Below are 72,089 nucleotides of genomic sequence, written 5' to 3' on the forward strand. Positions count from 1 at the left end.
GTGTTTGGGGCTACGACGTAGTCCAGGCGATCCGTAAAGATTCCCAAGTTAGTGGTCGAGGTCGTTCCGTCACATCAGATGTGTTCGAAGAATCCGAGTCATACACAGATTTACCGACAGTGGTTAGGCCACACGGAGTGCTTACGCACTCTATGTCGACCAAGTCAACATACGCTCGTACTAACCGAGCTTGTCAAGTAACCTGATTGACCCATTATATGTTCACCATGTATGGACGTTACTGTTTGAATCTAAGGTACCAACTTACCAGTGAAGATCCTGTGTAACCTTGGTACCTCGATCCGATAAGACTCATGAGCCAGACATGGTGGTGTATAGGACACCGTGATCGAGCTGTCGGCCTACGCTGGGGTGACGAACCTTCCCATAGTGACCAGTGAGCAACCCAAACTCATGAGCCGACTATAGTGGTGTATGGGATACTGTATTTGAGTTGTCGGCGTATGATCAGGTGACGAGCCCGTAGTGACCACGAGTATACACTAGGACTACGTTAAGGTGACGAGCCTTTCCATAGTGACCTCGACTATAAACCAGGCCTGCGCTGAGGTGACGAGCCACTCCGTAGTGACCTGAAAACTGCTTATCGTATGTGACTACTAGGATTGACGACCCTATATAGATCAATGTTTGGGTATATGATATAAAGGGAGGTGTCTTAGCTTCTCAATCCTGCTATATAAATATGTCTAATTAAGAACTTAGTTAGTCATGCACGCGCACCGCATTGCATGTGCCTTTGGCGTTGGAGTTGAGTGCAGCGGGAGTGTTGCATGACGCGATCGTGAGATGATGTCGCAAAGAGAGTGCAGGCGAGGGCATACATCATTATCGCATATCATCTTTGCATTAACAAGAGCATTAGGATATGAGTGTTGTACTGCTTTATCATTATTGCTTGACTGAATTGATAACATGTTAACCTTTGCTTTATGGCTTCACTTAGTTGATCACTCACTCCCACGTTCTGGGATGATGTTTTAAACACCAACCAGACCATGTTGTAGATGCAGATGATGGCGATGCTTTCAAGGTAGAGCTAGACTTTTACGATGATGAGGAGGAGTTCTCCTATACGCAGCTATCAGGCGAGTCTATGTAGACCGTGTTCTGATCGACGGGGTTGCAGGGATGCTGTCTAGATGTCATTACACTTGTCATTTTATATTTTGGAACACCCATGTATATTTATTTTATCCATTTTGGGAGTATACATGTATATATTTAACCTGGTAACATATTTACACTTTGAACACCTATAACAGTTTATACATTTTATATAATTATACAGTCTTCCGCTTACATAATTTAATTGTCTCTGAAGTATGATATGTTGTTCGGTATAATCTCACTCATGTTTAAGGTACTAATACAGACGACATTTAATCATCATTTTCTATGTTGCATAAGTGATGTGTTGGAACTCAGGAGTTGGGCTCCTGCTCGACCCCCGATTTTCAGGGTGTTACAGTATGGGTCGTCGCCCAAGCACCGAGTATGATCACTCAATTTCGAGGTGCGGGCTTGTTATATAGCCAAATTACCACAAGGAATGGTTCGTCGCCCAATTCCATTTATACCCGGGTCATTCGAACGGTAATCCGGCATGGAACTATCGGCCGGGTTATTTGATAGGGGTCATTCGAACAAGGACTTATCACCTCCTATGCTCACTGGTCCCTACAGGGAGGCTCGTCACTCCAGCGTACGCCGACAGCATGGACACAATGTCCCATAACACCATGCCCGGCTCCCGAGTCTTAGTTGTTCACCAGTCACTATAGGGAGGCTTGTTACCCCAGCATAAGCCGAGAACTCAGACATGGTATCCCATTCCACTATGTCCGGCTCATGAGTCTTAGCAGGATCGTATCACTAACGGTTATCAGTAGGCCTTTCCAGAGTATGGGAGTGTTCCAGATTCAGGCAGGCATGACCATACGTGGTGAACATACATGGTTGGTTAACTGGTGGACTAATTCGGCTGACTCAGGTGAAGTACGACGCAATCGACATTGGGTGCAAGCTCACAATAGGTACATGGATCTAAACAGTTTGTCTAAAACTTAGGTGGACCATCCCACACGAAGCAACAGGGTTTGAACAGCCACCGTTGAAATTTTGTGAGACCATTGAAAACTTTGTAGGCACGAAAGAAGATTTGGATTAGGATTGTATTTTTGCCTTCATATTACCCCGGTGGTAACAACCTCATGAACGGTTTAGATGAAAAATCCACTTCGTTCATCTGTTATACAAGACCAAAATGGGACAAGAGTCTAAAAATCAAGCAGGTCCCGAACTCATGTGTGTCATACCATGTGAAACGGTGAGGATTTAACAACAAGGGTGACAGGATGATATTTGTACCTGCAGTTCATCTGAATGGTAATAACCCTATTAATGGTTTGGATGGCATATAAACATCATGGTCAGCTGTAGGAAGGTTTAAACGGTGGATATTGTGGACGTTTGGTTCCCACTATTTTGTTTAGTGGGGCCCACCTGATTTTTTTATCCGCCTGATTTTAATATTCCTGTCCAATTACGAAAATTCAAAAATAAAAATAAAAATGAATGCAGTACATTTTTCACAGATATATCTGTGGACCCCACACATCCCCAGGGATAAGTATCTAAACAGGGGTCCGGCATGGCAGGGGCTCCGAGTCGCCACTCTGTTGCTTTGGTTTTATCCAAATCGTCCATTCATTTTTTCACATCGTCTGACTGCATAAGTTAAAAGGGAGATAGATCTGTTGCTGAAGTAGACCACACTTTAGGAAACAAAGGTGATAATGACATCCATTCGCCTCTTTAATGTGTATTTGCCATGCATACATCCTATTCATAAGGCGCATGGACAGGGATGAAGGGAAAACACAAATATCGGTTGTTTGCCATACATCCTATTCATAAGGCGCATGGACAGGGATGAAGGGAAAACACAAATATCGGCTTGATTCAGAACTTTTGTGGCCCTAAAAAGGTTTTTAATAGTAAGTGTTTAATCCCTACTCTGTGGTCCACTTGAGCCTTGGATCTACCTCATTTTTTGACTTTATAACATGAAATGATATAGCAAAATGGATGGATGGTATGGATAAAACTCACACATCATGGTGGCCACTAAGTAGAGCTGTACACGAGCAGGGTAAGCTCGGTTACTTGCTCGACTCGACTCGTCATGAGTTTGAGCTGAGCACGAGCGGATTTTTTATACTCGTTTTGATTTCGAGTTTAGTACGAGCTAGGCAGTACTCGACTCGCGTGCTCGACTCATACTCGACTCGGTACTTGACTCATACTCGACCAGGGCCATATACTCAAAATGAAAGCCCTAACTCCAGTCGCTTTCACACTTTTAGCCCGCCCACCCAAAACGAAAATACCCTTCCCCTTCCTTCCCTCCCAGCGCCCATTCAAAATTACCCATTCTCTCTCTCTCTCTCTCTCTCTCTCTCTCTCTCTCTCCCCTGTCCGGTGTTGTCCGGCCCGTCCCTCTTCTTCTTCTTCTTCTTCTTCTTCTTCTTCTTCTCTCTCTCTCTCTCTCTCTCTCTCTCTCTCTCTCTCTCTCTCATTCCCCTATCCGGCGCTAGTATCTGCAACTCGTCCCTACGGCCTGCCCGATGCCCCTGTCCGGTGCCACAGCTCGTCCCTGCCCCTGTCCGGTGCTAGTCTCTCTCTCGTTCAGTCGTTCTGACGTTCCCCTTAAAAAAAACCCTCTCTCTTTAAAACACCCTAACCCGCACGGCCACAGCGACCGTCCGGCGGTCCCTGCCCTGCCCGGTCGCCATTTCCCTTACCCTTCTTCTTCCCTCTTTCTCTCAGGTGCTCACATTGCCCTGTCCGGTGGCCACAACGACTATTCGGCGCCCCTGTCCGTAGCTTGTCACTACCCTACCCTGTCTGCAGCTCGTCCCTTCCCTGCCCAGTGCCCCTATCCCTGCTGCAACTAGTCCCGAGCCTGCCCGACGCCCCTATCCGCAGCTCGTCCCTGCACTGCCCTTTCTACAGCTCGTCCCTACCCTGCCCGGTGCCCTTGTCCGTCCATCAGGTAAGAATTATTGTTTTAATTATTATTTTCATCATATATAAAAAAATTATCAGCTAATTTTCATCCTAGTGATTTTCATTTGATTAATAGGTATGATGAAATATGATTACGATAGACGATAGTGGCTACACACACAAATCTATGGTTGACATCCCATCTCCCTAGTTCCAAATGGTGTGGCCCACTTGAGTTGTACATATGGGTGATTTTTTTGTCCAGGTCCTATAATCGATGATGAAACCTTATGGACAGATTGTTTAACCAATATGATTTTAGGATTGTTCAACCAATCTGATTTTAGGATTGTGGCTAAATGATAACAGGCTGCACGGTTTATATGGTTTAATTTGAATTAATGTATGCCACTCATTCAATTTTCACGTGTAACCAATCGTAGCCATTCAAAACCGTGGGCCCCATTGTGGTGGGACAAACTAGCAAAGTACAAAAGATGGATCCTAACCATCTGATTAGAGACTACAAAAGATCTGGTTTTGGGTCCTTTTTCTTTTCTGATTTTATTTGTGATTTGGATTTAAATTGTTATTTGTCTTTGAACTTAATATAGTGATTCTTTTATCTCTGTTGGATGCTTAGTAGCTAGAGTTGGATTTCAATAGCTTAATTGGATTTGGCATTTGAGTTAAGGAATGCTTAGTGCACTCAAGTTAATACACTTAGCATTCATCTTTCATATTGCACTTTTAATTCATTTATTGTTTGATTATTAGGTTTGATTATTATTTTTATTGTTCTAGTTGTAGTATAAGATAATCAGTTACCCATTTGAGGATTTCTATGTTGCCAGACATAAATTCAGTGTGTTCTTAGATGCATAAAAATTCTCAAATTATCCCTTTTTGGACAGTTTAGGGTTAGATAGATTGTAATGTCTTCATTTATTCCAATTAAAATGCATATACCTGTTCTGGTTTTGTCTCTCCTTTTTTTCTCTAGATATATTTCATGTATTTATTTCCGTCTTCAAATGTCCACAATTTGTGTTAATGATTGACATGGGAATCAAATACAAGATTAATATATTCTGGAGAGATAAGGAGAGATGCTATCGGAATTTTGGCGTAGCATTTAAATTGAAAAATGAAGGCATTATAATCTATCCAACCTTGAATGGGTGACTGATTTAGACAGTTAAGTAAGTATGTTTGTCTAGCGATCTAGCCGTCTAGGAATAGCCGTATAACATATCGAGAACTTTATTTTATAGATGACTAGTCAAGACAAAATCACAAATACCTCTGGAATGGGTGCATCAGCCACATCTCCTCTAATTGTAGAGGGAGATACAGACATGTCAACTGCATGCAAAGGGAAGAAGAATAGATCAGCAGTGTGAGATGATTTCGAAGATGTGACAGTTAACGGTGTACAAAAGATAAAGTTAATCACTGGAATGGGTTATACAGCAAAATTCCAGGAGGATCTACGACACATCTAAATAGACATTTAAAGACATGTCCTAAGAGACCGAGACTCCCTCATCACAGCCAATAGTTACTGTCATTTACGAAGTCAAAAGGGGACGACTCACAAGGCGTAGTGTCCACTCATAAGTTTGATAAAGAGAAGCTGAATGAGTGGTATGCTAGATTAGTGATTCTGAAAGAAAAACCCTTCAAAATGATAAAAAGTAAAGGGTTTAGGGCTTTCTGTCAATTTCTTAAACCTCGGGCCTATAATGTCTCCCGCGTCATAGTGCAAATAAAGTGTATGAAAATATATGCAAAGGAAAAGATGAAACTGAAAGAAGTTTTGGCTTTAGTGTCCAGAATAACTTTGACGTCTGATTTATAGACGCCGTCCAATCAAAGAAAATAATACATTTCATTAACCGCTCACTATGTCGATAAGGATTGGAAACTATGCAAGAGAATTTTGAACTTCCACAACCTTCCTCCTCCACGTACTAGTTTACTTATTTCAGATTGCATCTACATTTGTCTAGAAGGCTGGGGCATTGAGAAGAAAATTTCAGCAATAACGTTAGACAATGCTTCAGTAAATGACAGTGTTATTTCATGCTTACGTAACCAGTTCAGGGCTACAGGAAATTTATTTTTTGAAGGAAAAATATTTCAGGTCAGATGTTGTGCCCATATTATAAATTTGATTATACAAGAAGGGTTAAAAGAAATTAACAACACTATAGAGAACATAGAAGAAAGTATAAAATATATAACGGGGTCGCCATCGAGACTGAGTGTATAGAATGACATCATCCAACGTTTAAATGTGTCATCTAAAAAAACATTAAAGTTAGATGTGTGTACACATTGGAACTCGACCTATGAAATGTTAGATACAGCAATGGAATTACAACTTACATTTCCTGAATACGAGGCGCATGACAGAACGTATTCTTCGTTGCCGAGCATAGATGATTGGGCCAAAGTAAAACAAGTTCACACATTTCTCAAAGTTTTCTACGATTGCACGAAGATTTTTTCTGAGAATCAATATCCAACCGCGAATCTATTTCTTTCGTCTCTTTGGAAGATTAAGGATGCTCTACAGAAAAATGTCAGTACGGGTCCAGATTTCATATGCCAGATGACAGTTGGTATAAAGATGAAGTTTAATAAATACTGGAACGAATGTCATCTATTGATGTCCTTGGCAGTTGTTCTTGATCTTCGTTGTAATATGGGGTTGGTTAGCTTTATTTTCATGAAGCTTTATCCCACTAAAAGAGCGGCAACAGAGACGTCCAAGGTTCGTCAAGCTCTTGAAGATTTGTACAAATCGTATGTTAGTACTTTACTTGCAACGGGTGTTAAAAAAAGTAGAGATGTGGATATTTCGGTACCTGGTATTCCGGATGTACTAAATGAATACATATCATACTTGACACAAGCACGAATGAGAGTTGATACTAAGGAATCAGAGCTAGAAATATACCTCAATAAGTCAATTGTAGTGCGATCCAAATTTGATGTGTTAGAATAGTGGAAGATAAGGGTTAGTGAATCCAAATACCCTACATTATCTGTGATGGAACGGAACATATTATCAATACCAATTTCAACAGTGGCATCAGAATCCACATTCAGCACAGGGCTCAGGGTTGTGAGTAAGTATCGAAGCTCACTTTCGCTAAATACAATTGAAGCGTTGATTTGTACGAAAGATTGGTTGCGCCCGATATAGGGAGGAGATATGAATGATGATGATGATGAAGAGGAGATTGAGATTCGTGATGAGTCTCTACCTGCAGAGCAGTAATTATTTTCAGTTTTTCAATTCTTTTTGGTTAAAAGTTGAATGATCTGTAATATTATTTCACTGCAACTGCAAACATGAAAGTGTTGGAATGTGGTTTGAAAAACTTTGAATCTTTGATATTTATTTACATATGCCTGTTCGTTTACTTTTATTTTTGATACATTTATATTGCTTTATTTTGTTCCTATATCAAGTTCAAATTATTTATCAATATTTTAATTTTTTTATATTAAAATTTGAGTGTAGATATGTCGTCATCTGACCCACCGATAAATATTTGGGACTACGCTTCCCTAGTTGCATCACCACCAAAGTTTGAAAAAATAAAGATTAAGTGTGGTTTATGTGGCGCAAAGTTTGTAAACAAGACTAATCGCTTTGGGTTACACTTGTCATGTCGAGGTGGTGATGCAAAACCATGACCTAATGCCCCTAAGGAAGTCCAAATTCCTTTTCAAGCCCTATTAGATTCGAATAGAAAACCTTTCACTCCATCCAAACCTTCTACTTCTGGATCTAATACAAGAATGACCTCCACAAAAGATGCAGAGGAGGAAGCCAGATTAAAAGCTTTGGAGGAAGAATAATTTCAACTCACCTTAAAACGCAGTATGGAAGAAGTTTCTAGACTTCAGCGATATTGAAGTCAAAGATAACACGATATTAAAGCACGGTCAAATACGACAAACAAGAAGAAGAAAAAGAGTAACAAATTCAAATTTCTGACCCGTCTCAGTGAATTTTATAAGGCGCTGGGTACTACATACAATTCTTCACATAAAGAAAGTTTGAAAAATCTAGTTCAAAGTGTAAAAGAGCACGAAAGAAATATCTTTTTGTCTTTTGACTCAGAGGACGTGAACCAATATGTATATGAAAAAATAGATAGCAGTTCCGATGGATCAGAAGACAATACAGGAAGGCACTCCTCTTTGGAGGTTATTAGTTATAAATTGTCATTTTGAACAATGTAATATAAATATGTAATTATCAAAGTTTTTTAATCATAAATTATGTACATTTTATATATTTTATTGTTTTGTTCAACTTCGAATTCCAATTGACAATCGAATTGAAATTCAAATGAATCTCAATTTATAACTCGAACTCGGCTCAAAGCTCGAACTCGCTGCTCGAAAACCCTACTCGAATTGGGCTCAAATTCGGACTCGGACTCGAACTCAACTCGAAAACTCAGACTCGACTCGACTCAATTTCTGCTTGTACTCGGACGAGTAGAGTACGAGCAGGGAATCCATGCTCGATGCCTGAGCAGAGCCGAGTACGAGTAGGACTTGGGAAGTGCGAGTCGAGCATGAGCTAGGCAATACTCGGCTCGACTCGACTCATGTACAGCTCTACCACTAAGAGCCCTGCACGTGACGACTTGGGTATAAACAGGGCTTATTTGAAAATTCCCAGCCTTCGACCCCTGATGGCATCACCTTTAACTACCAAACCATTTTCAAGAAATTAGTCTAAAATCAAGATTTTAATGGACGAAGACATTCTTTATGTACCACACACCACTCACCATTATGAGGTAATTTGTTGAAAGGATACGTATCTTTTGTGATTCACACATATCTTAAGTAGTTCTTACCCACACTATCTCAGATTGAGGTTCAGAGGATTTCATGGCAATCTCATCCTTCCAACCCATCATCCCCACCGTTCAATGTATTACCAACTAAAAAGTTCTATTAGTTTGATAATCCTGGCAGTCTAGTCAATGGATTTTACTAGATTGAGTGTTGATTATTATTTCCCTTCCATTGATTATCTGTTTAATTGTGGAAAATTGGACGGTTGGATCATCTAGATGGACTTCTAAGGCATCGTCTGTCCTACCGGAATAATTGGATGGATGGTTGAGATCATTGCTTGGTGAAACGGAGGGCCAAAAGAAGTGCAGGGCATGGGAAACTCGGTGCACCCATTATAACATGGGAGTGGATTAGGTGTGGCCGCGGCCTCACCCAAGATGGCATGGCCCTTATATCGGGCCCAATTTTAGGTATGTATTGTATATCTATGCCATCCATCCATTTTTTTCGTATCATTTAAGGTGACGAGGCCAAAAATGAAGAAGATCCAAATCACATGTGAATTACAATGCAGGAAAATATGATGATTGAATAATCCACAAATCAAAAATTTCTAACACCCACCGTAATATTTATTTGTCATCCAACTTGTTAATAAAGTCCCACAAACTTGGATGAAGGGAAAAAAACATATGGTTAATCCCAATCTTTTGCAACTCATGAAATATTTTTAATGGCCCATCATTGTTGTTTGGATCAGTTTTATTTTTGGGCTCATATGCTAAAATAATATGGGAAAATAGATGTGCATCATGGGTATATAATAAATACATCAAGGTAAGACCCACAGTAAGGGCAACACCATAGTGGGTGATGTTAGGTCCCCACCTACTTGGATCCCTATAAGGTTATTAATTTAAATAGTCTTAAATTATAATGTAATATATGCGCCGATGTTAGAATTTCAAGTCATATCTGTTTTAGTCTTTTGGACACTTTTTGGACATTTTTTTATACGAAAATGTCCCTCTAACAATTATCTTATCGCGAAGATTTTCGTGGAAGTTGAGAGGGTCTTTTGAGCATATGGGTGTAGACTCGTTAAATTAATGATTGGGGTCACTCCTCAGCTAATTTAATCTTTTCATTTTAATTAGACAGCCGTGAAGCCACAGTATAATAATTTAAACATTTTGTTGTTGTCTTAGCCCACAACTACGTTAACGTTGTGAGTTAATTTCGAATTGTTTTCTCTAGTGTGGCCCATCCATGACGAGTTTTGCCCTTAAACTTAAGTAGATTGCATGAAATTAAAACCCCTTTCATGTGGACAGCGTTATATATGCTACAAGACAAGTTAGTGGGCCCCACATAAAATGCTGGATGGGTTTAATAGGTCTATCCCTTATGAGGCAAGGTCATTTAACATCTTCTTTCTCTTTATTATTATTATTATTATTATTATTATTATTATTATTATTTTCATGGGAGGGGACCATTTTGGCCATTAGAACTCTTACAACCTCTTTAGTACTTACTACCACGAGCTCCTGACATGCATTCGGCATCATTCCGTCAATTTCAATGAGCTTTTGAGTGTTTTTGAAGATTTTCGGGCATATTCTCTAACATATATGCTATGATCGCTAAATCTAGGTTTAAGTTAGGATAATAATGACTTTTGCGTATGTATTTTTTTAAATATTTTTTATGATATCAATGGCCAGAAATTGTGAAAGTGATTAGAGTGTTGTGGTTCCTTTTATAATTGTTTATATATATATATATATATATATATATATATATATATATATATATATATATAAAAGAAATAAATTTGTAATAGATGAATGTTATGATCGATGGATTTTGAAATTGAATAATGTTGTAATGGATAAATGTGACAAATGTCGAAATGGAAGAACGTTGCGATGGATGAATATTGAACGGTGGATTGCCGATATTCACCATGGATCGCCGATATTTAGCGTGGATCACCGATATTAATTGTAGATTGTCGATATTAATTGTGGATTGTCGATATTAAATGTGGATCGCCGATGTTCAATGATGATCATCGATATTAACTATGGATTGCTAATATTCACAATGGATCGCCGATGCTCACTTAGATTGTCAATACGCACTATGGATCGTCGATTCGACAAAAAACCATCGTAACTCTCTCGTTACATGTCCAATTTAATTATTTGTATACTCGTTTGAAAGATAATTTAATGAAATTTCAATTTGATTTGGAATCATCTCATTTTGACACCACTTTGATTGCCCAAAAACTGAGTCCAAAGTTCATTAAGGATCGTGAATCACTGATCCGACGAAAATGGTCATAACTCACTCATTATGACAATTATGACCGTTCATTCATTTCAACATTCTTCCACTAAAACATTTATCCATTTCAACATTCATCACATTTATCCATTACAACATTCTTCAATTTCAAAATTCATCCATTACAACATTCTTCAATTACAAAATTCATCAATTTTACAAACTTTTACCATTCATACCCATTTAAAAAAAAAACAATTATAAATGGAACCACAACACTCTCCTCCCCTTCAAAAACTCTCATCATTGATACCAAAAAAATATACACACACATAAGTTGTTATTATCTTGCCATAAACTTACATTTGGCCGTCATAACTTATATGTTGAAGAGTATAATTAAAAAGCTTTAAAAAAACACTTAAAAGCTATTCATAGTGAGTGTCAAGGAAATGACAATAGTTATAACGGCCAAAATGGCGCCCTGTCGTAAAAAAATAAAAATAAAAAAAAAAAGAGAGAAAGAAATGACTAAATGGCCTTACCGCATTAGAGACCCACCTATTGAAACCATCTCATATCTTGTGTGGGGCTCACTGGATCATCTTATAGCAGATCCAAGCCATCCACATGAAATGAGTTTTAATCCCATTTCATCAGCTCAAGTTTGAAGGCAAAACGCATAACGGATGTACCACACCGAAAGAACATAATTTGAAATTAACTCATACCACTAATGCAATTGTGGGCCATAAACAACTCTAAACTTCTTGAAATGACCTTACTATAGGTTCATGACAATTTAATTAAAAGTAAATGAATTATATCAATCTAGGAGTAGATCTAATCGTTGATTTAGTGGGCCTACACCCTCATTAGCCCTCTCGACTTATGCAAAAAGCTGCTATAATACGAGTGGACGACTAGTTTAGATGTATTTTCATCTTTAGAAAAGCCAAATAGTATCTAAAAGCCTTAAAAAACATATAAATTCAAATTCTACGTCAGTGCATTTATTATATCATAATCAAGGGCCGTTTTAATTAATAACCTGTCCCTAAGTGAGACCAACGATGTGGCCCTCGCCATGGTGCCCATCTTGATGTATACATTTTATACTTACCCTCTCCATCTGTTCTTCCATATCACTTTAGGCCATTATCTAACAAATAAACTAGATCCAATTAATAGGTGGACCATACCCTAAGGGCTTGTTTGGGAGCGTGGATTTGAAACCCACTGATTCGGAACCCCATGGATTTGAAATCCTCTTATTGTGTTTGACACCCTTAGATTGGCAATCAACTTTAATCCAAAGGTAGATATGCATGATATATTTATCGGGGCTTGAGTTTAATTATTGAAATAACTTTAATTATCTAATTCGTGAACATATGTAATGTTTAACACAATGGTTGTAATAAGCCTGTTGAAATATATGCTTTGCCTGAAAATAATAAAATTTCAAGTCTCGAATTGGCCACAAGTATCAAATCATATCCGAGTGACTAACCAATGATTTTTAACCATTGATGTACATGGACAATGTTTGAACAGTGTTGATAATTATATTAAAAGTAGTTATAATAATGCAATTGATAATTTAATTATTTTGGGATATCATTAGTGGGCCATGTGACCAATAGAATAATACTCCGATGACATACATGTTACATATGCAATTCAAGGAAGGATTTTAGATGTAATCCAAGCTTTCACTGTAGATTTGAAACTCCTCTTTGAAAGGATTTGAAACCCCCAATTTCTCAATGGTGCCAAAAAACAGGGATTTTGAAATTCTCTTAAATCCCCCAAATCCATGATGCCAAACTTCCCAAGAGAAATAACAGTCAGTGATTGATCATAAATGAGCCACAAAAGTTTTGGATCAAATTTGTATTTATTTTTTCCCTCTTATTCATGTATTGAGTGACAAATAAGCATTACCTATGCATTCATAAATGTATTAAGGGCCTGTTTGGAACAATAGTTTGTTGAATCACCTTTGTTTCCTTACGTTGCATTAACCTTATTATTAGATCTGCTTATTTTTTCGAGATGATGTTAAAAAATTATACGGAGGAACGAATTAACGGCATAGATACTGGATACATACATCAAGGTGCCCCCGCGGTAACGGCCTCACCGTCTTCGGTGATGCCGGGGTCTCACCTAATCCGCTCCGCTGTGATGCTATCTTTTTAACAAAAAGAGCAATGGTGCGCATCACCAAAGCCTCCTAATGTTGATGCTTCCACGTGGCTCAGAAAAATCACGTCGGGACCCGTAAGATTTTCCGTACAGCTATTAAAGGACGAGTGATACTCAGGCAGCGTATGGAGCTTGATACGCAGACACTAATAATTGTACACGTGGCACTCGTTGATAAAATTAAACCGACTAAATTGTGGAAATCACTCTGTAAGTGGCATATGCAAAGCAGATTTTTTGGACGATCCTCTCCCCTCATTCGCGGACACTAGTTTTTTGATATAAGACCATTTTATTTTATTTTTTCATTTTTAACCCTCCAATAAAACGTTCACCAATCCTATGGTCAGATAATCAAATAAGATTTTTGTTTTTGGTTCGTCTTATATCGAGTTTTAGTAGAGAGTCTGAACGGCTTGATTTGAATTAGCGTATTCTAAGTATGCAAACTGCAACTGACTGCTTATCATTGATCATGCTCTGCCGTATTATCAAAGTATTTCTTCAGCTGGGATTAATAAATGCATATGCCACTCGCGTGAGAAAGGTGGCGGACTCCCCGCGACCCGCTCCCGCACATTAAATGGGGGAGGATTACCTTGGACATCGGATCCATCGAGGTTGGTGGGACCCACAGTGATGTGTGTGTCTTAAATCCACACCGTCCAAAAAAATTTTAAGATAATTTTATTTCATAAACCAAAATATGAATATGAACTAAAATTTAAGTGGTCCACACTAAAAGAAACAGTGGTGATTGAATCCCTACCATTAAAAACTTTATGGATTCCTCTGGAATCTTTACTTGACATCCAAACTGTTGATAAGGTCAAAAACACCTAGATGAAGAGATCACACAAATATCATCTTGATCTAAAGCTTTTGTGGCCCACAAGAAGTTTTTAACGGTCGCTCACCACTATTTTCAGTACTATGGCCCATCTAGGATTTGCAACTGCTTCACAGTTTCGATCATGCCCTAAAATGATTTTTAAATATGGATGGACAGTTTGGATGTAGTCAAATACACCACCATGGCTTCCACGGTCAGGGATCCCACCTGCCTCGGTAGATCCTATCTCTCACCTAATCCACTAGTGACGCGAGGTGGATACTGGCGATGCTCTGTGGGCCCTCATGATATATTTGTTTTATCCAAGCCGTCCATTTATTTTTTCAGGTCATTATTAAGCTTAAGCCCAAAAATGAGGGGGATCCAAGTCTAGAGTGGACAACACCACAAGAAAACAGTGGATATTGAACGACCATCAATAAAATTTTGTTTGGGGCTCACTGTAATGTTTATTTGTCATCCAGCCCGTTGATTTGGTCACACAGGATGAAGAGAAAACATAAATGTCAGCTTAATTCAAAACTTTTGCGGCCATTATTAAAATTTTAATGGTGAGTGTTCAATCACTGCTCTTTCCTCTACTGAGGTTCGCATGAGATTTAGATCTGCTTCATTTTTAGGCTTATAACTTAAAATAATCTCAAAAAATTGATGGATGGTGTGGATAGCACACAAACATCATATTGGAGCCCATATAACACTGTTTGTAGCCACCTGGCTACTGAATCTGTCAGTACGGCCATCCGCGTCCGAGCTTTATGCACTCCGTCCATTCATTTTGATCCAAAACTTGTGTGGCCTCATGAAGTTTTTATTAGTGAGCAGTGATGGTGTGGTCCACCTGAGATTCGCATATGCCTCGTTGCTTAGATCATGCCCTATAACGAGCTGGAAAAATGAATGAACGGCGTAGATAAAACATATACATTATAATGGGCCCACCGAGCACTGATAAGCACTGACTCGACACGGAGAGTATTCAATCCCCGTCCCTGCTCTCGCGAATGCAATTGTCTGTTCCATCGAGAAACACGCATCCACACACGCATCCACATTTTAGGCAGAGGACAGGAGCTATTATACTACCCATTCTCGAGGTTTGCTGCAGTACATTCCGGCCTATTGCTATTTGTTTTACGTCGGGACTATATAGCAGTTGAATCTGGATGATATTTTAATGATCCAAACCGTTTAAACGAATGATGTGAACTCATCGTTGATGGACGGTCCACAAAATATCCTTTAAAATTTGAAAAGCATGTCAACGGCTCGCAAACGAAGGGTTAAAGGGGACGGTATATATTCAAAGGTGACTAAATAACCGAATCTGAAACCTTTTTTTGATACCTCTATCTGCGCTGAGGCCCATCAAATAACTGATTGGGTCATGGCACATGACACAGATCCAAAAGTAGCAATGCATCCGGATGTATTAAAGCGAAGAGTAAAACTTTGATACTCTGGAAGTGTATGATGGATGATACACAGGCACTAAAAAATTGCTTAGATATTACATGCATGGATGCAATATATGAAATGATACCTCCAAATAGTTAACGTATACCACGTGTACAGTTTTTGAGTGCATGCGTATCAAGCGTCATGCACGGCGGGAGCATGTATCCTTGCTATGACCAAACTACCCTCTCTGTTGTTCAGAACTATGACGGGAGCTCGACTGCCACCGAAGCTGTATATGGTTGAGTTTGGTATGTATTTAGTTAAAACAAGACCCACCGTCCAAATTTTGGACCCAAACTAATTTACTATAAATATGCGGGTTTAGGTCAGGTGTGAGTTAACACCATTATACTTAATTATAAATGGATTAGAGTTTAATAGAAAGACATCTACTCGGATTCATTTATGAATGGACCGGGTGTAGTAAGTTTGGTTAAGAGATATTTAGACTTTGAACCAGACCCACTTATAAACAGGTGTAATAGGTCTGGCTGTTTAATACTCATTGTTTCCTTTTATGTGACCTACTTAAGTTTTTGATCCACCTCTTTTTTAATCTCGTGTTCTAAGTTGAACTGGCAAAATAGATGGAAGGGGCTTATTTCTCACAAACATCACAATGTGCCCCACTTAGCATCTTAGCTCAAGAACTTCTTACAAAAGCTTTTCATATGCATTCTACATACATTATAATTTACTATTTTTATAATTTTAGTGTGTTGATTTGGATATTATAATGTCTTATTGATTTAGTTGATCATAAAATACATGTCATTTTCTTACGTTACGCATATTCAGACTCCACATTTACTGAATAGGTTTGAGTTAGGTTGGGCTTGACATGGAGGAAACTAGATCCATGCATGTTTAGCAATTGAAGCTGTTCTTGGACCACGACTCATACCATTCAATAAATGGGTCAAATTTGAGTACCCCATTGGGTTCATTGACTTATTTACAACTTATTTTCAACTCTTGTTAATGTTAAATTTCAGATGCTTTTCACCTCATTTGAGATAAGAGCACGACTAAATTTAGACAAAAGGATGAATTAAGTGTTATTGAGCATATATATATATATAACCTTTACCATGGGGTGCACCATAATGATGTGCTGCATGTCCACATTTTCTATCTATTATTAAAGCTCGATTTAAGTTGTTTTCAAAAAAATTAAGTAGAGATCAAAATTTCAAGTAGACCACATTGTAGGAAATGATAGTGACTAAACACGACCATTAAAAACTTCCCAGGGCCGACAATAATGCCCACCCTAATATTTTTATTTCATCCAACCCATTGATAAAGTTAACCAAAAATAAACAAAGGAAAAATATAAAAATAATCTTGATACACATATTTGGTGGCCCATAAAAAGCTTTTAATAGCCATTTAATTGATGGACATAAGATATAAAAAAGTTCGTCCATGTGGTCTCCATGGTAAAGGTAAACACGCATTAAGATGCTACATAGGTAACACATGATCCGCTCTCTTAAACGGAATGGTTTTCCGACTCGGATTCCACAGTGACCCATCAGTTACCGTACTGGTCCATGCTAGTGGAATCTTCGTGGTCCTATCGAGCCACGTCGTCTACTTTTCCAGCTTATTTTAAGGCATCATTTTAAAATTGACACTATTTAAAATTTCAAGTGGACCAGATGACAAATAAACAGTGGGATTGAATAACTATGGTCGAAAACTTCGTATGGGCCATGAATAATATTTATGTTTTCCTTTCATCTAGTTTTGTCAGACCCTATGAAATAGTTGGATGGCAAATAAACCTGACCGTGGGTTCCGGAAGGGTTTCAACGGTACTAGTTTAATCCCCACTATTTCTCGCTGAGTCGTGTACTTTAGCTTTGGATCTGCGTCTATTTTTGTTTCGTACCGTAAAATGAACTCGCAGCATGAATGGACGGCGTAGATAAAAATACATACATCATGGTGGGGCCCACAGAGGTTTTCCAATACCGAGGAGTCGCTACCGAATGCGAGTCCATGGTCTCCACCATTCCGTCAAATATACACGCCATCTCCTCTGTCACTTTCTCATACAGACGCATACACCTACCTCAACCTTGGAGGCTTTTCCTCCCAAAAGAACCCATTCTCTTTTCAGTTTTCTGGTTTTCATTTTTCCTCTCACGCCACCGATCGCCTTTCTAGCAGAGCCGTCCGATTGAATATCGACGGTAGAGAAGAAGTAGAAGCGCCGTAATATTACTTTTCCGTCAAGGGCACTTCGGGAAGAGAGAATAGGAGAGCCACAGCTTTCCTCACCAGGTGTCCTCTCCCTCTCTCTCTTCCAATCTCTTCTTCTTCGCTTTCCCTCTTTTCATCCGCTAACTTCGACCGAGGCTATTTTCGGCTTTTCCTTACCGCGATTGTACGGACAGTACCGCCGTTGGAATTTCAGCCGGTGCAGGTGAAGCCGCATGCGTTCTTAGGGTTTCCGGAGTTAGGATTTTATGATGCTGGATTTGGGTTTGTTTGTACTTCATTTCGTTTTCGGATTTGACATCGCTGAAATTATCCGTTTGCTGTAAATTCAGCATTTCTGGAAGGGATTTTGGTTGAGTATTTATGGTGTTTGGATTCGAGTCATGGATGCTGAATTGCAATAGAGATTATGATTTCCGATGATTTTGGTTACTGTAGTTGGAAAAGAAGTTTTGTTTCTTTTGGTAGTTTTGTAAATGGAGATTTGTTTTCCGGTGATTGTGGAGCGGTGTGTTTGTCTATATATATATGCATTGCAATTTGATATTTTCAGTTCTCTACCTTGGTAATAGGCGTTGGTAGAACCAGGATGCCTTTTTTTTGTGTATCATGGCCGGCCTTGATCATCTTGATATACTCGTCATGGTTATTCGACTGTATCATACCACGGCACCAGTTTCTTGATCATCTTGAGGTACATGTCATGGTTCGGGTGAATGGCTTTGGTCGTGGGTTTGCTCCCCACAGACACTTGTTCGATTCCCCTCCCCGTGGATTTCCTGATGCACATGGTTGGTGGTGATTGTGTGCATCTGCAGGGAATAGTCCTCCCTTAAAAGGCATCAGTTTCTTGTTCTACTACAAAATTACATTGAAGAGGTGATTTCTGGTACATGTGGCAACATGACGGATGTGTGAGAACATCCAGCCATTCATCAGGCCATCGGGAGCCTGATCTTCGTCAAGAGTTTTTTTTTAAAAATGATTCTGAAAAAATCATATTAAGGTGTCAGTTTCTTGTTCTGCTAAAAAATTACGCGAGAAGTTGTAAGGTGATTCACATGAGGGAGATTGAAGAGGTGATTTCTAGTACATGTGGCAACATGGCAGATGTGTGAGAACATCCGTCCATTCATCAGGCCATCGGGAGCCTGATCTTAGTCAAGAGTTTTTTTTGGAATGATTCTGATCCTGGTCAAGAGTTAGTTTGGTCTTCTCCTCAAAAGGTCCTCAGTTATACTTTGAGAGAGATTGTTGGTCTTGGAAAACCACCATTGTCATGTCGTTGGCTTGGTTTAGTAGAGGATGTTCACAGTGGGGTCCATCATATAAGTGGCCCCTATAATGCACGTGTGCCGTGCGGGGATGCGTGTTGTGAATTTGCTTCTTCATTTCTAAAGTTACAACTGTGGTCATGGCACACTTGATGTCTTCTGAGAATTGGGTGTGGATATGTTGCTTTAAGAAAAATCCAAAACAGATGTGTTGTTGGACAATCACAGATGCCATTTTTTTCCATGCCATGAGTGATTATTTCAAACTAACTGATGTCACCTGCAAAATTTTCTTGTGTTGTTCAGGACTTGTTAATGAGTTGACTGGGAGTTCTAACTTTTTCTTTATCAACCTTTATCATTTTGAATTCATGTTGTAAGGTGGGCTACTACACTTTGAGATATGGACTCTATGCTAACACCAAGTAAATAATTGTATGTATGGGTGCTAACCAGTGTTCGAAATATCGGTATCATGTTACTTATCGCACCCTTGGGATACGGATATGTATCAGTTATTGCGTGGGATATATCGGTTGAATTGCATAATGTATCGTTGTTGTTGGAAACATGGGAAAATTGGTTGAATTTTTCAATGAAACTTCAGTGATTGTTAAAAAAGACATCAATATACACTAATAAATCAAAACATTACAAAAAACAAGTGGACATAATAGGTTTTCTTTGTTTGAGGTCCTAATCTATGCGTTGTCTAATTGAATAGATGCAAGTATATTCAAAGTCTATTCATACAATTTATAAATGTGAGAGGAGGTGCAGAAACACAAGCAATACATTCAAAAGCAAAAGAAGAATCACTAGATTGGGTTACATACATGTTCGATTTTATGTTTGGACACATATTGCAATCGATTTGTGAGAAATTGGGAAATTTTGATTTTGATTTTTTTTTCAATTTTCTGTAACTCAGCCCATCTCCAAATCTCGAAATCGAAACTCTTTGCATGAAAAATCATGGATTTGTAACAATTTGACATTGATTTAACACGATTTACAGAAAAAAAAGATACAAAATTGAAAATGCTCACTAGATTGAACATGTGGGATATATCCCACTACTTGTGCGTTTCGTATCGCAGAGGTGGGATACAAGATATATCGTGGGATATATCTGCCGATATTGTCGATACTTGAAACACTGATCAAAATGAATAAGGTAAGAGACAGAAACTATCACCCTCAGGTTTCTAGTGGCAACCATATAACAACCTAATCACTGAAACTGATCCCAATTCCTCACCAAGTGTTATCAATATCATTCATTCAGATTATTTCTCATCTCCCTGCCCATGCAGGTGTGGGTTCTGGCATTTATAACTAAGACCCCCACACCACCTTAAAGCAACTGACTAGAGAATCCAATACGAGTTTTTTCTTGGTTTCTGGCAGCTAAAAGCCACTTGTTTTAAAAAATTCCTGACGGAGATCACCAGCTTTGTGTTTTCTTGTTCTTCAAAAAATTAAAATCTGGTGCTTGCTTCTTAAAAAAGAAGTGACTCGGTTGTATTCTGATCGGATGAAAAAAAATCGGATTGGATGAAAACTGATCTGAACATTGCTTTAAATATACAGGTTGCAGTTTATTCTTTCGACATGCTAACACATCACGGAGCATGTATTGCATTTATTATTTTAACATGCTAACATGTGCACATATGCACATGTGGAGACACTAAATCTGATTTATTTTGGCAATGAATATTTGTTCATTCACCTTTTGTCTGAAACACATGCTACTCACATCTTATTCTTTAGCTGCTTACGTACTAATTCAAATGAAGGAAGCTTCAGTAAAGCCAATCACCAATAGGAATCTTCTTGTTAACTTAAACTGTTTGCTTCTATGTAAGCATCAATGCAACTGCATTGAGAGTAAAAACCATGGAGTTTTTTAATAATTTGAGAGAAATGTGGCTGATGTCTGCCTTTTTACACAATCAACGAGTATAACGAGAATTCAATTAAAAATGTTTGAACTTTTCCATTGACTTGCAATTGGCTTATGGTGCTTTCCTTTGGAGTGATGTTGGCAGAAATGAGACAGTGTTTTTCCTTGTAAACCACACCTTTAAAACATTTATTCTTGTTAGGCTGTTACTTATTTCTGGAGTACTGACACATACAGGCACAGCAAAAGATGCAGCGTGCCCTTATGAGAACCAGTCGCAATGTTGAAGAGGTTGCAGATGGAAGAAGCACTCTATCAAAAAAATCTTTAGGACGAAACAGTTGCAAATTTTCTCCAAAGGTGGTTTCTTCGTTTGTTGCAGCATTCATTAGCTGAAAAGCTGAAGTCCTCTCAGTTTGATTCTAACAGATTTGTAGAGTTAATTTACTATCTGGCGTTACTGATGATTGATTCACATTCATTCTCCAGGACCCTGTAGTACCTGCTTCCTTACAGAGGGATTCTGAAGAAAGGTAATGTGGTTAGGTTGTTTGGTGTGAGTTTGTTGTGATGGCTTGCATCCAATCTGATCACACAGATTGGGTGGATTTAAGCATCAGTGAATCAGTGATTTGTTAATTTTTCTTGGACCTCATGGTGAGCAGTGTCTGCTTTTCTTCTGTTTTGATCTAGTGATGATTTTTATTAGCTCTATATCCTTTGAAATTCCATCATATCGTGTCTAGTTTGTGGTTGATGCAACCTAATTCTGCAAATAAGTTATCAGCGATGCATGGCGAACATCTCAAAAAAGAAGAAGAAGAAGAAGAAAAGAAAAAAAACACAATGCATGGTGAACTTATTTTTTTAATCTTCAGATGGAAAACCTGCGTTAGAGATGGACATCTTTGAGTGAATCAAACATTTTCTCAAATGTGCTCTATGACATTTTATTATTATAAAAAAGCAGTCTTTTTTTAAAATCTTTTTCTTCCTGATTGCTGTTTAAGCTTATCCTTTGTGCCTAGCAGTTCGCTTGGAAACTGCCCCTTTATCACCTTATTTTGCTCATGTACTCTCGGGGCCTGTGTTTCATAATGGGTCTAATGCAGGGGCATTTTCACACTGGGCTCGAGTGGGGTCGCCTGTGGGATGCAGGGGCACACTCGGGGTGGGCGGGGCCCACGGGGGAGGTCTCGTGTTCGAGACTCCTCACCGGCTGTGATTAATGCGCATTTCACACCGGGCTCGAGTGGGGTAGCCTGTGGGATGCGGGGACACACTCGGGGTGGGCGGCCCGTTTGAGGCAGTACCCATGTGATTTGGGGCCCATGAGAGGGGTTCGGCCGAGGTCCTAACCCATGCGATTTGGGGCCTGGGCTATGAGATAAAGGGATTAATTCGCCATGCTTTAACAGTTCGAGCTTTTAGAGGAAGTGGTTAATTGTCCTGCATTAGGGTCTGAGGTTAATATTGGGTGGAATTTTGCATGCGAGTGATGTCAATATCAGACTCCAGCATGGCCTGTTCCAAGAGCCTGGGTAAAATGGGAAGGTTGATATCCGATTGGCAGCTGATCATAGAACTTTTGCCAATTTACCATGCAAAAGGCAACCCCAAATTGCTGGGAGAATAGCTAAGATCATGAATCCATGATTATGTTTAAGCAACTCTCGGCTGCGTGCAAGCGTGATGGGGATCAGCCCCTTAAAAGTTTACAGTAGGAGAGAGAACTAATGAGAATGATGTGGGCCCCTATGATGAAGACTGGCTCATAAGCTTTAAGACTTATAGCTGCAGGCTCAAGAAGGCCCATTGCTGTCTAAAAGACCCATAGATTGGGCCCATAATCTTACTACGCCAACAAGTCATATCTTTATTTGAAGTTGTTTTCATTTAAGAATTCTGTAGGAAGTCAAAGAGTCTGTCTTTAAGGCAGAGTTCTAGAAAGATATTTTTAGGAAATTGTTGTCATCTATTAGTCCTCTATGGGACTAAAGCTTTAGTTTTCCTAATTTGTTAATTCTCCTTTAAAGTAGAATGTCTTTTAGATTTCCCAAGTCTTTAAGGCTCTGTTTGGGTGCGTGAAATACGGTGGCTTAATCGGTATTAGGAGGGATGGGATTCGCTAATCCCTGATGTGACGGCTCCGAAGCTGTTTGGATGGCAGACGTCTCTCCACGTCTTAAGAGGGACTGGCGCGTGCAGTGGAGTTGGTGGGATTGTGAAATCCCACCGAGATACGCCCTGTCGCGAGGTAGAATCCCTCGAGCAAGAAGAAGACGAAGCTTTCTATGGCACCGGCCTTGGGCTTTTGAGCCCACCCGCATCGTCGAGTGAGTCGCCTGGGCTGTTGTAGGGATTGGGCGCGCCCGCGGCCTCCCACACTGCAGATGAGGTGCGTTTTTCAAACCCTTTTTTTCAAGATGGTCTGTGCTAACGTGTGCCAAGTGGGTGGACGAAACCCGAGCGAGGCGATCCGCAATGCTGTGTGGGCACCAGTTGTTGCCATTCAAGAAAATGTAGCAACTTGAAGTTGACAGAGTACTGAAAAGGACACTGATTAGATGATCTTAGCCATACGATTAGACTATCCATGGATGGCCACCAATCATTGATCATCCAATCAAGGTCTTTTTTCGCTCTATCAAAAGGGGAATTGTCTAAAAGTGATCATCCAGTCACTTGGATGGTCTCAGGGGGAATGTTAGCAACGTGAATCCTTGGGAGCGGAGAGCTAACGTACACTTCTCTTTGCTACAATGAAGAGATGGGAGGGGAATGACACACGTGGCAACGTGGCACACGTATGCAGTCCCAGGACATGTTCCCTTTGTGTATTTACAGTGGGCCAACGGCTTTACTTGAAATGCTGATTGCTCCCTGGTCACCTGGAAACATGGGACATGCGTGAGAGATCTAAGCCGCTCATCATGCAGTCCTGTCCGTGCACAATGATCATCAAGTGGGCCATAGTTATACACAGACTCACAATTTCTGTGAATAGACCATTCATCCCAATGTAGATACCATGCAATTAACGGCTCGGATCTCCACATTGGGTGAAGATGGAGGATGTGACGGCACTATGTGAAATCCACTTCAATCCAATGGGTAATCCAAACAAACCCATATGGGATAACCCATGGGATGATTGCAATCCCGTGAAACCCAAACAGGTCATGTGCTGCGCATGGGATAAACGTGTACACGCAATGCAGCCGACCATCCACTGCAACTCATAAATGTAGTGGCGGCCGTAATTCCATCCCTTCTATTCCACCGTATTGCACGCGCCCAAACAGGGCCTAAGTTAATGTATGAAGGTTCTATTGAGTCTAAGAAAGGGGAAGGTCATGGCTTGTAAACCATTCTAGATTTGAGACTGAATGAATAATTTTGTTAATAGTGTGACTCCATTAAAATCTTTTAGGTAAGACTCATAGAAAACCTTCGTGGGACTCTAAGGTATATCCTTTACTCTTCTTACTTTGTCTCCCTCTTCTATACCTACTGTTTCCCTGCTCAGTTTTACTTCTCATATGTTTCTAATCAGACCCTCAACTCTTTAACTTTTAAGTTCTAAAACCTTCTCCATAAATATGCCCCTTTTATCCCTTGAAGCCCTTCATTCCAACCTTCTTTTACCACCTCAACAGTCCCTCTTTAATCCTTTTCAGCTATATCAGTCAGCATTGGGTGCACATCAGTGAAGGGCGTTCAGTCTTCAAATCAAGACGTTTGTCCTACATCAAAGTGGTTGGGTATTTGACAATTTTTTGTTGAAAGATAACAAAAACTTTCATTAAGAGATAAAACGCTAAGATGGCACAAAATACAAACAAAACATGAAAACAGATGCAACCCAAAAAAGAGAGAAAACAAAAGTACATATTTGCAAAACATCCCATGCTCACAGTCCATTTAATTACACGATACGTGGCATTACTTTGCAATCCATTCCTCTCTCTTGCTTTCATTTCGGAAGCATCTTCTATTTCTTTCACCCGAAATCGACCATAAGCCTCTCTCTCTCTCTTATTTATTTATTTATTTTATTATTTATTATTATTATTTTTAAAAAGGACCATAGGCTAGTGAGAAGACAACCTCCGTAGCATGTTAACTTATTTATGTAAAGCTACCCGTTGCCAAGCTGCAAATAAGTCTCCGATGTCGAAGGGCATGGACCAGGCCAAATTGAATCTTTTAAGGATTTCAGCTCACAATAGGCTAGCGAAAGGACAATTTATAAATAGATGATCAACCGATTCGGCGCTAAACATGCACATAAGGCATATATTATGGATTACCATTGATTGTTTTTGGAGATTATCTATCATCAAGATTCTTTTCCTACCCACAAGCCACCCAAAGGCCCCTATCTTCGGAGGAGCATTGTAGTGCCACACATAATCAGTTTGACCAAGCTTTAGACCCTTCTTTTGAAGCGTGGAGTAGAAAAATCAGACGGAGAACTGGCCTGACTTTTCTTTCTTCAATACCATACTATTGCACTCTTTGCTTGCCGGGCAGAGGAAGGTTTCAAACACTCCAGGAGAGGCAAACTCAGCCACCTCATTGTCCCAGAGATATTGGCGACACGATGGAAACCACACTACAGACTCTCCACATAAAGAATAACATCTAGAGACAATGATGTTGTGATTTGGAGCAAGCTGAGCCATCTTCGAAAATGAATCTTCTCCCTATTCCCTAAGGAGAAAACAATGCCTTCCTTGAATTTAGTTTTCATGCTGGATATCTCCTACCAAACTGTTGAGTCTTTATAAAGAGAGGACTCCCTAGTCCACCCTCCCTCAATGCACCCATATTTGCTAGCAACAATCTTCCTCCAAAGCGCCCTCCTTTTCGAGTCAAACCGCCCCCACCATTTTCCCAAGAGAGCCAGATTCATCAATTTCAAATATCTTATGCTAGCAACCCCACACTCTTCGTAGCGAAACTGCCGCCACCATTTTCCTAAGAGAGCCAAATTCATTAATTCCAATCCTCTTATGTTGGCCCCACCCTTTTTGTACGGTTTGACACCTCACCCAACTTTAGGAGATGATTTTTTTTCTTCTTCTTCTTTCTTTCTTTCTTTCTTCCTTGTCCCTTCAAAAAAAGTCGCATATTAGCCTTTCCAAATGAACGAAAACCAATTTCAGGCACCCGAAAAACGACATGAAGTAAAGAGGCAAATTTGACAACACCACGTTAATGAGGGTAATCCAACCTCCGAGAGACAAATACACCCCCCCCCCATCAATTTCCTTTCAAATCATTTCATAACTTTGCCCCATAAATGTTTAACTAACTTCCTGATACAGATGGGAAGCCCCAAATAGGATGATGGAAATGATCCTGCCTTGCAACCAATAGACCTGGCTAGATGCCCAATTTCTACCTTTTCCATGTGAACTCCAAGCATCTCACATTTTGCCAAATTTAATTTTTGCCCAAAACAACTTCAAAGTGCCTTATAATCATACTCAAAGTGTCAACCTTCACCACATCAGCCTTGCAGAAGAAAAACGTGTCGTTCGCAAGTTGGATATGGGAGATCAGGGCATTTGATCTTTTTGCTTGAACCTACCAAAAAGACCCACCTCTTGGCATCTAATTAGCATCCTTCCCAACGTTTCGACAACCACTACAAAAAAGAAATGTAGAGAGATGGGTTGCCTTGTTTGATACCTCTCAAATTTTGAAAAAAAAAAACCTTTAGGAGAACTATTGACCAAGAATGAGGACCTATAAGACTTTATACATTTCGTAATCCATCCTCTCCACTAGAGCTGGGCTTCGAACCGAGTCGGATCGGATTGGGTCCAACTCGATCCGATCTGAAATCTCAATGGCCTGACCCAAACTCGATCCGATTTGGGACCAAGCCTAGGTCACTTGACTCGAACCGATCCGAAATGTACGTGAAGAAAAGGTGTCTTCTCAGCTCCAAACCAGAAGTTCGAAGAAGAAAGACCAGAGAATTTTCAACATGCTCCCCTCGGTCCTTGTGTTTTATTTATTTATTTCACACGAATCACACGTGCCAACTGGGAACACTTGTGCGAGATTTGATCTTTCCATCTGGTTGGAAGTAATGTTTTTATCCTCTGATTAAAAAGAAAAGGTCATTTTTCTCCTTGTATGACCGACAATATAGACTGGTTTTCTTATAATTTTTTTTAACCGTTGATTTTTTTTTTGTATGGTGTAGTCCACTTTAGTTGTGGAATACAATGTTTTCTTCGAGAGAAGATTCTAGAAAGTATGTCGAGCATGATAGAAAGATATGATCAAGAACACGTGCTATTGGCACAGGTTTCTACTTGTGGGTGGACAGGGCTCCCACAAGTGTGTGGATTTAGCAAACCTATACTCGCCTCATCCCAAATATGGGGTCGGAATCCTCAACAACACCTGTTTTTACGCAACGCTCCATGCCCCGTGGGTCCCACCATGTTTTATATGTAAATCCAATCCGTTCATTCTGTGATAATCACTATTTTAACCATAGATAAAAAATATAATACTGATAAAAACTTTTGGGCCATACCAGTGAGAATGTAAACATGCTTCTAAAAACTACTAACTTTACATGGTGTGGCCCGCTTGATATATGGATGAGGCTGATTTTTTTATTTTTTTTAAAACTTCATCCTCATGAGTTACAACTGATTAACGGGTTTGATAATAGACATACACACATACCATAGTACACCCATATACAAACCTATGGTTGGAATTCCATCCACATTGTTCCATGTGGTGTGGCCCATTTGAATTATGGATCCCTCTGATACTTTTCGAAATGTCCTAGAATTGATGAGGATTTGACATATAAGACATAGTGGGCTCTACAAGTTTGAGAGTTTTATGCGTTGCAAAAAATAGGTGATTCAGAGGATTTCGGTCAAATCTCTCTCCTCCAAATTCCATTCCACTGGCATGGATATGCCATCTTTATCACCAGGGCAGATTAGGTGCGCCCTGGCCACACCCATGACAATGCGGACCTTACCATAGGACCCACCTTGATGCATATATTTGATATCCACACTGTCCATCCGTTTTTCCAGATAATTGTATACTGTAATCCAAAAAAATTAATGAGATCTACTTCTTATGTGGACCATACCATGAGAAATAGTGTTGATTGATCATTAATGGCCCAAGAAAGTTTTAGATCAAGCTGATATTTATTTATTTTCCTTCATCCAAGTATACATGAACTTATCAATAGGTTGGATAAAATAAACATTACGGAAACATTACAGGGGCCTGGAAAGTTTTTAATGGTAGACCATTCAATCACCATTTTTTTAATAGTATGATCCACCTGAGAATTTAATCTTCTTAATTTTTGGGCTAATGGGATAAAATGACATGTAAAAATGTATGGACAGAGTGGATATAGAATACATGCATCAAGGTGGGCCCCACGGTAATGCCGTATTGTCTAGGGTAAGTCTCGGGCCGCACCTAATCCGGTCCCATGAGCCTCTAGTGTTTGTTTATCACTTTCTAAAATGGTGGTGTACGCATTTAGTTAGCGTGGCAAACATCTACGCCAATCATTGCCGTTCAATTGATAGCTATTGAATACATGGTTGAGATCATCTTCTCAGTTTGATTTTTGAGTTAGATCCCATCCAATCTGGGCCCCACAGTTTCTATCGTTTGGATCACATACATGCATGCCACGTGTACACATGATGTGGCCAAGCGTGCAATATGCCTACAGGTATATAATTATTAAAAGTAAAAAAGTTCATTAGAGGAACGTCACCATACTATGGCAGATTGTAAGATCAAACTCATGCACCCATGTGGTGGCCCACATGGAATATATGTACCTTAATCAAAACCATAGAATTATGGGTTGCACTGTAGAAGACATATAATATAGGAATCGCAGGCTAATTGGACATTCCAAACCATCTGATTAATTATAATAAAATGAACGGTTAGAAATCAAAATCTACAACGGTCAAATCCAACTAGAAAATCATTTATTAATCAAAACAGCCCGGATTTATCTTCATCCAATGTGGGCCCTGCAACATGACCGTTACGATCAAGGCCCATGAATCCTATAAGTAGATGGGGTGGATGGATGTGTATGATCAAGTACATACTCTTCCAGATAGTGTTACTCAGTTCCTCTAGTTCTAATCAACGAATTAGAATAATCTGTGGTCCCCAGAGAAAAAAGGAGTGGGACCCACAGACACCATCACATGTAGTCGAGAGCTGTGAGAAAGACGAAACCAAACGTATCTCCAAAACCAGAAGTCTGAAGAAGAAAACTCTTTTTCTTCCATCTTTCATTTTTTTTTTCCCTTCTATTTGTGACGCAAAAGGGTAGAACTTACTCCAAAATGGTGATTCAGTCCTTCGCTGCCTCTTCTATTCTCTGCGCTTGCTTCCTTTAGTCAAGATAACAGGTATAAAAAAAATCATATTCCAATCGGTTTGGATTCCGGATCGGATCCAATTGGATTAGATTCCGGATCGGATCGGGTCGGATCTGGTACGATCCGAACTCGACCTGAAAATCTTTTGGATTTGAATGGACCTACCCAATTCGCACCGATCCAGGCCATCGGTTCAGTTCGAATCGGGTCGGATCCACCGGATCGGGTCAAATATGCCTAGCTCTACTCTCCACATATCTCCACACCCAATTCTTTTGAGCATGTAATCTAGGAAGCCGTAATGCATGTGGTCGTAGGCCTTTTTAGTATCCAACTTCCAAACCAACCCTTTTAGCACTTCCTTATGTTTTGAATCAATGCACTCTTGAGTAATAAGAGCCCTATCCAAGATATGTCTCCCCTCCACGAAAGCCCCTGGGTTCTCAGAAATAACACTTCTAAGAATACCTTGAAATCGACTTGCAAGAACCCAAGCAAGGATTTTATACGGTCCACTAACTAGGCTAATCAGCCTAAAGTCTCTCAAAAACTCCGGCCCTGATATCTTTAGGATGATCAACACTCCCATTTATGAGGAGGGCGACCCCTAGTGAAAAACTCTTGCAAGAATTCATTACATCAAATCCCAATACTCTTAAAAGAAAGCTAGTGGAAAACACAACTTCGTTAACTTCTTCCTCTAAGAAGGGGCGCTTAGGCGAAGCCGAATCCACACTAGAAAGGCAATTGAAGTTAAGTTGTCCAATCTTGGTCTTTTCCAATCTTCTACTTTCAACTTAACTCCCCAAAGGGAATCCCACTAATCTATGATCAACAGATTGCAACTTCGTTTCCTGAAGCAAGATAACCCAGGCTTTAGACCTCTTACAAATGTCCCTGATCTCAACCCTTTTCTAGCAGTACCCCAAACCCCCGATGTTGCAAGAGAATTCCAATCGCTCCATTCTCTTATCCTCAGCTGAATCCCCATTCCCAACCAAAATGCTAAGATCGAGACTTACCGACTCTTTTTTACCCATTAGAGACCATTGAAGCTTTCTTTGCGACACTGGCTGTTGCATGCTTGCCTTGGTCTTGGACGAACTGCAATAGGGCATAATAATCCTCATATCTATACTCTAATGATACCCTGATCCGTCTTCCCACATGGCATAAGGTTCCTCTGATCCACTGTTTCCCTCTCAAAACCTCCACCTGCAAAGCTAATTTGTTGACTTTTGGGATCCTTAGACTTTGAGATGGACCCTAACAAAATCAAGCACTCCCTCTTCTGCCACTGCCACACACAAAGGAGCCACCTCTAGAACTTGAAAGCCTTGGTGTCATCCCTAGCACTATGAGGACTCAACTCCAGATAGAGGCCATCATTCCCAAGGCTTCCACATTGAAGCAAATCCACCAACACCCACTTCCCCATATCATAAGATGAGTAGAAGGAAACAGAAGACATCCAACCTCGGTCAATATATCCCTCATCTGATGAACATATAGATGACACTAGCTCAATCTCGAGCATTCAAATGGGGGCATCAACTGGAACCCATTGACTATCTCAGGGAAAAGGGACGAAATATCCTTGGGTTGTATAAATGGAGACTTGCACCTGAGACTCACACATGCGAACAAAATAAGTGTAGTCTGCATATGTGTCTCGAGAGGTAAACTCCATATGCGATGGTTTCCATCATGGTGTGCTGTAAAGGTTGTTACAAGACCGTAAAGGTAACGGTGGCAACTGTTACACATTACGGGGTCGTAATGGTATGAATTTGTGATCATTGAGCAAATATTAGTTATGGGACCTTGTTGGGACCGACCCCCCCTCCCCCCAATTGAGCAATTATTGGGTTCTCTTTTTCCCTTGCTGTCCATGACCCGTATCATGAAGGTAATGTTGGTGGCCGTTATGGCCACCGTTACGGAATACCTTGGTTTCCATTGTTAGTGTGAGCTAAGAACTCGTGTTATACCATCCAGTTTCCCTCTTCTGTTATTTATTTGTTTATTTTGTTATAACTATGAATTTGTGATCATTGAGCAAATATTAGTTATGGGACCTTGTTGGGACCGACCCCCCCTCCCCCCAATTGAGCAATTATTGGGTTCTCTTTTTCCCTTGCTGTCCATGACGTAATTGCTTTTAAATTGCTTTTACCTAGATTTTCTCCAAGTTTGGCAAAGAGGTAGTTCTTGACTCTGAAATTTCTCTGTCCTCTCAATCATTTACCAGGTGGATTATCCTTACATTTTTTACAGTTGAAGTTGATGCTCCCTTGAAAAATTTTGAACCCTTTCTTCTGCCTCTGCAAGGCCCTGAACATAGAAACTGTTTGGGATCTGGAGATCAACTAAAAATGGATGGTCTTGATCAAGTATCTCAACCACCCGCTATTTGGTTTCGTATTTATCAGCAAAGGGCAGAGGTGAGTGACCCACCAGGTCGTGCTTGTTCTGCAAAGCCATTTACCACCAGCAGTTCGTCTGGGGTAAATGTTCCAAGTCGAAACAGGGGCTCAGTAAATAGAAGAACTAAAGCTGCTAAAGTTTCTGTCAGTTATTGCCAGCAGAATTGTAATGCATCCAATGATTCTTCTGGCTCTGTTTACAATGGTTCTAGTGCTACTTGTTCAGCTGACCTAGCCAAGGATGTCCCTAAAGTAGACAAGCCTATAAAAGGAAGTTCAAAAAAGAAGGTAAAAAGGAAGGGCAAACTGCACAAAAAGCCTTCGTCTCATAGCATTGGTGCAACAACTGCATGTAAGGAAGGCATCCATAGCACTTCAGCCTATGAAACATACGCTGACAATGAATCAGCTTATGGGGAAGTACTTGCTTCTGAGAATGCAACAGGATCTGATTTGCCATTTCAAAAGCCTACAGTGGAAAAGGTTGATAATGAGGGAAGTAGCAATGATGTTCTAAACTTTTCTGCAGCTACTACAGCGACCACATCTTGTAGCGATGAGGTGGATGATTTAGAAACAGCAGCTTCTTTACCACAGGACTTTACTACAAACATGAATCATGCAACAAGCAAAATTCTATCTGATTTTGCCGAGGAAGCTGCAAATGCACATCTGAAGCGAAGCTGCAATCGTGATGATTTCTGTTCTGGCAATTTTTCTGATGAATACAGTACTCTAATGTTAGATTCTTACTCTGATGAAATATCTGCACAAATAGAAACCCTAGAAAGGCTTTCAAATACTATTGATTCAGAAGCATCCTCATTAAAATCAGAAGACGACAACTCATGGAAGAAGGTCTCTGGAAAGTCGAAGAGGAAACCCAGTTCAGGATCAAAGCAAGAGCATAACCATAGTTCCAGGAAGGGGGCTCATACTAGTAAACCCGACTTGACTAGGTCAGCTAGGACAAACTTGCAATGGAAGGAAGCATCAGAAAATTTGTCACCGTTGAATTATCGGAGAAGCGTTGCCACTGGCTCAAGATCTCCTTGTCAGACTGATCGTCGAAGAGTGGGAGTTTCTCCAACTGATCGAGTCAATTTCTGTCCCTCTGAACCACTTCAGAACTCAGAAGTTTGCTCAGGTGAAACAAAATCACTGCATTATGTTCCTACTATAGTTTCTGATATGCATGCCCAAACCGCACTGAATCGGATCAGTCCATTTTCTAGGGCATTGAATTCTTCAGAACAAATGTGTCAGCTTGAAGTGGATTCTGATGGTCCCTCCAAGTTCCATAAGGATTTGCATGGAGATCCTTGTTTTCCAACTGGTAATGCAGGTAACGGACCTGCAAACTTAGAACATGAAGTTCCTCATCCAGAATATCGCAAGCAAGATCAAAATTTTGGATCTATCTTGCAGAAGTGGATTCCTGTTGAGAAAAAAGATGCAGTGGTGTTGAAAACAAGCAGATCCAACGATTTATCAACCTCTCATCTTGATGTACCAGCTATTGATCATTGTTGTTTGAGGAACATTGAAGAGAAGTCAAGTGCGAATTCTTACTGTCATGTTTCTTTGCCCAATACTAGAGTGACATGCTTGGGCCCCAGTTATGGAATTGCAGATTGCTCTTCTCCTGGGGATGAGGGGCAGTCTGACAAGTTGAAATCTCAAATGCCCAGCATACCCATAGAGCACAGTAGCATGTATATCGCATCTAACTGCCGTTCAATTCATAAGTCGAAAGATCAGAGCATTTCTGCAATCGAGACTGATTCAGATAAGATAGTACAAGTTGTGAATGATGCCTACAGGTTGCAAATAGAATCTGAAGGTGTTCAACTGGCCACGGGCAGTCCGCTTGCTGAGTTCGAAAGACTTCTTCATTCTGCTTCTCCAGTTCTCGAGGAAACACACAGTGTTCGGCATTGCAATATTTGTTCAGGGAATCGGCTGATTGGCGATTCTCTTTGCAGACATCAGATACCTAATATTTCTTTGAGAAGTCTTTGGCAGTGGTATGAAGGACCTGGGAGCTATGGACTGGAAGTAAAGGCAGAGGAATATCATAACTCCAAGAGATTGGGTAGTGACCATTTTGAGTTTCGTGCATATTTTGTTCCCTTTCTTTCGGCACTGCAGTTGTTTGGCCATTCGAGGAGTTCCACATCTGCTAGCCATGCCATGCCAAGCTCTGAGTTGATGAAAACTTGTGATGTGGATGCAACTTCGGACATTTTATCTAACTTGAGCCATCTGCCAAATTCCTCTATGCAACTGCCCCAGCTTTGTAGAGAAGAGAGGAGAAGCTCATCTCTTCCTGTGAGTTCATTGCATAATTCAGATACATCATTTGCATCTGGTCAAGATGAGGCCTGTAATAGTTCCTCATGCGTTTGCGATTCAGATCTACTCTTTCAGTATTTTGAATCTGAGCAACCTCAGCAGCGGCGGCCATTGTTTGAAAAGTAAGTCCCTGGCCCTTCTACTTATTTCTTTCTTTTGTTTTTGTTTTTTAGTTTTTTAGTTTTTTTTTACTCGCTTTCCTAAAGCGATGCGGTGAATCTTTATGAGCAGCAGAGTCACATTGAACAACCTTGAAGATCTCTCCATAAGATCTCCCAGACTTGGGGACAGCCGACTCACCTTTATTTATCACTTGCAGTGCCTTTCTAGAATTTCTGAAATTCTTCCTAGCACCGTATATTCCATTTCAGTAGACAAAACTTTTCCCTGATATACCTTAATGCATCTCCATTGTTTGAGATGGTGGCAAGAACATACATGTGACAATGGAAAAAAAAAAACCTACATATCTGAGGGAGTTGTTTGAAGCTTCTATTGTCCTCTCCGCTTATGTTGATACCATTGATGATCGCTTTGCATTGGCCTTGGCACAGCACCTCAACCATCTGTGCTTTGCGTGTTGGCTCTCTGATCCTTGGCTGAACTTGAATCTACGACAGCTCTCTTGCTCTATGCGGTCACTCCAATCAGCTGCTGAAGTTTGTACTGTGGCAAATTGTTTATTTGCATAAATTTAGAGTGTTTATTCTATTTCCTCATGAACTTGAGCTTGCAAACTCGAAAACCATAATTTTAAATTTCTTTCATGTTTTGTTCCTTGCATGATTTTGAGCGTTCTTTGATCTGATCCAGGATAAAGGAGCTGGTTAGAGGCGATTCAACTTCAAGTTGGCAAGTATTTGGAGATCCGTCGAAGCTAGATTCCATGCATCTATCTGATCTCCATCCTTCATCCTGGTTAGTTAATTCCCTGCTTGCAATTATCTGCAGTAATTTGTGAAAGAGTCGATATTAAGTGTGCGTAAAGGTTTTTTTTTTTCCCTGGGCATAGAGGCATTTTCTATCACTAACAATTTGGGTTGCTGGTGTACAGGTATTCAGTAGCGTGGTATCCTATTTACCGGATACCTGATGGTAATTTCCGTGCTGCATTCTTGACATACCATTCACTTGGCCATTTAATTCGTCGAAACACCTCATCAGATTTTCTTAGCAGGGATGCTTGTATAGTTTCTCCAGTTGTGGGTCTGCAGAGTTACAATGCACAGGTATTATGTTCATGTTTATGGTTATTGCTATTGCTAATTAGGATTTCATCTAACTCTTGCATTATTGAATTTGTCAATTTGGGCGAGTATCTAAGATGCTCTTGCACCCTTCGAAAAAAAAATAAAAAATAAAATCTAAGATGCTCTTGTATAAACCATCCTTGACATTCTCAAAATAAGAGATGAAAGTTTTTCCATACCTGCATCAATCTTCCAACCCATTCACATGTCCTCATTTATCAACATCGCACACGTGCGAAATCTGAGCCATCAATCAGGTGAGCCCCACAATGTAAAGACATAGCCCATAAATAGGCTGGTCCATTGATCTGGTGGATGTGTGCATAATGACTGGATGTATGAAAAAACTTGGCCAAGTTTTTCTCAAATGCTCCCTTGTACTGTACACTGGTGCCCACTGAGTGGACTGGCATGAATTTTGGCAGGAGATCAACATGTTGGGCCAAGTAAATGGAAAGGTCAGGTGCTACAGAAATGGCCCGCAAATTGATGGGCTGGGAAAGGGATCCAACTGCAGTTGGAATTGGCAAACCTCAACAAAAGAAGTATTACTCTTCTGAAATTTAGTGAAAATGAATTGGCTTTGGTCATTTTCCTCCCTAATTGATTAACAATTTGGATGTTACTCATTCTTTTCCATCTTTAGATCTGCCTGCAAATGCCTGTGAAAATTTGTGATGTGTGTCCACACGCCTCTCAGTTGTTCTGATTCTGATTTTGTAAGTTCTAGTTTCTGATTTCCCATGTCTCTACTGATAAAAGAAAATCTGTGTTGCATCTATCAAGCAGTACTCCCTGTAATAACTCAAGGTGTTTTTATTTATTTTTTCCCCACCTGATTTCCTATGTCAGTTTGCTATTCCTGTTCCTACTAAATTTGCTAGACTGTGATGAGGGCAAAACCGTGCTGGCCTTCTCCATTTGCTGGCTTTATACAGGTGGATATCTTGGTGCCTGGGAAGTCTGCACATTTTTTCTCATTTTTTCCTTGGGAGTGGAGTTGGTTGTTGGGGGCGACTCATAATTTAATTAAGTGGACAAGCTCTGGGTAATGTGTAGAGGTGTACACGAGTCAAGCTGAGCTGAGCTTTGCCCAGCTCGTGCTCGGCTCGGCTCGGCCTTCGAGCTCGGAACAGCAGCTCGTGCTCGGCTCGTCCGAGTTCAAGTCGAGTTCGAACAGATTTCGAGCTGAGTTCGAGTCTTCGAGCCTGTTTCGAACTCGAGTTTTCGAGCCGAGTATCGAGTTCCGAGTTCGAGCTTTGAGCCGAGTTCGAGTTATAAATTGAGATTCATTTGAATTTGAATTCGATTATCAATTGGAATTCGAAGTTGAACAAAACAATAAAATATATAAAATGCATAATTTACGATTAAAAAATTTCGATAATTACATATTTACATTGTTCAAAATAACAATTTACAACTAATAACCTCCATAAGAGGAGTGCCTTATTGTATTGTCATCTGATCCATCCGAACTACTATCTATTTTTTCATATACATATTGGTTCACTTCCTCTGAGTCAGAAGGCGAAGAGATGTTTCCTTCGTGCTCTTTTACACTTTGAATTAGAATTTTCAAACTTTCTTTATGTGAAGAATTGTATGTAGTACCTAATGCTTCATAAAATTCCCCGAGATGGGTGAGAATTTGAATTTTTTACTCTTCTTCTTCTTGCTTGTCGTACTTGATCCTACTTCAACATCGTGCTGTCTTGGAGGATATCGCTGAAGTTTAGAAACTTCTTCCATACTGCGTTTTAAGGCAAGTTGGAATTGTTCTTCCTCCAAAGTTTTTAATCTGGCTTCGTCTGCATTTTTTGTGGATGTCATTCGTGTACTAGATCCAGAATCAGAAGGTTCGGATGGAGTGGAAGGTTTTCTATTCGAATCTAAAAGAGCCTGAAAAAGAATTTGGACGTCCTTAGGGCCATTGGGGCATGGTTTTGCATCACCACCTCGACATGACAAGTGTAACTGAAACCGATTAGTCTTGTTCACAAACTTTGCACCACACAAACCACACATAATCTTTGTTCTTTTAAACCTTGGTGGTGATTCAACTAGGGAAGCGTAGTGCCAAATGTTTGTCGATGGGTCAGATGACGACATATCTACACTCAATTTTTAATATAAAAAAATAATCATAATATTGATAAATAATTTGAACTTGATATAGGAACAAAATAAAAGTAATATAAATGTATCAAAAATAACAGCAAATGAACAGTAGTGAGTAAATAAATATCAAAGTCTTACAAACCACATTCCACCACTTTCATGTTAAGTTAAATAATATTACAGATCATTCAAATTTCAACAAAAAAGAATTGAAAAATAAAAAATAATTACAGATCTGCAGGTAGAGACTCATCATGAATCTCAATATCTTCTTTTTCATCATCATTCATATCTCCTCTCCATATTGGGCGCAACCAATCTTCCGTACAAATCAATGCTTCAACTGTATTTAGTCTAAGTGAGCTTCGATACTTGCTCATAACCCTGCTCCCTGTACTAAATGCGGATTCTAATGCCACTGTTGAAATTGGTATTGATAATATGTCCTGTGCCATCATAGATAATGTAGGGTATTTTGATTCACTAACCCTCATCTTCCACCATTGCAACACATCAAAGTCGGATCACACTATGATTGGTTCATTAAGGTACATTTCTAGCTCAGATTCCTTAGTCTTAACTCCCATTCGTTCTTGTACCAAGTATGATATGTATTCATTTAACACATCCTCATTATCAGGTATAGAAACATCCATATCTGTACTTTCTTCAACACCTGCTGCAGGTAAAGTAGTAGCATACGAATTGTACAAATCTTCAATGGCTTGACGAACTTTGAACGTTTTTGTTGCCGCTCTATCAGTAGGATAAATCTTCATGAAAATAAACTTAACCAACCCCATATTACAACGATGATCAAGAATAACTGCTAAGGACATCAACAGATGACATTCGTCCCAGTATTTATTGAACTTCGTCTTCATATCAACTGTCTTCTGACATATCAAATCTGGACCCGCATTGACATTTTTCTGTAGAGCATCCTTGATCTTCCAAAGAGACGGAAGAAACAGATTCGCAGTTGGATACTGATTCTCGGAAAAAATCTTCGTGCAATCGTAAAAAACTTTGAGAAAGGTGTGAACTTGTTTTGCTTTGATTCAATCAGCTGTGCTCAACAACCAAGAATATGTTCTGTCATGTGCCGCATATTCAGAAAATGCAAGCTGTAATTCTATTGCCGTATGTAACATTTCAAACGTCGAGTTTCAACGTGTATACACATCCAACTTCAACGTTTTTTTAGATGACACATTCAAACATTGGATGATGTCTTTTCATACACTCAGTCTTGATGGCGACCCCCTTATATATTTCACATTCTCTTATGTTCTCTACAGCGAGGTCAATTTCTTTTAGCCATTCTTGTATGATCAAATTTAGAATATGGCCACAACATCTGACCTAGAATATCTTTCCATCAAAAATAAATTTCTTGTAGCCCTGAACTGGTTACATAAGCATGAAATGACATTGTCATTTGCTGAAGCATTGTTTAAAGTTATTGCCTAAATTTTCTTCTCAATGCCCCAGTCTTGTAGACAACTGTAGATGCAATTTGAAATAAGTAAACCAGTGTGTGGAGGAGGAAGATTGCAGAAGTTCAAAATTCTCTTGCAGAGTTTTCAATCTTTATCTACATAGTGAGTGGTTAATGAAATATATCATTTTCTTTGATTGGACATCGTCCATATATCAGACGTCAAGCTTATTTTGGATACTGAAGCTAAAACTTCTTTCAGTTTCATCTTCTCATTTGCGTACCTCTTCATGTAATCTCTCTGCACAGTGACGCGAGAGACATTCTCAGCTCGAGGGTTAAGGAATTAACAGAAAGACCTAAACTATTTACTTTCTATTATTCTGAAAAGTTTTTCTTCGAGAATCACTAATTTAGCATACCACTCTTTCATCTTCTCTTTATCAAACTTATGAGTAGACACTATACCTTGTGAGTCATCCCCTTCTGACTTCGTAAATGACAACAATTGTTGGCCAGGAGAAGGGAGTCTTGGTCTTTTAGGACACGTCTTCAAATGTCTGTTTAGATGTATCGTAGATCCTCCTGGAATCTTACTGTATAACCCTTTGCAATGATTACACTTTATCTTCGTCACACCGGTAACTGTGACTTCTTTGAAGTCATCCTACACTTTTTCCATTTGCCTGTAGCTGACGTGCCTTCCTTTACGATTAGAGGATATGTGGCTGATGCACCCATTCCGGGAGTATTTAGGCTTTCGTCTTGACTAGTCATCTATAAAATAAAGTTCTTGATATGTTATACGGCTATACCTAGACCGCTAGACGAGCATACTTACTTAACTGTCTAAATCAGTCGCCCATTCAAGGTTGGATAGATTGTAATGCCATCATTTTTCAATTTAAATGCTACGTCGAAATTCCGGCAGCATCTCCCCTTATCTTTCCAGAATATATTAATCCTATATTTGATTCACATGTCAATCATCAACACAAAGTGTGGACATTTGACGATAGAAATAAATACAGGAAATATATCCAGAGAGAAAAAGGAGAGATGAAACCAGAACAGACATGCATTTAAATTGGAATAAATGAAGATATTACAATTTATCTAACTTTGAACTGTCCAAGAAGGGACAATTTGAGAATTTCTATGCATGCAAGAAAACACTGAATATATGTCTGGCAATATAGAAATCCTCAAATGGGCAACTGATTATCCTACACTACAACTAGAACAATAAAAATAATTAATATCTATGTAAACAAAAGGGTATACTGAAAAAATAACTATTAAAAACATTTATAAAAATAAAAAATATCCAATAGCCAATAGGTATAAACATAAATTAAGACTAGCTAACAAAAACAAAAAACATTGCGCCTCTCTCCTAGACTCAATGGGTAGATTTGGTAGTTCCACGCTAAGACCCTTGGGCCGACGTGAAAGTGGGCTCCAAAGGAGCTACCGCTCAAAGAGCACGGTTAGATTGAGAATATAATGGACTCTAGCTGCTTAACCTGTTAGCAGTTAATCCGATCCTAACCCCTTCTCTTGACACTTCTTTGTTGAGACAAGAACAAGCGGCACTTTTTATTAGGAATTTTACAAAATATTACCTCATTAATATCATATTTACCAACCAGTATTTTCATTAAGATACCTCAATCATTAATCAAGGTAATTGTCAAAGATATATCGATATCTTCTTCGAGGTATTTATAATTTAAAATTAAAAAAGATAAGTTTACAAATTAGTAATTCCTAGTACCTTTTTAGTTATTTTTCATTAAACTATATAGGTACTTTTGTAATTTTTCTGTAAGTATGATTTTTCCTTTAAAAAAAATGATAATTTAGAGATTTTTTTTTTTTACTTATTCAGATTTTTTTAACAATAACACATATTTACATGCAGTACCTATTTAGTTCTTATTAAGCGACCTCATTAATTAGTGGCCGTTTTCATCAATTTTAGAAAAAAAAAATCATTAAACCAATGGAGGTTAGATAAAACTAATGGACAAAAACTTGACTAATATTGAATTATTGATATAGCTAGTTGAAAGTTAGATCCCTTATATTCGGAATTTTCTAATTCCACATGCCCATGGAGCTATACACATCCATCCACAGGCACACATCTTACGTTATAACACTGCATGAGATCTAATATATTCACAAGTGAGATACACTTTTAGTTCTTTTGATATAAATTTGAGGAAATTTCATATCTTTGGAACACACATTTCAAAATAAAATAAGTAATGGCTACAACCAAAAGTAATTGCCAGTTTACTTTGTACACACATTTCAGGCCATTTCACATCTTTGGAACACACATTTTAAAATAAAGTAATGGCTAAAATCAAAATTTCAAGCCATTTCACATCTTTGGAACGCACATTTCAGGCCATTTCACTGAATTTTTGGGCCTATGATCTGAGGGCAATTTCTCTAAATTTTTGGGCCTATGATCTCACACACCTATGACCTATTTAATATTTGTGTGCATGGTTAGGTGTGGATATGTAATGATCTACATGTGTGTGGGATTAGTAAACTACCCAATCAATTAATCAATTCATACAACAATAGGGCAGGGGCTTACCGGACTGGCTTGGGGCGACCGGACTGACAGAGCAGTGGTTGGCAGGACCGCAGGGGCGACCGGACTGACAGAGAGGGAGGAAGACGGGCCGTGTGTCGGTGCAACCGTGCGGGTAAGGAAGGATGAGAGAGAGAGAGAGAGAGAGAGAGAGAGGGGCTCGTCGGCCGGACTGACAGAGAGGGAGGAAGAGAGGACGTGCATTGGTGCGGCTGTGCGGGTTAGGGAGGATGTGAGAGAGAGAGAGAGAGAGCTTCGCCGGCCGTCGGACTGACAGAGAGGGAGGAACTAGGAAGAGAGGGTTAGGGTCATGCGGGCGCCGGGCGGGATCGTTTTTGAAAAGGTGGGGTAGGGTTTTTTCTTTTTGAAGGGTATATATACCCTGTACCGAGTCGAGCCGAGTCGAGCCAAGTTCGAGCATTATTCGAGTCGAGCCAAGTCGAGCTGGGGCAAGATCGAACTCGGCTCGAATTCATTTCGAGCTCCAAAAATCAGCTTGACTCGGTTCGAAGTCAGCTTCGATCCGAGTCTGAGTCGAGTCAAGCGAGCTACCGAGCTAACTCTGCTCGTGTAAAACTCTAGCAATGTGGGCCATTGGAAAATTATATTTTCTAATTTTGTAGATTAGACCCCATCTTTCAAACTGAGAATTGTAATTCCAATTTTTCAAGGGATTCTAACAAGGTAGCTGATGCATTTGTGAAAGAGTGACGAGAGGATCACTCATGATCGGCTGTTTGATGGCCCGTTCTGTGTGCATGCCTGTTGTTTCTTGCTTTTCAATAAATTTTCACCAGCTCGAAAAAAAAATGAAAAACGCTGTTTAAAAAAACATAAAAAAACCCTGGCATGGTGAGCTGTGTTTCAGGATTTGTTCTTTCTTGTGGAGAAATGCTTTAAGAGTAAAAGTGGTTCGGATGTAGTTTGTACCTCACCATGTCCACGCTCTTTCAATAAATTCCATTATCCTTAAAAAGAATAAAAAAGAAAAAAAGAGAGTAACAGTGGTTCAAAATCTGTTGTATTGTATTACAAACATTACATTACAGCATGAACCTCCATAATAGGTTCTACCAACCTCTGTTTTCCTAAATCATGGTTTGATTTGGTCCCTTGAACTTCCCTTCAAAGTTTAAACTCTTGCGTGACAAAATTGCATGTGCCTGCCTGTGTGAAATTACTCCATGGGTTGATATTGCACACATCCTATATACCACATATTTTATTTACTTACATTTTCAACTCATGTAATTGTATGTATTTCTCAGTAAAAAATTATTTGAAGAAAAATAATAAAAACATGGAGGCACGAAATGTGGGGTTTTTGGTGTTTGTTGTGTCTGACATATCAATGACAGTGATGTGCTGTGACATTAGAGACCATCCCGCCTTTGTAAAAATGTCAAATGCACACAGGCCGGTTCAAGGAACATTCTAGCACTCTCTTTTTAATGTAGGCGGTTTGCCTGTCCAACATTGGATATTCATGAGCTTTTGCCAATGGGAATGGTATTTTGGTAACTCCATCCACTTCCACAATATATTCTACCAGTAATTCACAATCTGATGATAAATCTACACCGCTTTCCAGTCTAATTGCAACCATCCATGCATTGGAAAGAACCAAATCCCATCTATCTGACAAGTGGAGTGTATACAGGGCGAATGCTGGTTTCAACCGAGGAACTCCACTGCAATCCACACACAAGGAACCCCATATTTCGTCCCATCTGGGCTTCTGAAAGAGCGTCTTAGGACACTTGAACAAACAGCTTCTGTGATGGCAAGGGCCTCAGTTCGTAAGGGTGACCAGAAGTCTGTGAACAGGCAACCGGATTATGAGTTCTTCCTATCCCGCAGACGGTAAGTGCTGCCCTCCTTTTCAGGTCCGCACTCATCCACTAAAGCTATATCTGCATTTTTTCCCAATAAAGCAGAATACAGTGAGAATAACCCACATAATTTTCCAAAAGCAAGAATCTAACCTGTGACCGAGTGCCCCCTTTTGTTGTCTTTCTTGTACCATAACTGTATATGGATTTGTTATAGGTTCTTTCCTTTTATAATTCTGAGGTCTTAGGGGTTCTGCTGTAATTAATCTAGCTCTATAAACATATGGTTTTTCCCCACCTCTAAAAGTTTATTGTGTAAGCATTTTAGGCGTGTAAAACTTGCATGTTTTAGGGTTAATATGGTTTAGCTTTTGTTTTTGTTTTTGTTTTTTTTTTGTTTTTGTTTTTTTTTTTCTGTTCTTTCTCAGTTAGTTTTTGGGTCTCACTGAATTCATACAACTGAATCCAATAATCTGATTGCTTGAGCTACTGTCCCTAGATTCTTATCCTCTATCAGGTTTTGTAGTGTTTGCCATGCATTCTTCTGCTATCCTAGAGAAATGTTTAAATTTCTGAAGTGATGCAAAGGTGGTACCCGGCAGAAGTGTGGCCCATGGAATGTGTTCATGCCATCTGACCTGTCCATCAGATGGTTCTCCTCATTTTATTTGAAGGCCCACATTCCAGCGAAAACTAAAATGCGGGTAGGCGACAGAACAGGAGAAGGTGAGAAGGAACACTCACTCTTAATTTGCATGGGTCCCACCCTTCATCTGTCCTGATGAAGGGTCAAGACAAAATCTGGCTGCGTTGCTCTGGTAAAAATCAAGTGTGGGCATTCCTTCCCACCTTCTTCCCTGTGATCTGGCCCACTAGAGTTCTTGATCGTGCTGATTTTCAGGCCCTGTGGGTATCCTCAAGAAGACCCATCCGATTGATGGGTTGGATGTGATAAATTCACAATTTTTGGCGCCAAATCTGCCCGGTTCCACTAGAGCAGGCCCCTTGATATGGTCTTAGAGAGCCTTATCTAATTTTGTACCAGATCTGAACCGTTCATCTGCTGGGCCTCAGTGTAGACGGGTTGTACCTGCATAGGAGCATTTAGGCAACCCAATAATTTTCGCAATATATTATAGATGGATCATCGTGGTAATCGCTACCATCATCATTAATAATTTAATATTGATATGGTAATTATTATTATTATTTAGGGAATTTTACAAATAAATGCCTAATTAATACGGAATTTACATTCCAGTAAAAAGGGTTGATAACTGGCTACCTTTTAGGCTATTTCCGGATAAACGCATGCCTTCAAAATATTTAAAGCAAAACGCTCAAGCAAATATGGAGAAAAAACGGCTTCTTTTACCTTGACTAGCGCTGAATGACGGAGTCTAAATGATGGATTTGCCCCCACACCTTTTATTTTTCACGGCTATACCCATTGCAAAGTGCAGGCCTGTGGAGGATTTGACAGGGCCCACCTTTATGTATGTGTGTGATCGCTGCCGTCCATCCATTTTGTGATCTTATTTTAGGCAACGAGCCCTAATGTGAGTCAGATCTGAAGTGCAGGAAATACTGGTGATGGAATGCCTGCCATTATAAACATGCTGGGGCCATGAAAGTTCGGATCAAGCTGATTGTGTGTCTTTTCTTCTACTCGTCTGTGTGGCCTTATGAACAGGTGGGATGACCCTGATAAACATCAGTTGGGGTAAAAACATGGGATGTGGACTGCCGGGCTTGGCTTCTGTGGATCCGGATGGGATCCTGGGCTGTGGGGCCCACCTTGATGTATGCCTTATATCCACGCCGTTTATGGCATGACACCAAAAATGAAACATATATCCAATCTCAGGTGGACCATGGTACACAAAACAGTGGTAACCAACTATTAAAAACAAACTTGTGGCAAGTACAGGTATTAGTGACCTTATCAACAGGTTGGATGGAAAATAAGCATCCCAGTAGCCCTCTTGAAGTTTTTAATGGTGAGGATTCAATAATGAATGTTTCTTGTAGTTTGGTCCCCATAAGATTTGGATTTGTTTCATTTTTAGGACCATCCGTGGATTCACAGAAACTGCACTGCCAATAGCATCATTGGATTAGGTGAGACATCCACCCACTGTGGTGCCCACTGTCATGTATTTTACTACATCCAGGCCGTCCATCCATTTGTATTTAAAGCTCGTTTTAGAGTATGATCGAAAAAATGAAGCAGATCCAAATCCCATATGGACCATGGTACAGGAAACAGTGGTGAATAACCTTTAGATACCTGTTGTTGGCCACAAAAGCTTTGGATCGAGATAATATTTATGCGGTCTCTTCATTTAGGTGATTTTGACCTTGATGGAATCTATGAAGATTTTAATGGTGAGGATTCAATCACCGACTGTTTCCTGTGGTGTGATCCACCTAAGGCTTGAATCAGCTTCTTTTTAAAATGTGCTGTCAGATTTAAGGCCTTAGCCCTGGGGTCCCACTCAATCCACCGAGGTCTCACGTAATCGGAAGCGGATTGCGTAGTGAGTTACTCACTACGCTTAGCGTACTGAGTAAACTCTGTGAGGTCCACCGTGACTTATTTATTTTATCCGCTCTGTCCATCTATTTTAACAGATAATTTTAGAGCTTGAGCCCAAAAATAAGTCATGTTCAATGTTTGAATGGACCACACCACAGGAAACAGTTGAATTGAATGTCTATTGTTGAAAACTTCTTGGGGGCCTCAGAAGTTTTCGGATCAAGCTTATATTTGTTTTTTCCCTTCATCCATGTCTGTATGATCTTATAAACCCGTTGGATGACAACTAAACATCACTGTGGGGCCTAGAAAGTTTTCAACGGTGGAAATCATTATCCCCACTGTTTCCAGTGGTATGATGATTGAACAATGGCATTTTTGTCATTTTAAAAATATAATTCATAAACCTGTATAACCCTGGCGGTATACGACAGCAAGCGGCTATATATCTAACGGCGCAAACCTAGGGTGTTTTACTTTTCGTCATGCTATTTATTTGAAAATAGCCTAAAAGAGAGGCGGTTATACGGTAAATCCCTTTTTTAAAAGAGTTTTCAAACAACTACATCATTAATTGATATTATTACCGGCCCAATGCCTTCCCTACATTTTTTTAACGTTTGGGTGTGCACGTGAGTAAATGGGTTGGCAGCTTCGGTGAATCCCACTGTGATGTTTATGTAAAATCCATCCTGAAGACGGGAGCATCACCTCATGTTAGGCATGGCCTGATACAGGTGGATGACATGATTGTAAAGTGTACAAGGTAATGTTCACCCTCCAAACCTTTTCCCTTGATATGGACCACCTGAACCATGGATGTGCCTGACTTTTAGGTCACAAGCCTAAATATTTGTGTGGCATCGATTAGTTGGAGTGGATTTGATATAATCATCACCGTGAGCCCTATAAAAATCAAGGGTGGATGTCTCTCGGCCAACTGTTTTCTTTGGTGTGGCCCACCTGAATCACTAGTCATCCCCTTTTTTTGGGATCTGGTCCTAAACTAGGATTATGCATGTAATGGTCGGAGCAGATGTTACATAAACATCCTGGTGTGCCCACTAAAAATCTATGTAAAAAAAAAAAAAAAAAACCGATGGGGCTCCATTCTTGATTTTGGCGGGGCCCACTCTTATGTTTACATAAGATCCACTCCAATCATTAGATATTTAGGTCACATGAGGCTCCTAGGCAAAAAAATAATTATGGGCTCGCAATAATAATTATATCAAATCCATTCCAATCATTAGATTCCACACAAATATTTAGATATTTAGGCTTGTATCCAAAAATTCATATCCATCCGTGATTCGGGCTAGGTCTTTAGGCTTGTATCCAAAAATTCATACCCATCCCTGATTCAGGCAGACATTAATAGAAATAATTTGGAGGAAGACGTATTTACCATCATGTCAGGTCCCATCTGGACTCACCAGAGACTTGGATCGTTTGGCTCCGAGTCAAGTCGTGTCTTGCCTGGGTTGGTATTGGGTACCAGTCAACTCGGACTACTTACATTGGACTTGTCCGAGACTTAGATGTTAAGTTTCATGGAATCAAATAGAATTCCTAAATTAGGATCCTAAATTCAGTACTCTTAGTTCACTTAGTCAGCCTAATCGATCAATCTAAACTGTCCATTAAGTCCATAACACATTTGATGGGCTATGATGCAAAAAAATGGCACTGATCAGATTATCCAATATATGGTTGATTTAACCTTATTATTATTATTATTATTACTATTTTAAATAACGATTCTTTTTCAAGTCATGGATCGGATGGCTAAAAAAAATTATCTTATTGTCACAAGCAATCCATGGGCGGTCTTGACAAATAGATGGATCAAAATGATGATGGGACCTAATTTTCTGCAAATAGATGGATGCAAGACATTAATCAAATCGTTTTGTTGGTCAGATGTTTGATAACTTGTTTACATGGCTTCTGAAATGCGTGCACCAGTCCATTCATCCGGTTTGGACATGCCATCAGGGTCGGTGGAAAAGTGATGGTCCACTTGTCTTTTTAAGATAAAAATGGGTGGGGTAGGGAAAAATGAAGACAAAAAAAAAATCCCCAACAGTCCAAATTCAGAGTACGTGTGTACATATTTGGTACGTATGCAGTCCTGATTTTTTGGTATGTCGTGTTGGTTTTGATTACTACAAGTGTATCTGGCCCATGAGAAGTGAGGGTCCAAGATCATTCGTTCATTGGGTCCCCTTCCAGATTCCATCATTGTGTGGGAGTATACATGGAAAGCATTCCGTTGACTGCAACTCCTTATAATACATGTGGTGGCTTCATTTCAGAGGAAAGGACGCCATCTATACCATTTAGTGGGATCCTGACAAGCGGGCCCAAAAATTAATGGAGGGCAGACAAAACTAAAAGTCCAAGAGACGCCGAGCCCACTAGAGAGTAGTACTACATGGAGCCTGATGCACGGTTGGGTAAGATCACCCATCGTGAAAATCAGACTGGTCCACTTATCAAGTGATCAATCAACATCAATGGTTAAAAAATGACAAGAGCTGGGTCCAACTTTCAGATGGATCTCAATTAGCTGATCCTGAATAATCTGTGGCCTGAGAAAAAAAATAAATAAATCAAAATCTACAATTGGATGCATTCGATGGCCCAGAAGGTCCATGAATCTGACAGCTTTGGTTATTGGCCCTGTGGCTTAATGTGGGACCCATCTTAACAGGCTCCAATCACCATTCTAGTGTGCATCATAAAAAGAAATGGATAGAGGGCTATTATCTTCCGATCATCGTGGTTTTGGAATCGTCAGCCATTCACATACGTGGCCCATAGATGACGGTCCCAATCCACAGTAATCCCCTGCATTGGGTGGACAGTTGATTGAGGTAGCACCCAAACTGATAGTTCATGATCATGCAGCAGAAACGGACATTAGGAAAACAATGGAAAGAAAAAGAGATCCTGCGCACTTCCATAGAAAAACAATGGAAAGAAAAAAGAGACCCTGCGCACTTCATAGAAAAACAATGGAAAGAAAAAAGAGATCCTGCGCACTTCCATAGATTATCAGCTAAAGCTGGAGGTTCTCTAATCAACATGCTTGTGATGCTGCTCAGTCCCTGTACAAGCCTTCACCTGCCAAGATTGCGTGTATGTGGAATATCTGAGTAATCCCTCAGTTGTGAGCAACCATGTACAAGCTATAGACACAAAACATTCAGGCTAGGCTAGTCTATGCATCAGGCAGGCCTACATGAAAGACATGGCTAAAACCAATAAGAAAACTTCAAGATCCATCAATCATCTTTCAGCACCATCACCATCATGGATGCAGATTAGGTGGATTTGATTGGTGGGGACGTATGCTGTCAGGGATGGCCCAGGCCTTTTTAAAGGTTTTTCGGCTGAGTATGTACTTGGCCCATCTCAAACAGCGTACAGCCCCACCAATGAAATCTTGCCATATCACCACCCAACTGCTGAGGGTGGTGACTGGTGAGGGCCTCACTACCTAATCTGTGTCCCACCATCATCACCACTACCTCCTCCATCCTGACAAAATATGAGGGTCCTAATAATATAATTCAAGGTCCCTTGAGTGGTTTCCTAGGGCCAATCCCAACAGTCTCCCACTATAACAATAGAAGCATCCCCAAAAATAACAGAATAATAGTTAACATAAGGGATTTTTATTGACTGCCGCCCATTTTTTGGCCTGAGCAGATAAAACCACCTAAAAGATTTTCTTTAGATGTCAATGCCTGCATTTTTAGGAGGCTCTTTATTTTATCACTTGCCATCAAATTCACTAATTGCATTAGCCTATTTCTGAAAATGATAAAAATAACCCAATAAGTGATCATATCTTTTCACATATTGATAGAAGGATAAGTCCAGGTTACTGTTGATCACCTTGGAATGGTCCTGACCACTGTTCATCTACTCTCAAACGGTCCAATCAGGCCAAAATACAGGTGGCATTTCCTAAAAATCCCTCCAAAAATCAGGTTTTCATATCATCCTTATTTAGGAGTGTTGGATTCTTGAAACTTGGATACTAACATGTGTCGACATGGCCAAAAAGGGGAAAAAACAAATCTTTGTTAGAGACCATGAGCATTCTCAACATTCATTATCAGATTTTTCAGCAACTATTTTGCTACTTGGCCTCAATAAGGCGTGTTGAGTAATTGAAGGAATAAAAAGAAAAACAGCATGATGGCAATCGTCTGAAAAAAGACTTCAATTATCATGAGAACTTCATATTGCTGATGTAAGCTACAATTGGCACATGTAAAACTACTTGGCAGCTAATGAAGAGATTGATTACGACCCAAGATTCCAATCCAATACAATATGTCCTTTTCCCATGCTTTGTAAGGGAAGATAGAAAGAACAAGACATGAAAAGTAAAGATTTTGTAATTCCTCTCACATCTGATTGATTGCCTACCATTTCTCTTCTCTTGAAGGCATCTCACTCCTCCATCGTGTCTCCTTCAACAGCTTCCACTTTCTCCTTCAATGGGGTAATCTTTGTCGTCAGGACCTCTGTAACCACAACATGACAACTAGAATCAGACGACCTCTCATGCATTCACGGAAATGGATGGGAAATGTGCGCTCTCTTTATTGTTATTATTATTATTATTATTATATACAAACTGAAGAAGTAAATGGAAATACAACACCCAAGAAGAAACCAAACCAAGCTCAATAGCTGCTAGCTAACTGGGCGATTACATCATTTCGTACCCATTTCACATGGAAACAAGTGTATGCTACTGGAACATGAAAGCACACACGGATGCACAAGTGCGAGCAGGGATGATGCTTTAAAGGGGAAATGTGCAAGCACACTGGGGATGGGAACTTTCTCACGCACCATCTTGCATTTTGAACATTTGGGCAGTACATATTATGGATTGGACTGTCCATGAACCCACTCATGATAGGCCATCCTATAAAGATCACATCGATCAAATGATGTTAACCATCTGATCAATAATATTTGGAGAATGATGGTCGTGATTGTTCATAAAAAGAGGTCCAATCTTCAATCTCAATCCTCTGTTCAGTGAGACACTCTGATGGTTCTAAAGAATACTTTTGATCAGACAATGCTAAACATCTAATCTATTGATCAGAAAGCAGATGGTTTACACTAAAACGGCCAACATTAGCATGGTTACCATCATCAAATTGGCTACGTAACTTGGATGCAGAAATATGTCAGCAATATGCGTGGATGCGGCTGACATTGACTTGTGTTGACATGGCATAATTTCAGAAAGTGGTGCTTCCTTCATAGCTAATCAGTGTGATTATTGCACATTAACCACAGAAGAGTGGCTTGGACCAAATGGACGGCTTCAAGGTGGAAAACTGTAACTAACTTGAAAAGAGGATGTCTCACACACGACTAGTTGGGCAATAAAGTTATCATCCAACTACCTGTATCAAGTGCGAACAACATCCAAACTGTCCAAAAGTTTTAGCCCTATCATGAAGAAAACATGACGCTAAACTCAGGCTGATCCACTCATCATGTGGGCCCACCATAGGTAATACAGGATAGCGATTGATCTCCTCCAAAGTACACGGGTGGTCCACCTCATGAGTGGATTAGCCGGACTTGTGTCAGGTGTTCTTCATAGTGGGGCCAACATTTTGGATGGGTTGGATGTTGTACGCATGTAAGATGTTGAGGCTCATGAGCTAATTGGACAGTAACTTTATCACCCAACTAGTTGTGTTCATCTTTGAAAACGTTAGAGATTAGTGGTTCTTTTTTTTTCTTTTCATTTTTATTGAATGAAAAATGTTTCTCCTTCCAACCATCCATAAGTTGGACGTGGCAAAACTAATAGCATACCATGTAAGTTCATGACCATGCTCATTATGTAGTGCAAATTATTGGGTGGCTTCACTCTCATGGCCTACGGTGATCATCCACCCAACTAAATTAAAGCTATATAACTAGAATTAGAATGGAAACAGTAGAACAGAAACAAAAAGAGAAAAAAGAAAAGAAAAGAAAAAGACAAGAAAAAGGGAGCCTTTGGCCTGATAATGCATCCAGCACTTGTATGCGTTGTATCTGACATGAGAATATTGTTTAGAAAATGGAGTATCCATGTTGCCTTGCCTATAGGATGCATGGACTACTGCAATTTTTGCATAAGCGTTGAACGGAAGTAACTCTAAGGTCATCTTAAGCTACTAACCGGTTTGCCCCTTGGCAAAGGAATAGCCCTTGGAACTGACATAGGTGCGAGGATTTGGCAACTGGTGGTTCCTCAAGTACTCTTTGTGGCCCTGTGTTAGATTTGATAAAAATAATCATTAGCCTCAACAACCGTTCCGCATCAATAACCAGTTCCAACTGACCGATGATCCAAGACAAACCTTCGTTATTACACAGACATCGACGTTGCTTCCACTTCCCAAGTCATTAAAAATGCCAGAGCATATCGCCTCACATACAAGTTTTATTCCTTCATCTCTCTGCAAAAGAAACCTCATCATTTCAATAGTATCCTGACATCTAGTATTAAAACACTAATTCCTCTTTTTCCAATAATAAAAGGCAAAAGAAGAAATCACAGAGTGTGCAATGTTATTAATAAAAAATTGTAAAAATGGAAAAATAGAAATAGCCTTGCGTCATTCACAACTTGCTGCATTTCCTGCCTCTATGGTACAAGATGTGTGGCATAAATTCCAGATAAATTATGAAATGAAGGCAGAGACAGGCTCTACAGTGAAGGTGTATTTGTGTTTATGTTGATTGAGGTCTCTTTCTTTGTCTTTCTCAGAAGGGTTTGCTATAGGTCTGCAAAAAGTTGAGGTTTCGGGGCTGTTTGGCTGCACTACAAATTGTGGATGGCAGTGAAAGTGCATACTCCCATCCACGGTTGGATAGTTAGAGCTATTTCGCATGCATCTCACAGAACAAGGATGGTGGTATCTGCTACATTCTCCTGTCCAGTAAACACGCCTTAAAATGAGAATGGGCAATAATGGATTAGCATGTTACCACCACATCCTCATTCACGACAGCGGATGTGCTTTCTCATCCACATTTTTAGGTATGGCCCCCAACTCATCCTTCCTTTACAGGCTCCTGTTAATGACAAAGAGGCTGTTGGTCTCTTACTAAAGCCTAATGTGGGCTGGTCGGTTCATGAGGAAGTGCCAGTATTTGCGGCAGGGATCTTAGCAGCTATAGCATCCAATACTTTCAGGCCAGTGTATCCATGATGGCACCATATTCGGAAAATCACTACTTTACAATAATTATATAGATATCTATACCTTTGCCCTGAAATATGGTTTGTCTAAAGATCCACCATCCTGCTAGGGTATCTTTCTCCACACCCAAAAAAGAGCATGGGAAAATGCAGTAAATACATATCTGGATCTATTATATCCGTATTAGAATGTATATGTTGGCATTGTAGCATAGCAGATGGTGTGAAGCTTAGCATGCCTCTCTCCATGCCATATCAGAACATGGAAAGCTGTGGTTGAATGTATGAACACATATCCAAATCTACTATATCTGTATCATAATGCACATATTGGCATCATAGCCTCCATCCCTCTCAGATGAATGAATTAATATGTAATGTTTTTGGTTCTTCTACTCATATTCATCATTCTTCTAGGTCTGAACTCGTATGTTCGTGCTTAATGGCATCCTATAGCTTTGATGATATAATTACAGAAAAGCAAAGAACATAAAATTATGAGTTACAGATAATGAAGATATAGATGCATAACAGTACACAAATTTTACTTGATATATGGGCAAGATACTTTAAAGTGTCAGCACTTACAGAGGAGAGGGTTAGACAGGAATGATAGGTGATACAGGATGACGGCGATGTAAAGCTGACCCCAGGTAGCTAGGACAAAGTTATGAAGACGATGATGAAAGATACTTGACAGAAACAAATTTAGTGATCGCCCCTTGCAATGGAAACATTCATTGTATGGGAATATTCTCTCTTTCCACATCTCAACAAGGTTTAGACAAATAACTGGCATCTATGTAACACGGACATGGCACTTATCAGGTTTCTTGTCATCTTGACTCTTGAAATGGACACACATCAGAGTCTCAGAATTTCCTAAAAATGATTCAATGCATTTTGTACATTTGGCAGTGATGGCAACGATGATATTTTATGAACTTCCCAGTTAATTGGGCTTCTAGAAGTACTCTTAAAAAAAGGATTGGGCTTCAAGAGTTAAATGTGGTTGATACCCTGTGTATGTATCCCACAAGAATGTGACTCTGCATTTCTTAGAAGTCCAGGATATGAATATGGATATGGATATGGCTATACCATTTGAAACATGCTATTTGTATTTAATGTCATGATTACTACAAAATTTTGACCCATTCTATCTAGTGTAATGAGCGTCACTAAGTGCACAAGCACGTATAATAATTCTCATGAACAATCTACATGTGCCAGCATGGCACGCAGATGTCCAATACATACATCAGGTTGGTTGGACCTGCTACATGTTTTCCCAAAAATAAATCTGACCCATTCAGTGTGTGGGCCCCAATATTGGAAACAGGTGATGGGTTAGAAAACTTGGGCCAAGTTTTTCAGAGCCGTATGCTTGTTTCACAAACTGTGGTCCACCTGACCAGTGAATCAACCTGATTATTGGGCTAGGGCATCAATATAGTGGTGCCTTTATGATGGATTGGATCTTGGACCTAACATGTGTGGTGTGTACATGAGCTTTACTGCATAAGCTTTATTTTTAATCATTCTAGTATGTTAAACCTAACAAAATTGTTAATTTACAATTTTTGTAGCACAAGCACCTACATTACGACAAGAAAGAGAATGGTCAGAAATACATAAACAATGAGCCTAATACAAAAGGTTGATGTAAAAGATTTCCTACAGGTATCTCAGAGCATCCAGTACAAGTCTCGGTATATATTGTGTGATGTCATCACATTCGACATTACAGAAGTCACACGGTTTTCCCCATTGGGTGTAGTTTCTATGAATACCTAATGAAAAATGTCTATACCAAAAAACTTTCCAGTACCAGTTAGAAACCAAAATATGCAATCCTTCATCATGATGGAGTCATGCAAGTCATAATGGTAGAAAACACTAAACCATGTAGAGGACAAAAGAGATACTCCCCATACAACTTAAAACACAACGGTGTCATAGAAACTAATATCCAACAATGTCCAACAAATCTCTTCACCAACTAATATCCAACAGTGTTTGTATAATTGCTACCCTCTATGGTAAAAATGCTCTCATATTATAATATCATATGCAGAAAACCCTGATGAAGCTGCACTCTGGAATCAAAATAATTTCAGCGCCAGTTTTATTGATAAAGTTTCTACAACTTTAGTGCCATTATACTAGGTTGTGAACAGAAACACCATAAGATGGGTGAAAATGAACTAAACAAATCAACAATTCGAAGATTACTTAGATGAGACCACAGCTAACATGCGTTCAAGCACATCAACCTTGCTCATTTTTGTAGACCTTTGTGCTATTTCTCACTAGCTGCACCACGATAATGAAAAAAAATACTAAAGAGCGTAGGGAAACCATAGCAAACTTACAGTCAAGCCCTCCCTGTATTTTGACTCGAACATGGCCATTGCAGCAAGAGAACCGGAACCCATGGTTGCAAAAGGCAGAGTGTCAGTTGAACCGTGAGGGTAGATCTGCAAAATGTAATTGTTCAGTCACAAACATGGATGCATGTCATGGACTCGCAAACAACAGTGTATCATTCAAATGTCTATCACCAAATCATACTCACCGTATGCAAGTGTGGTCCAGTAACATCAACACCACCAAGTACCAAAGCCGCACTGACATAACCTTGGTAACTGGCCACAATGAAATGGCATCAGCCTTGTCAAAATGATTAAAAACTGTAACAGAGTAAGCTCATATTACAATCAGTGTTCGAAATATTGGTATCGTGTTATGTATCGCACCCTTGGGATATGGATACGTATCAGTTATCGCATGAGATATATCGGTTGTATCGCATAATGTATCGTTGTTGTTGGAAATATGGGAAAATTGGTTGAATTTTTCAATGAAACTTCCGTGATTGTTAAAAAAGACATTAAAACACACTACTAAATCAAAACATTACAAAAGCCAAGTGGACATAATAGGTTTTCTTTGTATGAGGTCCTAATCTATGCGCTGTCTAACTGAATAGATGCAAGTATATTCAAAGTCTATTCATACATTTTATAAATGTAAGAGGAGGTGTAGAAACACAAGCAATACATTCAAAAGCAAAAGAAGAATCACTAGATCAGGTTACATACATGTTCAATTTTATGTCTGGACACAAAGATTGCAATTGATTTGCGAGAAATTGGGAAAATTTGATCATTTTTTTTCAATTTTCCATAACTCAGCCCACCTCCAAATCTCGAAATCGAAACTCTTTGCATGAAAAATCATGGATTTGTAACAGTTTGACACTGATTTAACATGATTTACAGAAAAAAAAAAAAAGAGATCAAAAATCAAAAATGCTCACCAAATCGAACATGTGAGATATATCCCACTACCTGTGCATTTCGTCTCGCAGAGGTGGGATACAAGATATATCGTGGGATATATCGGCCGATATTGTCAATTCTTAAAACACTGATTACAATAACTTGAGGAGGAATGCTACTTACAAGTGCCCCATGTGTGCCATAGTAGGGTAGTCATCAAGAGGGCTGACAGTGAATGTCCCTGAGCCCAAACATCAGGGTAGCCACTCGGCCACTCCTCAGGTGGGTCACACATGTATGAAGGTTGCAACAGCAGAACTAACAGTCCACAATCAACAGACATGTATGACCGCTTGATGAGTGGCCAACCTTGATTTTTTAAAAGGGACAATTCATCATCTGGTGTGACTGACAGTAGGGGAGCAACTTGGGTGGGTCGGGTTGGGTCGAGGGTCAACCTGAAGCCATTCAAAATCAAGACCCAACCTGGATTACCGTATTGTCAACCTTAGCCCATCTTAGGGTGCATTGGGCTGCCAAATAAATCAGGCCAATCTGCTCGAGGTGCTGGCCATTGCATCCGGTCAGAAACTAGTTACAAGACCTATCTCCTTCATGGCTGTGGGCTTAATCCAATTCGTCCATTTTGAATCTGACGGTGAGATGCTTGGTATCACTGGATCATACCCAAACTGGGAGTTATTTGATACTCTGGTTGCATATGAACGCTGGCACTCAGAAATTATAAACCTGTGGTTCTGCATTGGGTTGAGTTGCCCGAGGCCTTAACCTGAGCCCAACCTGAGTTGAGATCTGGTTGAGGATTTCCAGCCCGAGTCCAACACAAACCGATTTGACCCGACCAAAATCAGGTTGGGCAAGTTGGGTTCAAGTTGAGCCAAACACAAGTTGGACCCTATCTGACAAACATCGCCTCTCATTCGCATGTGCTGGGGCAACTATGTTTTTTTTTTTTTTGAGAGAGAGAGGGGGAGGGAAGAAGGGAGAGAGTTACCTGAAAAGGTGAGACTTTAGAACAGTAAGAGCAGTAACTACCCTTGATTCACGGCCCGTTGCATAACGGTGGAGTTGCAGCTGCGAGCTCACCATATCTAAAGAAAAACAAAACACAAACCAATTCCAGTGTAATGAACAACAATAATGGAGCATGAACATTTAGCAGCTAAGGAAGCATGTGATTGCCGTAATGCAGATTTAGCATGCCTGCATTGTGGTGGTACAGATCATAACAAATGCATGTGTTGTAAAATTACCAGTTACTGCCTCTGTATCAGCAGCAGTTCCTGCTCCACAACAATAAATGTTTGGCGCTATATAATGAATTTTCTCACAGTTCTTATCGCACACTATAGGTCCCGCAGTAGCCCTTGTATCAGCTCCAAGGATGACACCATCCTGAAAATAAACATGATCACTGACTAAGAAGAAAGCTCTCTACCAAAGAAATGATTTCGATTAAAACGTGAACGCAGGCAGAAAATGTTTGGTGGTTCTTGAGTTCTTGATGATATGAGTAGTGGAAGGATCTTTAGTATTCAGTAGCTTGGGGCTCAACTCAAAGACCCATTTGCCATCCCTTCTTGCCTGGAAGAATATTCTAGGAAGTCCTACAATCTCAAGAAGATGCAAGATTGGCAAATGAGAATATCAACTACAATTTCAAGTTCTCCCCTTCCTATCCTATTTTACATTGACATTCCAAAGACCACCATTGTGGCGCCTTAAAATATGTATTGATATTGTGCAACTAAATTAAAATACATTAAACATCATGCACCACTATCATATACATTATAGGAATAAGTGATCTCTGTGTGTATTCCAAATGTCACACAGACACAGGGAAATTAGGAATCGCAAATGTTCTCATCACAATTCTGGTGCAAACTTTTGTGGTGGGCCCCACTGTGATGCGTTGATGACATCCACTCCAACAATCATGCACGCCCAAGCTGATTTAGCCCCTCTTCAAATTGCTAGCTAGCTTCACATCTCTCACCACATGATGGTTGCCACATGGGTTCATTCATCTACTCTCCAGGAGGTTTGAGTTGCCACCTGGCATCTCTGTAACATGACTCAATTGTGGGCACGTAGGCAACTACACAGAAGCCCAATAACTCCTAAGTCCCCTAGACACCCTACCTCTGGTAATCCCCATCTGAGAGGCGCAACAGTACTGCCAACCTCCATTGCAGCAAAGGTGGGAGCTACCAATGAAGTATTAAGCACCAAAGGATGCTCAAAGGAAGAGTTCTGGCTACATCCAAACCCGATAGATTTGAAGTCGACAACGATCAGAAAAGAAAGACCACTCAATTCCAGGTCAATCACCTTCCCAACCACCATTTCGGGCATAGGGAGGATTCTCGATATTGCAAACAGTAGGAACAACTTCTCCAAAGATAACTTATCAATCTCAAAAACCTTCCCAATCCAAGAGCCGACATTATACAATACTGGATTAACCAATGTGTGTGCAGGAACTCAATACAAACAGATCCAGATTAATCTATTGGTCAGAACCTCCGACGCTCCATCATTCGACCTTCACCAATGACATAGACTAGGGGAGAGATTCATGTCTAGTGAAACGATCATTTCCACCATAAGTGAAAGCCAACAGTTATGGAGGAAGTGGTTGTTTCTGTTGGATGATGTCAAAAGGGTTAAAATGAGTGGATAATTTCACCACCATTGTAGAGAGATAATCTCACTCACCAAGGTTCTTTTCTAATCTCTAGAAAGGAATTTGAGAGGAAGCTGAATTTTCTACTCAATTGCATCATGATAAAATCTCCATAACTCATTCTATATAGAGAGTGTTTTATATTGTTTCTAAACTTCAAAAAACTAGTTCAGCTACTAAGCAAGCTTACTAAGGATAACTTGCTAATCAAGTAACTAAAGAAAATTCAGAAACAAAGAATAAAAAAAGAAAAAAAAGAAAAGAAAAGTCTTCACACATGTTTAGCCAAGTGGCCTAATGTACAGGCCTCTAAATCTGGACTGTATAGTCAGTTAAATGGACCGCAAGATTACAGACAGTTCAGACCACATAGTTGGACTGATTTAATGATTCAATGGATTGTGGGGGTCCACTTTTCTACTTGCGATGTGTGCATACTGCATAGGGCTGGCAATGCACTGGGCCTGGGCCTAGGAAAATCAATATTTTGAATAGGCCTGGCTTGACCAGTTCAAAATCCGGTTTGAAACAACCCCAGGCCCGCTCATTGCCGGGCCAATGCATGTATACTTTGATTGGAACAGGTTTGCACCAGGAAAGACAACAGAGACAACTTACCAGATTCACTAGTGGAAGCTTATTATTGATTGTTATTTCTTGGAGAATTTAGGATGTTGTTGTATGTATATAATGTTAGTGTTAGTGTGTGGGTGTGTTGGGTACACAGTCTTTTGTGTTCCTCTGGAGTATGTAAGAGTGTTCTCTTCCTCTCAAACTATCTTTTCCTCTTCTTCCTCTCCCCTTCTTCTCTCTTCTTCTTCCTTTCCCTTCCAAACCTCTCAAATCTACTTGGCATTAGAGCCACGATCTTCGCATTGATAGCACGGTTTCGATTGGGAAGACCATGATTTGATAGATCTCTATTTTAGAAGAATTATGGTGATTTTTGTGAGATTTTTAGAGACCATCTGAGGTATGTTTCACTCATTTTTCTCTTTCGGCGAAGAAACCCCAAATCTCAATTTTCCTTTGACTTCTCTCATATTAGTAGCTGTTTCTCTGGATTCTCCACACATAATGGGTCAGTTTTACTGTATTCAACTTCCCATGGAGTTGTTTTGGAGAGAAGAGGTGATTTGGGGGCGCTGTAAAGCCAAACAGAGGACTGGCCGTACCGTTTCTTGACTTCCCATGGAATTGTTTTAGAAAGAAGAGGTTTTACAGTATTTGACTTCGCACTTATAGCTCGCTATTGCACTCATTGTAGGGGTACCAACCACTCTGTCGATTGTTGCTCGGACCTTCTTGGTCACCCATCCTAGGCAGGTGTGTTGGTGGTTGGTAGTGTCTCCACTAGTTCCAAGAAGACTTCAGATTCGACTTTAGTAGAGAAGTCTACCTCAGGTGATTCTGTTCTCGTCTTGTGAGGCCTATGATGCCTTGATGCATTGCATGTGCGTGAGGTCCCTAACACTTCCAGAGCCACTATAGACCAGTCAGGTACTGCCCTCCATGTGGTCTCTCCTCCTACTTCCTGGGTCATTTTGACTCTAGAGCTACCTCACACATGACTAGTAGGCCGCATTTGTTTAGCTCCTATCTCTCTTCTATCCAGTCACACTCGGTCACTATTTCTAATGGAAACCAAACTCATGTATGTAGATTTGGTTCCATCAAGCTCTCTCCTATGTACTTTTCCTCCGTTTTGCATTTCCTAGCTTCCCTCTCTATCTATTATCTGTTAGCTCTCTTACTAAATCATTGAATTGTTCAATAACCTTCTTACCTTCTCATTGAGTGATTCAATACCTCCAGACCAAGTGAATCATTGGTCGGGGCCATGAACATGGAGGAATTTACTTTTTTGATGATGTAACTGCAAAAGCATCTAGTGCCTTGTCCTTAGATAATGAGTTAGTTTCTCAATGGTATTGCCATTTAGGGCATCCATCTGTGTCCAGGTTAAAACTTTTGATTCCTGCCATATTTGTATATAAACATTAGAACTATGAAAATTGCGGGTTCTCTAAACGTCATTGGACCATGTTTCCTCCTAGTTTGTCTAAGAGGAAACCCATGCCATTCGAGTTGGTCCACTCGGACGTTTGGGGTCTTGCTCTAGTTATCACTCTTTTTTTATATAAATATTTTGTTATATTCTAATTGCACATGGATGACCCGGGTTATCTCTTAAAATCCAAGGGTGACGTTTTTGATATATTTAAGCTCTTTTACAGTGAAGTGGTCAACCAATTTCAATGCCCCATCAAAGCTTTCCATTCTAATAATGGGGGCGAGTATTTGTAGAATGACTTTTTGTCTTTCTTGTAGGATCATGGTATCTTATCCTGTACAACATGTCCACACAACCCTCGACAAAATGATGTCGTTGAGCGAAAGAACCATTACCTTCTTGAAGTTACTCGTGCCCTCCTACTTGGTATGAATTTTTTAAAACGATTTTGGGATGATGCCTTACAGCTGTTTTCTTGATTAATCGCATTTTATCTCAAATATTGTCACACAAGTCTTCATTTAAAATCTTGCACCCATGGAACAAACTGTTTTTGTTACCCCCTAAAGGTTTTGGGTGTACACACTTTGTTCATATTTTTTATGGGAGTAATGATAAGTTGAGTCTTTGAGCCATAAAGTGTGTTTTCTTAGGGGTATAAGTGTTACGATCCCTTGACCTGTAAAGGTATGTGTCTACAAATGTCACCTTCCTTGAAGAGATTCCATACTTTTTTGCTGAAGGGAGATCTCAATGCCATCCTTTTGCTAGTCAGGGGGAGGTCATACAGTCTGAAACCAACCCTATACTTCTTTCAGTTGTCTGTCCTGATAATGTAGTACCTCCCCCATTTGTTTCGAAGCATATTCTTGTGTATCATCGATGAACTAAAACCTCTACTGATCACCCACCTACTTCATCCACTCTTGCTGGTGATTCAGATATAAGCTCTTACTCTCATCCTCATGACGATCTTTTCATCATTTTACGTAAGCCTTCCTACTCATGTAGGAAGCATCCCATTAGTAATTTTGTTTCCTACCACCATCTTTCACCTTCCTTCTAGTCTTTTGTAGCTTGTATATCCTCCTTTGCCACCCCACACAATTTGAAGGATGCCATGTGTAGCCTTGGCTATGATGGAAGAAATGCAGGCTTTGGAGAAGAATAATGCCTGAGAATATCGTCCACATGGTTCCTTCGACCGTTACAAGGCAAGATTGGTCGCAAAGGGTTTTACTCAAACATATGGTGTGGACTACTTCGAGACATTCTTTCCAATGGCAAAACTAACTATGTTTGTGTGGTTATCTTTGTGGCCATAAATTTGTCGTGGCCCTTGTTCAGCTAGATGTGAAAAATGACTTCTTATATGGTGATCATGTTGAGGAGTTCTATATGGATCAACCCCTGGGTTTTTCCATGCCTCGCAGCTCTCACGATTCACCCCTTGTGTGTCGCCAAATGAAATCAATTTATGGTCTCAAACAGGCCGTTCACGAGTCAAGCTAGCTCGATTAACTCGCTCGACTCGGCTCGAGTTAGCTCGGATTGACTCGGTTTGAAGGGCCGAGTCGGGGCGAGTCAAGCTGTAATATGGAAGCTCGAGTTGAGTTCGACCATGGGCCGTTTTAACTCGACTCGAGCTCGAGCTCGACTCGCCTCGAAGCTGGAACTCGAGCTCGACTCGGCTCGATTGGAAATAGGTTAAATTATATATAATTTATATATTATATATAAATATAATAATATATATATGTAGATATATAAAATAAGAAAAAGTAAAATATTTTTACGGTTTCTAAAAAACCTACCCGGCTACCCCACGTCCCCACCCGCCGCAGCTTTCCCTTTCTCCATTTTCCTTTTCTTCTCCATCTCTACCCCACCCAGCCCGCTGACCGCCGATCGCCTGCCCAACGAGGTGAGTGCATCTCCTTTTCTTCTTCTTCTTCTTTTTCTTGATTCCGTTGGAGATCCACCCGATCTCGCAAATTTTAACGGCATATTTTAAGTATGGGCGAGATCAGGGACACTGGCCTATTTCTATGCGGTCATCCTGATGGTGGGGCCCACATGAAATCTCATCTTTACGGTTCCATGATAGATACGATGGATATGAAAAGAAATGTCAGTCTTCAAATCCTGCCTTCATTCTGAGAAAAGCATGTTGAGGGTATGGGCGTTTTTTAATGGATGCAGACTACCTACTGACAGATTTGAGTAGCGAGAATCGCTACTTAAGTGACGTCACCAGGTTCAGTGGGTCCCATTATAATGTATGTTTTGTATCCACACCATCCGTGCATTTGAAGAGACCATTTTAGGGCATGATCAAAAGAATGAGTGAGATCCAAATCTCAAGTGGACCCCACCACAGAAAACAGTGGAGAGACTGACGCCCACCGTTAAAACCTTCTAAGGGCCACAGAAGTTTCCGATCTAGCTGATACGTGTGTTTTCCCTTATATAATGTCTTTTTTAACTTATGAACAGGTTGGATCTCAAATAAACATCACGGTGGACCTTAGGAAAGTTTCAACGGTGGCCGTCACTCTCTCCACTGTTTTCTGTGGTGGGGTCCACTACAGATTTGGATCTGACTAGTTCTTTAAATAATACCTTAACATGATCTCTCCAAATGGATGGACGGTGTGGATACAACACATCTACCATGGTGGGACCCACGGGAACCTGTCAGTAGCTAATCCACGTCCTTTTTAGTTGGTTACCTTAGACGCTAATTTCCAGCGAAAGACTTTCTTCCTGCGCAAGATTCTGTGTGGGTCTTACCTAATTGTTTGTGTGATATCTAACCCCTCTATCCGGTTTTTAATCTCATTTTATGGCGTGGGACCAAAATCGAGGAGGATCAAAAACTCATATGGGCCACACAAGAGGAAAAAGTGGAGATTTAGTGACCACCATTGAAATATTTATATGTCAATAAAAGTTTTTAACGATATAATTTTTTGGTTTTTTCACATTATCTAAGTGAAAATAACCTTATAAACGGTCTAGATGGCATATAAACAGCAAGGTAGAGCCCAGGAAGGTTTCAATGGTACGCATTCCTTTCCCAACTGTTTCATCTCCTATGGCCCACTTGAGTTTTGGATCCGTCTCATTTTTGGTAGAATGTCTTGAAATGAGGTTGAAAAACGGATGGACGGCTTTGATTTCTCACAAACATCACAGCGGGCCCCACCTAGAATCCTTGCGCAGGAACTTCCTGCTTAAAGGCTTTTGCAGGAAATCCGCATCCTATTTCTGAGACTGATATTGTACACGTGGCAGTATGGACAAGACGTCCCTGCCTTGGAAGGTCTGCATTGTTTAAAAAAATAATTCAAACTCAATAGTAATGTTTAATTGATCGTCGTACCATCATAAAAGCAAGCAAATGTAAGTACGATCTACATTCTCAACGTGCGGAACTATTCCGATCAGACGGTCAGGGTCCTTCGAATGTAATTTTCTAGTATACAAGACGATAGAAAAGTTGATGAACGGTCCTGATCACCAGGTCTAAAAACTGCTTTGCTAAGAAAGGTCCACGTGCACACCAATGAGAACCATTCAAATCATGAGCCCATTCTGATAAGAAACTCATAAAAAAATGGTAGGAAAAATAAAAAATAAAAAAATCCTCTGATGTGTTTGTTTGAAGAAAGGGTTCATATCATTTCCCTTTTTCAGTTTTTCTTTTACAAAAATCATTTTTAAGAAACCTCTTCAAAAGAGGATTTTAACGGTTAAGATATTGAGAGATGACTTTTTCTATTACACCACTGACCTTAAACATTTTCATAGAAAAAATAGTGCAAAAGAAACATGGGACAATTCCAACTTCTATTGATGAATACCTATTTGTTGAAATGAGATACCTATTTGTTGAAATGAGAGCATTGGACCAATATATCTCTAACAATATGAAAATCAAATAATTAAATAAACATAATATTTTTTTCATAATAATTTGCCAGAGAGTAGACTAGCATAAGCCATATTAGTATCATATAGATAAGGAAGAACATCTTATAGATGTGCATATCTTGTAGATAACTTAAAACATTTTATAGATATACCTAGAATTTGTATATTAAACATCATATAGATTTCCTCCTTAGTTTAAAAATACAACTTTCATCTTAGTAGATTAAAAAATAAAAATATAAAAGTAGATTAAAAAAAAAAAAAAAAAAAATCAAAGTAGGTGTGTATCATCTATCACATCATACCAGAGTATCAATGCTTTTCTCTTGATTTTGTCCATTTGTTTCAATTTGGGCCCACCATTTTGACGGTGAGAGTTGGCATGCATGTGTGACACATGTAGTGTGCATGAATAACCACAGTAAATGACAATCTTGTGCAAAAGCACGAATAAAAGGTCAATGAACCATTATACCACAAGGGTGTTGGACTCCAGGCTCTAGCATTTATTGAGGAATAGGAAACCTATAGTAATGAAAACAGCTGAAGGGCACCATCACAGGAAAAAGAGTCATCTCAAGGTAAGGACAGAACTTTGCAGGGTAAGCTTTGATACTCTTGTAGAGTTACATTGATGATATGCATGCCCTTAGTAATTTTATTCCTGTGTTACAATTAGTGGTATGTTACCGAATGGGATAGAGACAATTAACACCTCTAGATAGAGACAAGTAGGAATAAGATATTTAGAAATAATTAGGAAATAAAAATTGAAACAATTATGGACAATTTATAGTTATGTATATGTATGTATCCCGGTGGATTTATTTATTAGGAGACTATTTGAGACACTTGTGTCTTACAGTTTATGGAGGGGCCCGATATTATTTGTATTATATATTTATATATACGTATAAATATCGTTGACTGATTCCTTCAACCTATAAAAACCCTTATCTTACCCTACCCTTGTTATCTTTTGATTTTTAGATGACTACTGAAGAAAATCCAAGTACTCCTGGCCCTGGTGCGTCAATCAATTCTCCTTTAGCCGTGATGGATGAAGAAAAATTAGATAACAAAGTTGAAACAACTTCAGTTATTGTGAAAGAGAAAAAAAGATTGGCGATATGGGAATCTTTTGATAAGATCATGCAACCAGATGGTTCAGTCAAGATTAGATACAAGTATTGTAAAACTCTTTACGGCAAGCATTCTGGTTCTTCTACAACTCACTATCAGAGACATCTTAATAAATGTGTGAAGAGACCAAGAACATTGAAGGGTGGAGTTCAGCAACTGCTTTCATTAATTGTTTCTGAAGATGACGACTCTAAAGCTGCACTTTCAACGTATAAACTGATGCAGATAAACTGAATGAATGGTTTGTGAGATTAGTACTAGTCCATGAAAAGCCATTTAACATGGTAGAAAGTAAGGTTTTCATGGGATTTTGTAAATTTCTAAATCCCAGATGTGAGAGGCCTCTCGTAGTACTGTGAAAAGAGAGTACATGAAAATGTATGCTGTTAAGAAAGCTAACTTGAAAGCTTTCCTAGCATCTATATCCAGATTAAGTTTGACTTCGGATATGTGGACGACCTCGAATCAGAGAAAGGGATATATGTCATTGACCGCATACTTTGTTGATGCGGATTGGAAACTACAAAAGAGGATTTCAAACTTCTGCCACGTTCCCCCTCCACATACCGTTGTGGTCATGTCCGATTATATTTACAATTGTCTTGTTGAGTGGGGCATTGAAAAGAAAATTTCTTCAATTACTTTAGATAATGCCTCGTCCAACGATACTTTGGTTTCTTTTTTACGTACTCAGTTCAAAGCTGTCGGAAATTTATTATTCGAAGGTAAAATATTCCAAGTTAGATGTTGTGCTCACATACTCAACTTGATTGTGCAAGAAGGGCTGAAAGCAATTGATTCAACGATTGCAAACATACAATATAACGTTAAATACATAAGGGGGTCACCTTCAAGACTGAGTACGTGGAATGATATAATCCAACGATTGGATTTGAAATCTAAACAGCAGTTAAAGTTAGATGTCTGCACTCGCTAGAATTTCACTTATGAAATGTTGGATACAGCTCTACAATTTAAAGTTGCATTCCCTGAACTTGCGGCGCGCGATAAAATGTACACATACGTGCCAAGTGATGAAGACTGGAAGAAAGCTGAAGATGTTCATCGATTTCTCAAATTTTTTTACGACTGCACGAAGATTTTTTTAGGAAATCAATATCCCACGACAAATCAATTTCTTCCTGAAATTATTTTCATTATGAAAGCACTAAAAAGTGTGCTGGTGATGGGCCAGAATTTTTAAAAGCGATGGCTATAGGAATGCAGATGAAATTTGATAAGTATTGGGCTGACTGCCACTTGTTAATGGCCATTGCAGTTGTTATGGATCCACAATACAAGAGGGCAATGATTAAGTATGTTTTCATATCACTTCATTCCAATTCTAAAAGAGTTTCAGCGGAGATCGCCATTATTAATGCTGCGATTGAAGAGTTGTTTGCTTCATATGTTGATAATTCGGCCAAAACATCAAGTGTAATAGGTATTTCTCAAACTACGGGTAGTTCTTCTACTGATGCTGAGGGCGAGCGACTTCGTGACTTTATGTCTTTCTTAGATGAAGAAGAAATAGATACAAAGAAAATTGAATCCAAAGTGGAGAAGTATTTAAAGGAGCCGGTCATAAAGCTAAAAGATAATAATTTCGATGTTTTGCAATGGTGGAAGTCTCGAGATCGTGAATACCCAAGACTTTCGTTGATGGCACGAGACATTTTATCAATTCCAATTTCGACCGTGGCATCAAAATCAGCTTTTAGCACTGGCAGCAGGGTAGTTAGCAAGTATCGAAGTTCGCTCGCCTCGAATACAGTTGAAGCACTGATATGTACACAAGATTGGTTGCATCCAGTTTGGGGCGGTAGCAGTTTCAATGCTGAAGAGTATAAAGAGGACAATGAAATTGAAAACGTGGGTCAGAATGCTTGAAGGAAGGAAAACTTAAAAAATTTTCATGAGCAGTTTTATAATTTTTGATATATTTTAACTCTTTCGAATTGATGTTGATGTTGATTATTGAGGACAAAATATGGTTTTGTGGTATGATATTGATAGTATATAGAGGTTTTTCATTTATGTCTCAGTAGTTAGTAATGTGGCATTAGCATATGAGACATTTAATTTATATTTTTTAACCAAATTTTTAATAATATAACATATGATGATATAAATAAGCTCGAGCCCGACTCGAGGTAAACTCGACTCGACTCGAGCCACTAGCTCGACTCGAACTCGACTCGACAACTTTGGCAAACAAACCAAGCTTCAATGTTGAGTTCGAGGCCGAGCTCGAACTCGAGTACCCCATGGACAAGCCAAGCTGAGCTTGGCCCACCTCGACTCGACTCAGCTCGATGCCCACCTCTAGTAAGGGGCCACGACTTGGGTACCATCGTTGTGTTAATGGACTTTGGATTTATTCACAGCCAAGCGGATCATTCTCCCTTTGTTTGTCGTCGACCCATAGGAGTTATGGTTCTAATTGTGTATGTGGATGACATTGTGCTGTCTAAAGATGATGATACAGAGGGAATGATGGATGTTGAATCTTTTCTCAAAACTCGTTTTGAGATCAAAGACCTATGGACTCTTTGGTACTTCTTGGGGATTGAAGCCGCTTCAAAGAAAATATGATCTTGATCTTCTCTCTGAGACAGGGATGCTAGGATGCAAGCCTGCCGCTACGCCTATGGATACTACTATGAAACTCAATCTTAATGATGGTGCTTGCCTCTCTAATCCAAGGATGTACCGTCGGTTGGTTGGCCGACTTATTTCTCTCACTATTACCCAGCCAGATCTTTCTTATGCCATAAGTGTTTTTAGACAATTCATGCATACCCTCATACCGTGCATCTGACGGCTATGTATCATATCCTTTGGTATCTCAAGTCCGCCCCGAGTAAGGGTTTGATCTTTCAGCAGCACAATCATCTTCATCTTTCGAGCTACTTCGATCCTGCACGTGTTGGAAGTCTACATGATCAACGATTTACATCTAGATATTGTATGTTCGTTGGTGACAATCTTGTCACCTGGAAGAGTAAGAAGCAATCCGTTGTTGCATGCTCTTCTGCTGAAGCTGAGTCTAGGGAGATGGCTCATGCAATATGTGAACTTGTTTGGCTTGAACACTTTTACAAGAACTTGGCTATACTCCTTTTAGTCCCATTCCTTTGCACTGTGATAATCAGTTGCCATTCACATTGCCAGCAATCTGGCGTTTCATGAGCGCACAAAGCACATTGAGGTCGATTGTCACTTCATTTGGGAGAACATGGCTAACAAGGAAATTGCAACTCCTTTCATTCGCTCTGGGGCTCAATTGGCTAATGTCCTAACCAAGACTCTCAGTCAAGATGCTCTTCTCCATATTACTGTCAAGTTGGGCATCAACGACATTTATGCTCCAACTTGAGGGGGAGTATAGAAAGATAATGCAGTGTATGTATATAATGTTAGTGTTAGTGTGTGAATGTGTTGGGTATAAAATCTTTTGTGCTCCTCTAGAGTATGTAAGAGTGTTCTCTTCCAATATAATAAAAGTACGTGTTAGGGTTTTGTGTACTCTAAGACACAACAAGCACTTTTCTCTTAAACTCTCTTTTCCTCTTCTTCCTCTCCTCTTCTTCTCTCTTCTTCTTCCTTTCCCTTCCAAACCTCTAAAATCTACTGATATGGCATAGTGAGTGTTCCTCCTTATTAGAATGGAATTCCTAGGCAGGCAGCAGTTTCTGGGCTAGCCAAGGCATTGGACATGGTGGTGGAAATCAATTCAAAGTCTAGTTCGAAACCTCTCCAACTGTTAGGTGCCCTGGATGCTTTCAAGATTCAATCGCAACTGAGAGGATCGGGCAATGGAGGCTAGATTTTTCTATGATGAGATTAAAGAGGTGGTCTAAAGGAAGAGTTTTTAGTGATAGCAAAGGTGTTGCACCCTTCACTTTCTGTGGCCTGTGGGGGATTCTTTCCCTTTATTGTACATGGCATATTGTTTTCTTCTTCTTCTTCTTCTTCATATGTTTTCTTATTACTAAATTTTACTTGTCCATAAAAAATTAAACAAAAAAGCACTTGAGGGTTATTACAATTTTACTTGGTCTTCACCACACAATTCAGTTGTGAACTGATGCAACCTAAACTTGTGGATAAACTCAAGATTAGTAGACCCATGTAGTCCTTCAATAGTTGAGCATTTTCTACTCTTCGTGAATTTGTTTCCTTTTCAAAAAGTACTTCAAACAAATAAAAGGAAAGAGCCTGCAAATGGACGAGTGCAATTCAACTATCCAAGGGACTTGTGGCTCACCCATACAATGTGGCACATATGGGTGTGATAAAAGTCACCATGAGGTGGTCTACATGGTTAGATGACTTGGCCCAAAACATCAAGCTAATCCACTCATCTAGTAGGCAACACATGCAGAAAAGAAATGCACATTTAAAATTTTGACCAGCTGTCTGCATTCAATGTACCAGTGTAGTGCACCAGCTAAGCAGATCAGCCTGATTTGAAGCCAAGGCATCTATACAGTGGTGCCTGCATATTGAGCAACATAGATCTAACACAAGTCTGCAAGTCCCTTGGCAAGTACAGACTCCAGGCATGCATTCACTTCATGTTTCTCAAAAGGAATGCATACATGCTCTCCTATCTAACTAGTGAAGTACTTTGCAGAAAGACTAGAATTGCATTTTTACTTACCTGAAAAACTAAACCAACAATAGTCGTTCCAGTCTTTCGGAAAGATGGAGGCTGAACACCTTTCTTCAAAAGCATATCATTTCTGCGACATAGATCAAAATTGAATCCGCCCTTGGGAGGAACATCTATCGATGCTTTAGCCATGTCTAAAACTTAAAACTACAAACAAGAGAGCAAAAGTTTAATTAGTTGGAGATCTCACCAAGCATTCAGTAGTCAGATCTTGCAAATCATCAAAGTATGTCAACTCAATGAGGAACTGGAGATTTCAAGTCCGGTTCAACTTAGATAAGCGAAGCAACTCTCATGATTAAAAATTATTCCAGCCGTACCAGCGCATGTGCTACCTTAGAGATCTTACGCAAGTCTGCACAAGTGGGGTCTATGGTTCAATGATCCAACTATTCACTTGATGGGTAAACTAGAGGATGCATATGGCATTCTCACCTCATCTGGCATTGAGTTTGAACAAGTTGGGCTCATTGCTCCATGATCCAAAGTGTGAGCTTGATGAGATCCATGTGGGTGCATATGACCAAGAAATCTCTAAAATTTGGCAATACTGCCATTTGATCTATGGGCTGCAAACAGATGATTATGACAAAATAATAATAATAATAAATAAAATACAACATTCATCCGCGTGCAATAGGACAGCCAAAGATTAGATGCTTAGGATCTTCCAATCTAGAAGTTATTCTAGGCATGGGCCATATGTCCTGGGGCTTATCAGATCACCGGTCTGGATCAGTGAAACATGGGCCTTACTTGTACAAATTCAAGGCCCATGATCATCAATGACCAAATATATACTCCGTTCAAGGAAGATTTGTTTTCCCTATATCATAACAGTTTCATCATTAAATAACATATTTGCATAGTGTGCAATGGACATTGGACAACCTACTGATACAGCCAAAACATTGGATTTGAAGGGGGAAAAAAAAAACAATTTTTTATAGAACCAAACTTCATTTTGAAAAGGCACT

General features: G+C 39.7%; 2 protein-coding genes across 5 annotated transcripts in view; one reads left to right on the forward strand and one right to left on the reverse strand.

The window, feature by feature from the left end:
* The first annotated feature begins 17,723 nt into the window (after positions 1-17,723).
* LOC131236845 (uncharacterized) lies at positions 17,724-43,940 on the forward strand. 4 transcript variants are annotated; one of them, XR_009166899.1, is made up of 7 exons: positions 17,724-17,980; positions 21,338-21,460; positions 21,590-21,633; positions 31,775-34,426; positions 34,859-34,963; positions 35,118-35,222; positions 35,359-35,379. XR_009166899.1 is itself a non-coding variant. In XM_058234325.1 (7 exons), exons 2-7 carry the CDS (start codon positions 21,350-21,352, stop codon positions 43,595-43,597), a joined length of 3,294 nt encoding a protein of 1,097 aa, XP_058090308.1. In that variant the 5' UTR covers positions 17,725-17,980; positions 21,338-21,349; the 3' UTR covers positions 43,598-43,940. The 4 variants fall into 4 exon arrangements, 3 of the variants coding, with proteins under 3 accessions (XP_058090309.1, XP_058090310.1, XP_058090308.1); XM_058234325.1 differs by lacking the exon at positions 34,859-34,963 and adding an exon at positions 43,391-43,940 and having other exon boundaries at positions 17,725-17,980; positions 35,359-35,533; XM_058234326.1 differs by lacking the exons at positions 34,859-34,963; positions 35,118-35,222; positions 35,359-35,379 and adding an exon at positions 34,536-34,852.
* Positions 43,941-50,314: 6,374 nt separating this feature from the next.
* The window catches only part of LOC131236846 (proteasome subunit beta type-7-B), a 28,143-nt gene continuing 6,368 nt past the window's right edge, over positions 50,315-72,089 (reverse strand). Inside the window, exons 2-9 of the mRNA XM_058234328.1 lie at positions 71,101-71,259; positions 57,906-58,047; positions 57,647-57,743; positions 55,926-55,995; positions 55,723-55,827; positions 52,503-52,601; positions 52,322-52,412; positions 50,315-50,645 (exon numbers count right to left, since the gene is read on the reverse strand). Of these exons, the coding sequence (XP_058090311.1) occupies positions 50,572-50,645; positions 52,322-52,412; positions 52,503-52,601; positions 55,723-55,827; positions 55,926-55,995; positions 57,647-57,743; positions 57,906-58,047; positions 71,101-71,244 (822 nt within the window). The 5' untranslated portion in view covers positions 71,245-71,259 and the 3' untranslated portion in view covers positions 50,315-50,571. The remainder of the gene's footprint in view (positions 50,646-52,321; positions 52,413-52,502; positions 52,602-55,722; positions 55,828-55,925; positions 55,996-57,646; positions 57,744-57,905; positions 58,048-71,100; positions 71,260-72,089) is intronic.

This window comes from Magnolia sinica, chromosome 2 (assembly GCF_029962835.1).
Source record: "Magnolia sinica isolate HGM2019 chromosome 2, MsV1, whole genome shotgun sequence".
Taxonomy (NCBI): Eukaryota; Viridiplantae; Streptophyta; class Magnoliopsida; order Magnoliales; family Magnoliaceae; genus Magnolia; species Magnolia sinica.

Bases quoted from the DNA above. Each gene is read 5' to 3' on its own strand.
- LOC131236845 (XM_058234325.1), top strand. From the start codon at position 21,350: ATGCAGCGTGCCCTTATGAGAACCAGTCGCAATGTTGAAGAGGTTGCA. The intron at 21,461-21,589 runs GTGGTTTCTTCG...TTCATTCTCCAG, and splicing joins GTTGCAAATTTTCTCCAAAG to GACCCTGTAGTACCTGCTTC. The intron at 21,634-31,774 runs GTAATGTGGTTA...ATCATTTACCAG, and splicing joins CAGAGGGATTCTGAAGAAAG to GTGGATTATCCTTACATTTT.